This window comes from Drosophila willistoni (assembly GCF_018902025.1).
Source record: "Drosophila willistoni isolate 14030-0811.24 chromosome XR unlocalized genomic scaffold, UCI_dwil_1.1 Seg105, whole genome shotgun sequence".
NCBI lineage: Eukaryota > Metazoa > Arthropoda > Insecta > Diptera > Drosophilidae > Drosophila > Drosophila willistoni.
The window spans coordinates 2694670-2755617 of NW_025814054.1; the positions used below are offsets into that span (position 1 = coordinate 2694670).

The 60948-nt window shown below is 36.5% G+C and overlaps 6 protein-coding genes across 7 annotated transcripts; 2 read left to right on the forward strand and 4 right to left on the reverse strand.

Annotated features, from left to right (window-relative positions):
• Positions 1 to 19904: 19904 nt before the first annotated feature.
• LOC111519067 lies at positions 19905 to 21051 on the reverse strand. The gene is made up of 2 exons (XM_023177876.2): positions 20277 to 21051; positions 19905 to 20217 (listed from the first exon to the last, which is right to left on the reverse strand). Exon 1 carries the CDS (start codon positions 20900 to 20902, stop codon positions 20456 to 20458), a length of 447 nt encoding a protein of 148 aa, XP_023033644.1. The 5' UTR covers positions 20903 to 21051; the 3' UTR covers positions 19905 to 20217; positions 20277 to 20455.
• A 6028-nt stretch (positions 21052 to 27079) lies between these two features.
• Positions 27080 to 46426, forward strand: LOC6646081 (diphosphoinositol polyphosphate phosphohydrolase 1). 2 transcript variants are annotated; one of them, XM_023177830.2, is made up of 4 exons: positions 27080 to 27177; positions 44872 to 44970; positions 45035 to 45190; positions 45967 to 46426. In XM_023177830.2, the coding sequence occupies exons 1-4, from the start codon at positions 27112 to 27114 to the stop codon at positions 46255 to 46257; spliced, it is 612 nt and encodes a 203-aa protein (XP_023033598.2). In that variant the 5' UTR covers positions 27080 to 27111; the 3' UTR covers positions 46258 to 46426. The 2 variants fall into 2 exon arrangements, with proteins under 2 accessions (XP_023033598.2, XP_002068898.1); XM_002068862.4 differs by lacking the exon at positions 27080 to 27177 and adding an exon at positions 42237 to 43395.
• A 1728-nt stretch (positions 46427 to 48154) lies between these two features.
• On the reverse strand, positions 48155 to 48493 carry LOC6646082 (pupal cuticle protein Edg-78E). The gene has a single exon (XM_002068863.3). It carries the CDS (start codon positions 48491 to 48493, stop codon positions 48155 to 48157), a length of 339 nt encoding a protein of 112 aa, XP_002068899.1.
• Positions 48494 to 53063: 4570 nt separating this feature from the next.
• LOC6646083 (pupal cuticle protein Edg-78E) lies at positions 53064 to 53583 on the reverse strand. Its single transcript, XM_002068864.1, has 2 exons — positions 53572 to 53583; positions 53064 to 53474 (listed from the first exon to the last, which is right to left on the reverse strand). The coding sequence occupies exons 1-2, from the start codon at positions 53581 to 53583 to the stop codon at positions 53064 to 53066; spliced, it is 423 nt and encodes a 140-aa protein (XP_002068900.1).
• A 4099-nt stretch (positions 53584 to 57682) lies between these two features.
• Positions 57683 to 59715, forward strand: LOC6646084 (mitochondrial inner membrane protein OXA1L). The gene is made up of 4 exons (XM_002068865.4): positions 57683 to 57832; positions 57962 to 58052; positions 58139 to 59231; positions 59311 to 59715. The coding sequence occupies exons 2-4, from the start codon at positions 57993 to 57995 to the stop codon at positions 59565 to 59567; spliced, it is 1410 nt and encodes a 469-aa protein (XP_002068901.1). The 5' UTR covers positions 57683 to 57832; positions 57962 to 57992; the 3' UTR covers positions 59568 to 59715.
• Positions 59716 to 60023: 308 nt separating this feature from the next.
• On the reverse strand, positions 60024 to 60747 carry LOC6645982 (MIP18 family protein galla-2). The gene is made up of 2 exons (XM_002068866.4): positions 60574 to 60747; positions 60024 to 60511 (listed from the first exon to the last, which is right to left on the reverse strand). Exons 1-2 carry the CDS (start codon positions 60692 to 60694, stop codon positions 60162 to 60164), a joined length of 471 nt encoding a protein of 156 aa, XP_002068902.1. The 5' UTR covers positions 60695 to 60747; the 3' UTR covers positions 60024 to 60161.
• Positions 60748 to 60948: the final 201 nt, after the last annotated feature.

A 60948-nucleotide genomic window follows, 5' to 3' on the forward strand; every position in this document is an offset into this window, starting at 1 on the left:
ATCAGCCACGCAATGCAATCATCATGATCATTATGAGCGGAAATGCAGGAAAAGTAGGAGGTTTTTAACAGCCACCGACTGGCGATTGCCATCGCATTCTCTTGTTTTGCAATTATACAGGGTATCAATGGTATGCCAGTCAGTACGAAACTTTAATTGATAAATCTGCAGCAACATCATGTATGAAACCGCAATGAAAGCCGATTTTTAAGGCACTTGATTCAAATATCCCCATATTACAAATTTTTCGATTTTTTTCGCTTTTAACTCGTCAAGTTTGCACTTGATTTCCATACAAAAATTTATCATTGTAAAAAATAATAAATGTTATTCGAATTATGCAAAAAATAGCTACGGTTCCAATATTCAAAAATTCAGAATTATATCAATCAATTTCTTACAAACCTAGCTTCTCACGAACATATCGAAAACTGGATTACACAGATTTCAACAACGTTTTTCTGAAAATAAAATTTATTGTTGCTCCTTTTTGAAGGTTTATTTAAAGTCGGCTCGAGATCAATCTTCAAAGGAGATTGTATCAAAACTTTTAAGAATTTATTTTTATAAACTTTTTCTTAAAAATAACAACTGGAATAAAATGTAGAGCCTAAATATCTCTCAATTCAAGATTAATACCTTTAATGATAGAGAGTTCAGATAAAATAACACTAAAACACGATTTTACATACAAAATTTGGTGACTGTAGCCCTTATAATGCTCGAGATCTAGGTGTTCATACGGATAGACGGAATGACAGTTGGTTAGATCGACTCGGCTGTTGATGCTGATCAAGAATATATATAGGTACTAAATGGGATTAGAGGAGCTTTTTTTTGTCTCTTACATACATTTTAGTAACTTTAATATACCATAAGGTGTTAAAATCCCAATAAGGTGTTTATTTATAATTTAAGTAATAAAATAATTTAAATAATAATAATTGCCAACAAGCTACCCAGATTTTGAATCTAAAATGTAATCTAAATCGGATATACACGTGTGTCACAGAAATCAATAACAACCTAAAACCAACCCAAAAGCAAATGTGGTTGGTCAGTTTTAAAATCTCTTAGCTTTTCCTCCAACATTTGGATAATATTGCCGTTGTTGCGACATTGCTATAAAAGAAAACATTGCTGAATTAAACTTTGATAATTTTTGCATAGATCTGCATTTAAGCGATCGCTAAAAATGGTTGTTTTTATATTTAATTTATTATTTTACGAAAACCCCATTGAAAAAATGAAACCAAAACAACTATAACTGAAACTGCTAACCTGCTAGAAAATCACAGTTTTTGGCTTTAAAAAAACCTACTAAGTTGGCAGTTACAATTTTCAGTAGACGTAAAAGGGTTGTCAGCATTGCAATAATATTGCGCGCGGTAATTATTTATTTATTTTTAATAAAGCAACTAACGTTTATCGTGACAGCTAATATTTCTAGCAGTAACAGTGATTCAAAAAGGGTGACCAAAAATAAAATCGCCGAGATTTCTGTGACACCGACATTTCATTTGGTAGATTTCAAAAACAATCTGCCTCAAAATCTCTAGAGATTTCTGTGACACACCTGAAATATACATACATATACACATATGTGGACAGATATGTAAGTCTGTTAGTACTTATCCAAATCGGATATAGCCACATATGTGTCTTTTAACTACTCTGTGATTAATCCCCAGAAAATGTTCACAACACAAATGTTCCCTGCAATGCTTACAGGGTATTTTAATAGTCCTGCCTTTTGCTTCCCACACAGACATTCCCCACCACTGGTTTTGCTTTTTTTCCTCTCTTTCTCTCTCTCACATTTCTTTTATTTTTCTGTGCAGTTTGGTTCTGGCATCCTGTTCGGTTCTTCATCTGAAACAAAAAAGCCGCGCGGCATGCAAAAAGTGCCGACGACGACAACGAAGCCGCCGACGCCGCAGCAAAGGCATTTTATGTCGCCATTGCCACAGCAAATGACTTTAATTGCATTTCTCAATGCAGAGGCAGCGGCACCGACCGGCAGAGGTTTTCTTTTTTTTTTTTTGCGCCCCTCCTCCATAAAACAACTTCGAACAGACAAGGCGGCGACTGAGCAGGCGAACAAAAAACAAAAAAATGACTACGTAAAATAAGCATCAAGAAGAAATTTCAACTCTCATCTGCACAAATCTTGATATAAATAATAATTAAATGGATTAGCTTAGATATTATTGACCATTAGAGGATTGCCGCCGCCGATGTTGCTTCTGCTGGTGCTGCTGTCGGCAACGCCTCCAGAGGTGAGAGATTCCTCAATGGCGATTAGAGGCGATTGTGCAAACAAAGAAAAGAAGTGAGCGGATCGCGCTTGCGCTCAATTAATTAATGGCAACTGCTTATGAAAAGAGCTGCGATCCGCCGCGCAGAGATTGCTATCGAAAGTACATAGATATTTACACTTACTCACACACATGGACACACATACAAATGCATTTCTACATGCGTGCACTTAACATACACATGGGAAGATCCAACGAATGGTGATGGGACACAAGCGATCCTCACTACAGAGTCGGGATAAAAGGTCTTTAACACGCCGTTGTGGCAACGATTCTCCTTTTTCTCACATACGATTTTGTTGCAACTTTCATTCAACAGATTTTCGAAACAGTAACGAATCTCTCAAGTAAAGTAAGCTGAGATTTCAGTTTTTTGTCTAACTTTTGCTTAAATAAATACAAGACGTATTAAATATATAGGTTATTGTAGTATGATGTATACAAAACCTTTAAAGATAAGGCTACTGTTGACTGCATCCATTCTATATCTAACGAATAATCGATTAAGCTTCCTTACGGGGAAATAGTATACGTTTTGAAGAGGAAGTCAAAATCGAGCAAAACCATGTAATTCTATAGTTATTAAATAGTAAAGTGAGAATTAAAACACAGAAAAGACCTACTCGATCTGTAAGACCAAAATGATGAGGTAATACTGAAAGATAGTTACATCGGTGATAATCGAAAGGATTGCGTTGGATTATAAAATACAAAACCAACGATCTAAAAAAGAAAACACCAGGCAGCTAGTGATATTGATTATTTGAAATCACCTGCTATTATCTTGTAAAGTTTTGATAGAAAATCAAGTGCATTAACTTCAACACTCTTCAGTGTTTAGTTCATAAGAATGCTAACTTCCTTATTGGCCCTAATGAAGTTAGCACCTAAAGCTGTCAAATCAGATTACCCATACGCCGTGTGGTCTTTGGATATTCCAGGCAATTGTCGTGCCCAGATGTTTACTTTAATCCCCAACCAAATCCCAAAAGGATTTAAAGGCAGACAAACAAATGCCCCAAAAAGACTTGCATATAAATTTTCTCTCTCCTTATTTAGTTTTCCTCTCCGTTTTATTTTTTTCTTTTGTATTTATTTGATTCTTTTTTTCGAGTCTACTCTACATAATTAGAGTAGGGAGACTTCTTTTTCGTCTGTTTTTCTTTTTTTTTTTTTGTGTGTTTTATGCTGTCGCGTTCGTCATCATCGCGTGTGCTGGGTGGAAATGAGAAAGAAAAAAAAATGGAAAAAATTAATTTTTATTTATGTGCTGCTGTTAATAGTGTTGTTGCTTTTGTTTTTTCGGGAGTTGCCTAATATATCAGAGGGCGGCAATTTGCACTAAGTGGATAATGTGCATAATGGTAGTTAAATTTAAATATGTCATAAAACACTTCATTTTGTTGGTTGGCAGTTTTATTTTTTTCTGCTCCCTGTTTCCTGCTGCTGTTACACTGTTTAAACAGCCAAAACAAAAAACCTGTCAGTTGCAGTTTGCTGTAAGTTTTTTGATATGGCAGAAACGGCAAAAATTTTGGCCCCAAAAGTCATGCAATGTCTGTTATAATTGTAACAAGCTAACCTGGCTTTGTTTGCTTGCACCGCAGATTCTATACTCTAACAATATCTATATCAAATAATCATAGCAGTTAGATTACGTTTTGTGATAATGATAATAAAAATATCTTTTGAGTTCTGATTACCATGAACTCTTTGATACTTTTTGTTAATTTCGAGTAATATACCTAGTATTTTCATAGAGTATTCAGAAAAGTTCCTTAGCGGTGGTGGAAATGCTAAAAAAAAAAAATTCATATATCTAAATATTTTATATACTCCCCTTAAAATATACAAAAAACCGCCAAAAAAAGCGGAAATCAATTTGCTAAATGTACACTTTACGTAATCAGATTTGGTTCTATGGAAATAGAAATTAAATAAAAAAAGAAAGAAAAACCATGGGCTACTGAAAGTATGGTAGAAAAACCTTCTTCAAATTTGGAAAGGACTGTGCAAGTCATTTAAGTATGGAGGGAGGTTTGGATAATAAAAAAATCCACATGAATTGCATACACGAAAGGGCTAAGTCTAACATCTGGAATGGGAATTTAAATGTTTTAAATATTTCTAACTGAAACCCTATAAAATCATATTCATGAAGTTCGTAAAACATCCTCTTTTATATTATTAATAACACAGGTCAACAGCAATATCGAGGCAAGGATATCATATCAATCATTCCATTTTAAGGGTAACTTAGAGTCGCTGATTCCGAAATGGTTTTTCTGGATTGACTCTAGTTTCTGAGGTAATAAAAAAAAGTAATAATAGTTGCATTTGAGAAATGTAAATTTTCTACCGATTAGAAAATACAGTGATGGGAAAGTTTTTAAAATTTTAACTTAAGACCCAGAATCCAATTTACCAAAATTTGTATTTTGAATAGGGTTTTTGGTTCTTTCAACTTGACTAATAGTTATTATTATCAATTATAATTGATTCTAAAATGTTATTTTTGGTGAACTATGATGAAAGTTAATTAAATTCCCCATCGAATGAGATATTATTCATCAAAATTGGACAAAAAATAGATTTACTCGACTTTCGAAAAAGTTGGGATTAAAAAGAGCAAGATTTTTGGTTCAGCAATTTTTAATGAAGTCATTTTGTCAGTTTGAGGATTTATTGCATAGAACACTGACATTTCGAAGGGTGTCCAGACTTCCGCCCCAGATCCGTCCGAGAATATGTAGGTATATGGTTTTTTGGCACATTTCTGACCAAACTAAATATATCGTTTGCGTATATATTCGAATTCTTATTTATAGCTGTGAAATTTTTGTAATCTATTGTCGTGAAATTTAATATTGGTGAGTTTATTACACATATATATGACTATGTCAAATTTAATCAAGATCGGGTGACCATATCATATAGCTCCCATAGGAACGATCGGTCGAAAACAGTGACTTTTGTCAATAACTTCGTTACTTTTAACGCGATTGCTTTCAAATTAAATATTTGTTAGTTTAATATATCTGTTAATGACTGTGTCAAATTTGATAAAGATCGGGTGACTATATCATATAGCTCCCATAGGAACGATCGGTGGAAAACAGTGACTTTTGTCAATATCTTTCCTATGCTAAGATTGTAGGCCGTTCTTTCGCAAACTTTAGCCTTTTTAGCTAAAACGTTTTTCCACTTTGATGGTAGGTAAGGAAAGAGTTACCAAAATAATTGCAAGGGTATACAAACTTTGACGCAGTCGAAGTTAGCCCCGGCCCTCTAGTTTTTGTGTGTTTTCCATTTCACAAACTTGTGTTTTCCATTTCCTTTCTTGTGCTTAATTTTGGTAAATCGAAAGTATCTAAAGACGACTTTTAATGGCTTAATGAAGTTGAGTAGCATATAAAATCAAAACAATTAACTGAAATTGGCACTTTTAGTACAGGAAAATTTATTTACAATCGTTTAAATGACATGACAGTAAAATAATTTGTCTCAATTGATGGATTTAGGGTATTTTGCATTTATTGTTGTAAGTAATGGCATGACATCCAAATTAGATGAAATTCAAAATAACGAATAGCTTCAAAACGATCTTGTTTAGGCTGAGAAATTTTGCTCCCTTTGCTAAAGCTAAAGCCCATAGTCAAATTGCTTTTATTCTAATATTCACAAGTTGTCAAGTCGCAGTCTCATTTCCATTCGCCTTGGGCCTGACACAATCATGCGAGCAGAAAAAAAATAAAGAAACAAAGCAGAAATAAATAAATCCGCAATTGATTATTGTCCAATAATGCAATATAGTTCATTTTGACACGACCTTGGGGCAACAAAAAGGTAATGCAATGAAATGCAATTACTATAAGAAAAAAAAAATAATAATAATAATAGTAAAAATATCTATGTACATGTATGTGTATGTTCACGACCCACACAAAAATATTTACTGCAAGTATTTCACTCTTGACCACACAAGAAAATCTCGTGGACTTGGACACGAAGTCAAATCCAAAACTCTTTGGCTGGGACTCTACGCATGCGCAGCACCGCGTGAGTTCTGGCGATAAATCGAAATTGTTTGTACTGCCAAAAACCAAATAAATGCATCAAGAGGAAGGCCACAGGGGGAGGATTGGGGCGCAAAGATAGTGGGAAGGAGCCAGTTAACCAATGAGCCAGCCAGCCATCCCGCCATCCAGCTAGCTGCCAGCAAGTTATGGAATTATGTGTCAAATTGGCTCAGCAACAAACAAGAGTTAATGGTACCGTCCCTGAGATCTCTTGGATTGAATCTGCACTCAGTTCAGTTTAGTTCAGTTCAGTTCGGTTTGGCTCGGCTCGGCTGTGGTTCGGATGGTTTTTTTTTGTGTTTGAACCTTAATGGAAATCGGTTGAAACGCTGCTGAAGCCTTTTGCCTATGTGTGTGATTTTCCGCACATTGAATGTGTTTTTAATTACCAACCAAATGCCAGCGCACACGCTGCACTCATAGATAACAATTTAGCGGCGATTTAGGCATGTCCATGTCCATGTCCATGCTCCTCGATGACGGGGAACTGGACAAGTGGGGAAGTGCGGACCAAAAAGCCAAAGCACCCGCGATGCGAACAGCTACTGACTGCCTGACTACTGACTCCAACTGCCTGACTGCCGACTCAGACAGAGATGACAGCGTGAATGCATTGAAAACCAAAGATCTTAATTTATTTCATCGCCTTCGACAATATGCGATAATTTTTGGAGTAAAATGAATCTATGGACTCTCTCTCTATTTAAACAGGTTAAAAAATTACCATTATGATCTAATCCCTCTAGTTTAGTTATAATGCCACTTACTTAACAAACTTTGGATTAAGTTTCAAATCTTTCTCTTTTGAATCGAATAGAAAGAAGAAAGTTTGAAGAAACGATTGAAAATATTCCAAGATGATAATTTCATTAAATTGAAGAATATGTAATCCTAGTAATCCTAGAGAGATTTTTGAAATAGATTATCGTTACCTGAAATAGAGTGTTTCCCACCAAACTGACCATTGTAGAGGTGCCATCCCTAACTGTTGGCTACTGTGCTAAAAGTTTAGCATGCGGAAAATTAACATGCGACTCTCCCTTCTCCTACTATCTATCCATGTGTCTCTGCTAAAGTTTCCTGGTTTTCAACGAGAGAGAGAGAGGGAGAGAGAGAGAGAGAGAGTGGGAGAGATGGTGGGGTGGATGGTAAAAGAAAGAGATTTCCCTGGTGCGAAAAAGCCAACAAGGCAATATCAGCGGGCAGTGGGCAGCGGGTAGCGGACAGAAGGCGGCAGCAGCCAGTCACTTGGCAGCAAACAGCATACAGATTGAGCGAGCGTGTGACCAAAGTCAAGTGCAGTGAAAAGTAATTAACTTGAATTTGGTTAAAGGCACAGACACAATGGGTGCCCAGCAGTAGCACTAGCTTCAGTCATCAGCTTAGCCTAAAACATAATAAAGGAATGAAAAAACTTTCGAAATATTTGAAATTAAATTAATTCGTGTGTGGCTCTATCTCTATGGCACACTAACAGATAGATAGATAGATAGATAGATAGAGCGAGAGAGAGCGAGAGAGGAAATAAAATCGAAATCAATTCGTTTGGCAGTCGATTAAAATATTTGATTTGACCACCCAAAGGTGAGAGCTAGCTAGCCATTCTCTTCCCCACTCTTTTTCTCCCTCTCTCTCTCTCTCTCTCTCACTCTCTCTCTCCCTCACACTGTAAATTGAAACATAAAATTCGTTTCACTTTATGCCTAAACTAAATGAAGTGCCTATTAATAATCAGACAAGTCTTTTTTCTAAGAAATTTTCCCAATCTAATGCAATTTGACATGCAACAAGGCAAAATATGTTTACTCCAGACAGCAAAAACAAATACAAAAAAAAAAAAAATCAAAAATAAAAAAAAAACACTGTCGTCAAACTCCCCCACAAAAAAAAGAAAAAGAAAATGTCAGAAAAAAGAGGAAACCAAAAAGAAACTTTTGAAAATTGGACCTGGACCAATGCGGCGTTTGGTTGAGGGTGAGGAGACACTTGGCTGATGCTGCGACATCTGTTGGCTGCGATTTTGGAAAATGCATATCAAGCTCATTACATTGGAAATTTCGCAGACTAAGAAAATGTTGCAACTGCAACTGCAACTGCAACGGCAACAGCATCGCCATCGCCATCGGCAGGACAGACACAAATAGTTTGCCTTCTTTTGCATGTGAGATTTGTCGCTAAAGTTCAACAGACTTTACAGATCACAGATCCTGGTGTTTCTTATGCGAGGGTTTCTCTTAATCTATCGCATGTAACTCAATGTTTTCAGCCATACTATCCAATATTTTATTCTAAATATACATATATGACAACCATATAAAATGCGATTGTACGTGTTAACTAGTCATTCGACATTGTAAAAAAAATATATATATAATTTAATTTGGTGCTTAACGCCTAAGAAGCAAAAAAAAAGTTGAGTAAAATAAATTTACGCCCAGATAGTTCCTATGGAATCTATGTAATATGGTCATCTGATTTTAATGAAATTTGGCAAAGTCACTAAGACACTTATTAACTTCACAAGTATTAAATTTTATACAAAAAAACGCTCACAAAATAATCAAGTCAATAGATAAAAGAGAAGTTTCCTTTGATACAGCCTGGACAGCTGAACGGGCAAGGCTGATCATGAATATAAATGTATACTTAAAATACTTTTTATACTTCTTATCTAACTTAGAATTCCTGCAGTGGTTCAAAAAAGTTCCTTTTTTTTCAAACAGATTCCTCTTAGTTGATTGAGTTTGAAGATTTATTGTAATTAATTATTAAGGAAAATATAGAATCTTTGAATAAGTGAACAATCACGAATTCCTCTTAGTTGATTGAGTTTAACGATTTATTTTAATTATTAAGGAAAATATAGAAACTTTAAATATTTGTGATATGCGTTCGAAATCAAAGATTATCGCATTTATTATTGGGTTGAATTAAAATTCAAGGCAGCTTTAAAATTTAAGTAGAACAAAAATAGGGAAAATTATGATGTTGCTGCTTGGACGAACCAAACACGAATGATGAAAACTGAGATGGAATCTGAGGAGTAACTAACAGTCCCCGAAATTTAAAAGTCAAGGCCTACTAAGAAACATTTTAGGTAATTTACAGTCCTCTGCTAGGAAAATGTTAAGTAACTTACAGTCCCCGAAATTTAAAAGTCAAGGCCTACTAAGAAACATTTTAGGTAATTTACAGTCCTCTGCTAGGAAAATGTTAAGTAACTTACAGTCCCCGAAATTTAAAAGTCAACTGATTCTAGAACACATCATCAATATTATCGATGAATTCATGAATTCTCCCTCCCCTAACATTCTTATCTCAGAGGCTAACCTCTCTAATATACAAAACTTTATAAAAATAATCAATACATTAAATATCTTAGAATAATTATATAAAAATTGTATAAAAACTCCAGCCTGAAGGCCTTTGTTGCTCTGCCTTCACAATCTCATTGTAACTTAATAATGATTCTAGAACTGGGAACACTTTAAAAAATCCATATTGCCATAGTTTTCTAAACTTTAAAAGTCACGTTCCAGCGATAATATACTAATCGATTGAATCGTAAGTTTATAGTAGTTACCAAATCATCAAGGACATCTTTTTTAACCTTTAATCATCAAGTTTGTGCCCCAAAATTTATTTCATTTTCGAGCGGCCCTCGTCACCGATTGTGGCACTCAATTTAGCTCGACAACTGACTCGTCTTTCATTTCACTTCTTATTTATTTTGTGTGTGTTTTCCTCCAGTTTTCATACCCTTGCAAAGGGTAATCTAAAATTTGTTAGATATTTGTCGGAGCGTATCAATTTCACAATTTGAAAGCTATTGGAATGAAAACTTGGTAGCTATTTGTCAGTATTACCCTTGTCATAGACAGTGTAAAGTATCATCTACTACTGTACGAATTATCCTTAAAGTAGTTAAAGTTTCTTTATAGTCAATCAAGTTATAGTCAATATAAATCGGCTCTGCTTCAACATGCCAATAGAATTGGGCCAGAAACTGCAAGGGTATACATAGTTCGGCATAAACGAAGTTAGCTTCCTTGATACTTTTTTTTCTCTCTCTGTCTTGTTTCGTTTTATTTTGTTGTTTTTTTCTTGTGGTAGGCGCGGGTGCCTGGCATCCATTCTATGTATATAAAAATCTGCAGACAATCTGTGGAACAATGTGATAAATCTTATGCTGCGGACTGCGACTGCGGCTATAGTGTGATTCGCGATTGCCAAGTGCAACAAGCCCCTCTCTGGGTGGGAGTGTTTTTTTGTGTGTGTTGCCTCACCAGGCGTTGGTCTGGCCGCCACTCTGCCACACCAACGCGGCAGCCAGCAAACGGCAACTTGTACATCATTTTCAATGCTAAGACAACATGGCAATGGCCTTTAGCTCATATGGCTTGCAGATTGTGTTGCTGTTGTAGATGTTACTGTTGAAATAGTTGAGCGAACGAGCGCAAATTACAAATTCAAATTTAATTAAGTAAAAAATTAAAGAAACATGCAGACGCATCTGTGATGGGAGCAACAAAAAAAAAAACACATATACACACACAAAACCAAACAACACAAGACAAAGTAGAAAAAGGCATCGCGAAGGGGATTGTCTGAGTCTTGGCCGTCTGTCAATGCGACAGGCGACAAGCATCTCAACATGGTGCAGTTCAATGCAAATCAATGGCAACGACATCTCCATCGGCACTTCAATCGATTCAATTGCTAAAAATGTTTCAATTAAAATAAAAATAATATGCCTAATCGACTTACTTGACTCGCCTTTTATGGTAAATCAGCCAAACAGCTAGACATCCAGCCAGCCAGCCAGCCATCTACCCAGTGAGTCGTCCAACTTGAAGTTGCAGTTTCGATGTTGGAGGTGTTTCACCGCATAATTGCCTAGCTGGAGCTACACTACAACTTATATACCACATGGACATGAATTATGAACACCAATTGCCGGCTACCTGCTATTCCACAATCTTCAACGCAATGCAATACAATGCACTGCACTGCCTCACAAACTTCTCTTCTTGGCCTAACCATTAGGTATTAGGTATCAATTTAGCAGCACGAATATGCAAATACAGTTGTCCACACACTCAATTTGAACCAATTTAGAACATATAGTATACAGAAATTAAATTCAATTTGACAGTAGGTGGAAACTTATGTGACAGTTTTCCAGAATTTCTTCCCATTCATTTGTCATTCATGGCTATCAGTTAACAATAGAATGAAAATCTTACATTAAAGAGTTCTTTTTTAGAACGAAATGGAATTATTATTTCGGGTTCTTGATATTAATTAAAAGTAAACGTTAACTACAAGTTTAGTAGGGTGGAATAAAGGAGCCAAAGACCTTTACGATATAAATAGAGTATTTAAACTACTGAACATAAAATATAAATATAAATATTATTCAATTTATTTGAGTCCCTTGTGGTGAAAAGCAACTATTTATTATTGAAACCTAGAAAAAACGATTAAACTTAAATCTAAATGTTGTTACCTCGCCTTGTAAGTTTTATCGAAAACAATTTAAGAAAAATATTATTCTTACAATTAAATTTAGATGGAGTGATGAATGCTGACAATTTATAGACTTTTTTAGTGTTATGACAGATAGATTAGAGTTAATCTTGAAACAAGTAAGACAATTAGACCCAGAAGTTTTGAACCTTTTAGCCCAAACACAGGTTTAAGTTTGTATTTTGCCAAGTAACTTAGTAATGGCAAGTAAGAATCATTAATTAAATTTTTAATCATATGCTCAATCGAAAGTGCGCGATTGTTAATCACGATTAATCGACTAAAATAAAAATAGTCGATTTAGAATATAATTTTTAATACTTTGAAATGTATTTGTAGGGCAAATGCCATTTGATATTAAACAGCAATCAGAAATGACAATTACTAGAACCAAAATTATGCATTTCTATTAATAAATTAAAAAAGTTTCGTATGACCAAGTAATCAGTGGTTAATCAGTTTCAGAGCACGTTCTTTGGAGAAAAGAAACTCTGCTCTTAAGAAAGTCCTTTTCAAGAAACAATATCGGCAAGTTAAAAAAGCAAAAGTTCAGTTCGTGCTGCCCCTGAGAAGTATCAAAGGACTTTTTATGGCGATTGTGAATTGGCCAGTGGGAGTAACGTCTATTAGGCTTTAGCTATTTCTAATGTTATGTCCTTAATAACTGAAACTGAGATAGCTAGATCTTTTAAATCTTTTATTTATGCCATTGAGCGATCAATTAAATTGGAAGTTGAAGCAAAATAATCGATTAAAGATTATGATTTGCCTGCAAGTTGATTTAGAACCAAAGTAAATATACTTTTCTGTTCAATACACTGTCTTTTATTAGATCACCTACTTTGAAAGAGGTTTCATTACTTAGATTCATAAGATTCAACAGACGACCTTATTTAGCAAGTGCAGAGTATCCGTATGTCGTCTATAGAAAAAGACAAACGAAAGTCGAAAAACCGACTCGAAAAACCGACCGAAACTAGTGGACCAACACTAATTTGGATGTTATTCTAATTAGTTTACTATTAAATGGTGTCACATCGAAAACAAGCTTTAACTTCTATACTAAATAAAGTAACTAAGTCGTCTCGCCGACTAGGGTATACCACCAGGTGAACATATATTTTAAATTACAAACACCAAAAGTATGTCTATTAAATTCGTTTTACATATCTCACTCGCTCTCGCTCACTCTCACAAAAACAAACGAGCACTCTAGCGCCGCCACTAGCCTACGACCAATTCCGCCCTTATGGACCGCCTAGTAAATCTCGTTTATACGTATATTTTTCATGTTTCTAGTCCGATTTTAATAAAATTTGGTAGGTTAGTAGATATTAATATGGCTAATTAGTGTGCTAAAATTGGGTTTGATTGTCTAAAAATTGAGAGAGGCATTCAGTTTTTTCTAGATTATGACGGCGAAAGTGGGCGTATGGAGTTGGTTGGAGATTTCCACTAATGTGCTCTTTCTATTATAAACAACTAAAAGTAAACAATTTAATCAAACATGAGATATATTTGATTAATATAGCCATAAACATTGAAATTAGATCAGATATCTAAGTCTATGCAATTGTTTTGAATTTCTTACTGTACAGAATTATATTTATTTAGATTTTTTTTAGTTTTTCATCATCTTCAGCGGCATTGTGGAGGGCGGGGGCGTTGGTGATGTTGGTGGTGGTGGTGGTGGGGGCAGCTAACAAATCGCCATGACTAATCACAGTTCAGTGACTTTATTTTTTTTTTTGCCGCTCCAACTTCAACTCCAACTGCAACTCCAAGTGCAGCTCCAACTCCATGGCTAACAACAGCAACAACAACAACAACAACCACAATTTTCCGCCATCCATCAGAGATGCGTTTGGTTTTGCGTTTGGCTTAGCCAGTTGTAAGTCGAAAGCCAAAATGCATTTGCATTTTGCATAAAGTTGGCAAGTTTGCAACGTTTTTGGCCTGCAGGGCGAACATTTTCGCATCGTATTGTCAACGGTACTTTGTGCCATAAAACGTTTAGCCAATCGTCTAAATGTCTGCACGATGAGTACACACTCACACTCATACACACACACACACACACACACACACACACAGGGACAGAAGGCAAGCCCAGGAGGCTGGCGGTGGTACGAGGGTGGACAGAGAGATGAAGGAAATTTGCGTCTGGAGATGGGTGCTGATGTGTCAACGTTTTGCTACAACCTGTTGTTGCTTTATTGCTGTTGTTGTTATCGCTGTTGTTGTTGTTGTTGTTGTTGTTGCTGTCTAATTACGAATCAAATGCATTTGTGGTGGCATATTTAAGCATTGAGTTTATTGGCGGCACCTACATGAAATCATCATTAAAATGTTGCAAACTCGTTTGACGCAATTTGTGGCAAAATGTCAATGTTGCAGACGTGCCTGCTTCATATTCAGTAAATTGATTTGACTTCCGCTCTGTTGGCCAAAAAAAAAATAAGAAAAGGAAGTAGCTCACAGGACATGAAGAGAAAAAAAAAGACAAGAAATCTTGAACCTTTTTCGGTTTTCGTTCAATATAAATCAATTGCCATATTTTCTTTCTCTTTTTTGGTGTTCTGTTCTGGTTTTCCTCTTTTTTTTTTCTATCCGGAACTTTCAAACCCATACGTCAATAGGGAAAGGCAGTTGTGAATTTTCCTTCCTCCTTTTTATGGTTTTTTTTTTCTCTTTTTTTTTTTTTTTTTGTGTGCCAAAAGAGCAAACGCTGAAGAAAATCTCAAGACATTTCAAATTTAAAATGCAATGTTTCCATAGCCACACATATGCCAAGTCAAATTGAAAGGATAATTCGCCCGCAAACACCCTCCTGGGTGCTTTTTCTACACACAAACAAATGTACAGAGTCATAGAAACACACACATGGGTGTGTGTATGTGTGTGTGTGTGGATTGCCCCGCCCGGAGACTCAACTCGACGCCAAGTGGAAGTCTACTTTGCTGATGGCATGCTAACACGCCTTTGAATTTGCCAATTGCTGTTGGCGCACGTACAAAACACTTAAATTTTCACCAAGCCAAGGAAGAAGACCCAGGGCCATGCCCGTCTCATGGAGTCAGGGCCATAGAGTCATAGCCAGAGTCACAGCCAGAGTCGGAGTCAGAGTCAGAGCCTGGCTGGCCGGCTGACTAGATGGCTGTCTGTCGTTTTGTCTGTCTGGTTGGCTGAATGGCTGCTTGCAGGATTGCCAGCAAAAAGCACGTTTAAGAAATAGAATTTTTAAGCAAGTGCGCCTAAGTCAGTTGGTTGAGTACAAGTTGAACATACTCGTACTCTTATTCGTATTTGTATTTGTATTCGTAGTCGTACTCCCTTCTTCTTTTTCTGATTTGATCCCCTTCCTATCCAAACTCACTTCTCTGGGATTTCATTTAAGATTTCCTATTATAAGAAATGGGCATATTAGCTATACAACATCATTTTCACTTTTGAGCATGTTAAGCGACTGTCATTTTTGAGTTAACGAAATTTACATCATTACGTAATTAATATATTAAAATCTAAGTGCTAAATTACCCAATACCCAAATACGTCTAGAATTTGAAAATTACCCAAAAAGTTTATATAACTTCGAGTGTTGTAAATGAAAAGTATCTTCAACTAGAACTCACTTCAAATGTTCTATTTCAGATCTTTCCAAAAGAAATTGAGATAATTTGCAAACTTAATATCAAAAATCCTTTTAAATCATACCCTTACATAAGTCTCTTGACAGAAAGTTCTATCTTAGCTCTTTTGTGCTCATAGTGTGTACTGGCCTTCTCATATGCCGGCCGTAAGTTGTCTCTTAGCCAACTTTCAACGAGGTGAAACATCTTGGTGGTGGCCACAAAAACTAATGAATAGCTCCCGGTTCAATATGATTTCTTGCACGATTTGTTTGTTAAAAGGCAATTAGTTGATAAAGCCACGTCCAGGCGGCGCGTTGTCTACTGACACTAACACTTTTTGCTCCACGCACACACACAAACACACAAACACACACACACACACACACACAGAGAGAGAGAGATAACCAGGAGTGAGAGAGAGATAGATAGAAGAGGATTGGTGGCAACTGCTGCATAATAAATTCGCTAACCACGTAATGCTGCAGCTGCAGTGCAGGGATTTGGAATACATTTTTTATGCCAACACCCGCCATGGCACAGACAACTACAGGATCCTAGTAGGACTCCAGGCGAACTCCAGCTCGTGCGGCACTCCAAGGGTGCAAAAGTTTAAGAAAAGTCAACAGTTAACAATGCGGCCAAAAAAGAAGACTACAAGGATACGACCACAAGAACCACACACTCTCACACACACACACAAACACACACAATGAAAAGTTTCCTTTTGCCGAGACGACGTTCTGTTGTCCGTTTTGCCAGCTTCAAGTTTTCCGTGTGTCACTTTAATACACACACTTTTTGTGGATTTTTTTTTTGGGGTTTTTCTTCTGATAGGAAGAGAGGGGGTTAAAAAGTTTTGCTGCTAATTGGATTTGGTGAACTCAATAAAAACTGAATTAAATGCATTTTACATGGCGATGACCAAAACTTGGCAAGCATTATGCATATCCCAAAAGGTTCAGCGTTTTCTTCTTGTTTTTTTTTTTTAGTAAGTTGAAACTTTTGCATATTAAAATGACATAAAAACCAATGGCCACAATTTCCTTTGGCAATTGCAGTTGGCAGTTTTATGTTGTTGCATAAACCGAAAAGACAACGCGACGTATAAGCAATTTTTAAGATAAAATGTCATTAAGCTAAAGTGCAACAACATACCAACAAAAACCAACAAAAAAGCACAAAAATTCACGCACCAAAAAGCAGAGCAGCAGCCAGAAGAGAGAGCCGGAGGGGCATGGGGGGAGCCGGAGCAGAGGTTGGAGAGTCTAGCTGCCCACACAGTGGTCAAGTCCATTGCGTGACGACGCCTTCGCATGCCTTTGCAACAACAGGATATGAAGACCGCTCAACCACCACCTTCTCCTGCCTCTTACGCCCTGCTGCTCTCCTTCTTCTGCCACCTCCTGTTGGCCAAGATTACGCGCACGATATGCTAATTTACATGCAGAGTATACAAAAACAAAACCGAGTTCGAATCGTTTGTTGGAGTTGGAGCTGGGCTGGAGCTGAAACAGGAGAACGGCGGGCTCAACGCTTGTTGTGGGCGATGACAAGCAAAAATACACTGAGAGAAATTGGGAGAAAAGAAAATAGCCATCCTAAATTGCTCCTTCATGCTCTTTGTGGTGAAAAGTAAAGAAAGAGCAGCCTAACATAAACTTCAAGTTCTTAATTCCTATGTCTAAAAAGGGCGAAAATTCAACTTGGAACAAAGTTCACTTTTACTCACGTTTCATTCAAAAATTTCAGAAAACTTGGAAAACAATAATTTTATTTAAAATTAGAAACTGTATGAATTGAATATTATTATAATTAATAAATATTAGGGGATAACAAAAATAAATTATGAAATGCATTAATTATTCGGTTTAATAATTTAATTTCTAGTAAGAAGATGTAATTCAACTTACGAAATTAGAAAGGTAAATCAATTAATAAAATTAGTATATTATAGTTACAGTTGTCAGTTGTTTATGATGCTAAAATGCAACTATGTCAAAATTAATTAAAATAGGCAAAAATTCAATAAAATTCAAGACCGGAGATCGGACTAACATCAGCCAAAATATTTGATCCAAAACGGTTTCTTTTAATACGTTATACCATTCTAACTGAACTTTATATTGCCTTTTTGAGAGGGTATCCATTTTGAGGACCACTTTCAAAAATCGTATCCAATAGTTCATGATTTCATGAATATGAATGCCATAACCATTTAAAGTCCCATATTTTTATATTTCTTGAATGACAGTCAACAACCGGTTTTAGTTAAATCATTAAATGCAATTAAACAAAACTTTATTAGCCTTTCCAGAATGTATGGAATATATATGATAACAAAAGTTACCATCATAACTAATCAATCGTGGAAATCGTAGATCAGTATCTCTTAACCCATTAGAGGCCGTATGGAACAAAGGCACAATAATTATATAATTTTTATATGCATGTATTTATGTAAAATATTATATTAACTAACTATTAATAGTTGGCCAAAAGTTTTAGATTAAGAAGTTCTTTTATTTTCAACTAAAAAATCATGTTGTTCACGACAAAATGTATGTCCTACAGATAGCATGAGCACTCTAGCGCCGCCATAGGTAGAAATGATTAACACTAAAATGCCAAATTGAATTGCGATCGTCAACAAAATTTCGGAGGCAAATATTATATAGTGGACGTAGCAAAAGTTTTAAACATACTAAACAAGTCTACATAACAAATTTGGTGAGCTATGCTATTTTCCGCGTAAATTAATTTTGTTTACAAATAACGCTGGCAGACGGGGGCGTGGCAAAAATTTGAAATAAACTTGATCTGCCTGCACACTACACGGAGCTACATACCAATTTTGGTAGCTCAAGGTCATATAGTCTCTGATATCCAGGTGTTCACACAGACAGATGGACATGGCTGATAAAGAATATATGTACTGTATGGAGTTGGATGTTTCTGTCTGTTACTTACATTTCGGCGACTCAAAAATATACCACATCAGCCTATGGGTGCCTGGAATAGAACCAATGATAACATTTAACCGAGATAGAAAATGAATTCAAGTATAATAAAAGCGAATTTATTATATTTATTATTATAGTATTTATGCATTTTTAATCGCTGTGTAGAATGTCCAAACCACCCGATCGAGATACCAGTGAACGAGGGAGAAAAAACTGTGGTAAGTACAAGTAATCGAGTTGTAATAAATTTTAAGTGTAGAGCACCCGCGCTCCTCAAAGAAAGAAAGAAAGAAAGAAAAAAAAACTGCAAGGCAAACTTGTTGCACGCATATATTGACACACGCATAGAAGGTAAAGCCCCTGACCAGAAAGAGGAAAAAGAAGAAAAAACAAGGCGTTAGAAAGGCCAAAGCGCCAAAAGTCGTTGATTTTCTGGCAAACATTTCACCTGTTTACCACGTTACCTGCTCGTTGCTGTTGGTTGTTGAAAGTTGCGCCTGAGGGGCCATTTGCCAAGTCCAAGTTGCGGTTACGACCACTTAAATATCGACTGCCTGCTGGTGGTGCTGCTGCTGCTGCTTGTATTGGTGGTGGTTGTTGTAGTTGTAGTTGGTGCATGCAACAAGCGTCAATCACCCGCACAAAAAAAAAAAAAACGAGAAAGAAAAAAAAACCCCGTTGCCGTTGTTTCCCTCATTTTCACCCATTGTAATCCCCCCTTCGCCACCACCGCCTCCTCCTCCTCCACCTCCTTTTGGCCCGTTTTGCTATGGAAAATTGTTGATTTGCCGCTTGATTGAAATGAACAAAAAATAACAACGGGAAACGCTTGAAAGAAAATCATGTTTAGTGACAGGGGAAAACACAACCGTACACAAAACATTTGGGTTTTCTTTTCAACTTACCACTCGTTGGTCACTTCTATTCCGATTCCTTAATTGATTTTCAATAGGTATTTATACATATATTTGTTTATATACTTATTCACAACTGGCTGTCGGACAAAGACCAAAACCAAGACCAGGAGAACAGTCAACCAAGTCCAGCAGTTAGCAGTTTGCAGTCAGTCAGTCAGTCAGTCTGTCATATAGCCTGCCTTTACATGTACAGCCTGCCTGGGAACGGAAGCTGACTTTTCTTTTTTACTGGTCATTAACAGCTCTCTGACTCTGTGCTGCTAATTAAGCGTTACCCCATGGCCACAACTCCACTACCGAAGGCTAACTCAACTCAACTGGACTGATTAGCATCCTTTTTGCATGATGGTGGGGGGTGGTAGGAAGGCGGAAAGAATTGTGTATCATCATACATCGATTATTGGCCATGATTAAGCCACAAAGTGTTAATAGAAATGGTGGTTTTTTTTTTTTTTTAAATTTTCTTTGCTTTATGAATGTCATAAGATTCGGTTATTAATTAATCTATTAAAATAACTTTCTCCATCAATTCTACTCTGATTATTGGCGTTTTTTGTGATGACGAGCAGAATCTTTGATGGAGCAATAACTAACGATAATTTCATGGTTTGTATAGTGCCACCTCTCGAAAAGCGCCCTGGGGAGTCCTCGTCCATCGATAACTTGTTGTGCAAAACCAATATTTGAATTGTTTTGATTTATCATTCCATTTGGATTTCATTGGGATATTAAATTATGAATTTTTTTTAAATTTTAAAAAAAATTCTGTTCGTTTGTTAAAGCTGGTTAAAGTTTAAATACAATTTACTTGACCATACACTTAGATTTTTCGTATACATACCAAAACTGGATTTGGATTGATTATAGAGCTTCCTTCTTGATGGGTTTGATTGGTGTAATAAACATTGACATTAACTTCTAAACATGGATCCGGTATAATAGAGTTGTTCACTATGCATATTTGGGTATTGATTTTCATAATTAAACTGTTTAAAAATATAAGTGATTTGGCTCTTTAAACTAGGGCTGGTTAGAGCGAGCTCTCTCTGCCTGCATGACTAGTTTTTGCTTCCACTTGAGAATTGTGTGACTCAACCTTTCGACCTCTTTGAAGAGTTCGGTTACCAATTTGGGAGGCACTTCCGGATCGGTACCATACTTGACAATCATTGTTTTGAGCAGATCACTAATTTTGCCCACAGCCTGCGTCACCTTCATAAGTGGTAAAGATCGTGCAGCTGTGCTTATCAAATGATCAAGTTCGGGATTATCATTATCAGTTCTATCGTCAGCTACACCATCGATCACTCGGTCAATCGTCTTCAGCATAGCCGACTCGATGGCACCCTCACAGCAAAAGATAAAACAGTCGCAAAGAAGTTCAGTTTTTTGAATAGAACGTTGGTCCTCACACTTTATATTTGGAATTTTTGGAAGGCTGGAGCCTCCTTCACCGGGTTGGTCCATATTTCGATATTTCTTCTTTTTGTTTTTTTGATAATTGTACAAAAATTTTGTGAACAAAATTAATACAATTCAAGTCGTTTGTTTTCGGTGACTTAAATCTTTATACTGAATTTTTTCTAAATCAAAATACAGACTATGCTTCAATGAAAAAGTCAATGCTTATGCGATAATGAAAACTAAAATCTAAAAGACTAATCTTTTCTCTTTTCAATGCTTATGTGATAAAGAAAACTAAAATCTAAAAAATTAATCTTTTCTCCTTTTTTTGTTTTTGAAAGGGAAAACCTATTCTTAAAGATTTTAAACATCCTTTTCGTCAGTCCAACATTCTGTGAGTGATCTAGAGTCCTTAGCTATTCGAGATTGAGTTGAACTCCTTTCATTTTATGTAATGGAGTCTCAGTCTTAGCTTTGGACATGGATTTCTACAAGATTTCAATCACCTGTTTAACCAAAACACACATTTGTACATACATACATACATATTTGGATGCCACCGTTGTATGGATCGGCTCATTTGTCTTGATTTTTCTACCATTGAAATCCAACTTGAGCATTAATAGTTTTTGTAAACAAACGTTCTCAACAGACTTAAATTTGCATTCCTACAGCTCATCATTACTTTTCAACGGCCAAGCAATAAATCCAAAGAGATCCCAATCCCCACATCTGGGCGTGCGCAAGCCAGCCTCCAGCTATACATACCTACAAATGTGTGTGTGTGTGTGTGTGTGTGTGTGCATCGTCTTTTCTTGACAAACGATGCTCCACCAGGGACGCAGTGAGACGCAGTGACGCAGCGACCATGCTAGACGACCCCCAAGAAGTGATTTCTAGGCACCGGCACTGGCACCCACAAGCAACAGACATTCTCTAGCTTGTGGCATAGAGTCGCGCCGAAGACGCAGTTGATGATGATGCTGACCTTAATCACAAATTTGCATGAGCTTCGGTGCAAGGTGCAGGTGCAGGTGCAGTTTGACTGGGGTTCGAGTTGAAACTGGGAAGGTACACCCACACACGATTCCTATGTATGACAATCCGATGCTCATTGATTTAACATGATTGCAATGGCAAAGTCATAAATTTATGTTTCGCGCATAGTTTCTAAGGTCGTTTGTTGTTTCATTTGTGGGAACCGACTGCAACTGCAACAAGCGACAAAAAACAAAACACCCGCAATTCCGATTTAATTCTGATTTTGTTGGGGTCTTTTATTTTCCGTTTATTTCTTATTTTTTTGTTTTTTTCGGGGTGACTTGCAGCTGCAGTTGATTTATGCGGCAAGAACGACCGCACGAAGGTCGTTGTACACACATACATACATACATACATAGGTGTATGTGAATATGGCCCAGACAATATTGTCAACACATTGCAAACTAGCCATAAAAGCAGCGTCGAGATACAAAACGCGATACCAGATACCAATTGAGTTAGAGGGGAGATTGGGGGCTAAAAAAGGGGGGTGCCTACCTCGTGCATACATATGACTATGACCACACTAATCAACACATACTGATAGACATAGACACAAACTGTCTATTAATTAAGCGGCCGCTAAAACCAAAAACAAAAAAGTACAAAGTTTTGCGCTGCCGTTTTGGTCGGTCCACACGTTCACCCAACTACAAATTGCTCTTGCCACTTTGGTGCGCCAATCGTTGTGTGGATCGTTGTCTTTGTCGTCGTTCGACCAATATATACTTCTATATATTTATATGCTTATCTTTCAATCAGAAAGGCAGGAGAGAGAGAGAGAGAGAGAGAGAGGCCACATCTGTAGCGACCGCAGCGAGGACCATAGTTCCACTAAGTACGCTTCGACCATTCAGAGGACAATGAAAATGGACAGCTATGGCATTCCATGTGCAAGCTCCAACTCCAACTCCGACTCCAACTCCGACTCCAACTCCAACTCCTAGCTCCATCTATCTATCTCAAGCTCATAATTTATATGCAGGGAGCGGTGGCGATCACTCCAACATCTATCTGTTGGTACTTACATAGCTACACACATGTAGCCTATAAAAAATGTCGTTTTCTGCGATGAAGGATCTCAATAAAGGCAATCTTCTTTTTGTTAATATTTCAAGAAAGCGAGAAGAGAAAAACAGAAGGTTGTTAAATCATTATTTCTAAGGAATTGAGGACTATGATCAGTTATCTATTGTTATATTACACATTTTTTTTTTCAACTACAAAACATAGCAAAACAATTTCAGACCATCCAAAATTATGTGTTAATTTAAATTCTACATAAACTGAATAAATCTGCATACTCAACTGACAGATGTAATGTCTTTTAAGGTTTTCCAAACGCATTCACAATATTGACTGATAAGGTCCTTTAATGCCAATTGAGAATTATTAGTTGGCTTTTCATATTTGCGATCAGCATGAGTTACACCACTTTTGCACCTGTCTAAGAACTTTTTTGCTATAGTTTTCTATTCACATGACATGAATCAGAGCAAAATTCATCCACAAAATAATTTGACGCAACATTTTGTGGTTTGGCAGTTGATTTGATTTGCGTTTTCTTCTTCTGATTTTGCTCCTTTCTGTTCGATGGTTTGTTTTTTTTTTTTTTGTTCCCAGACAATTTGAGACAAACTTGCGGCCGTTAACGACAAATGACGTTCCGAGAGCTATGAATTTAATGGGCAGCTAGCATCTCGCAACATGAATGGATTGCCAATCCATTGGCATGGTTTCCAACCCAGACGGTGGCGTGGGCGGGGCGGGGTAACAGTCGATTGAAGTGTGTAGAGTCTGTCCTATGCGGGTGCTCAGACCCGATCAAGCAGGTTTTTCCACCCAGGCTTGCCCCCCACCACCTTGGGCCCCGTAATCCCATACCTTGGCCAGACAGTGGGACCAGCCAGCCAGCCAGCCAGCTCACTCTGGTGTAATTAATGCGGCAGCAGCTGCGCTTTAGCCAACCTCCCGAAGCCCCTTACAGTCCTCCAACCGCCCATCCCTCTGCGCTAACGGACCCTCTCTAAACTTTATCTGACGCTTGCATATTAAAAAAAATAAAAGCGAGACAGGGAGAGATATAGAAAAATAAGAAGAAAAAAAAAATTCTTTTATAGTCTTTTGCGGTTTGGCATACAAAAATGTCGCTGAGTTTTGTTGCTGTTGTTGTTGTTGCGTGAGTGTGGGAAACGGGTGAAATGAGCGATTCCAATCTTCTTCGAAAGGCGCTGCCAAACGGACCGCAGCGGCAGACCGATTGGAATCGGTAAAACATTTGACAGCAGTAGAGACGTTCAGCCTCCTACAAGTTTTATTCTATATGTACACTGTGAATGCATATTGCTTAGGTATTTTTGGTTGCTTTGGCTCTTTGACAATTTGAAAATTTTTATTTAATTTCTAGCCGCCTGCAGCCGACAGATGAGCCAGATGATATACAAATGATAAGAGGCAACTTGGCTCAAAATTGCAAAATTTCATTTGCGCCTAGAAACAAAATTTATGTACCTACACCAGACCAGAAAGACGAAATGCGAATGAATGGAGGCATGCAAATGGCTATGACTGTGGCTATAGCTGACCGAACTGAACCGACCAAAACTGAGGCAATGCGATGCAAGGCAAGGCAAGGCAAAGTGCAAGTGGAACAAAAACTCCTTTTGGCTTGGTGTCATCAGCATCAACATGACGATGGCAAACGCTCCCCGGACTGTGCGGCTCATAAAACAAGAAAAGGAAGATGAAGCCGCAGCCAAAATTATCCAACGGGCATCCAGAAAACTGGATGCCCTTGAAAAGTAAGTAAGGCGCAGTAAGTCATCAAAGACAATAGTTTGATCTTTAATATGTACAATCTACATTTAGTTTTACACCAAAGCATTCATGGAAATATGTTTCATAATGAAATACAATACAATATTCTGAGAAAACATTTGAATGTATTTCAAGAATATTTAGCTAGAGCAAGCCAAAGGTCTGTTTTCCTTCTTTTCTCTCTTCTCTCATCCGCTGATTTGTATAAATGTCTTAACGATTGCAATGACAGAACATGCTACGACTAGTTGAGAATTACAGCTAATTGTATTGAAGAAAGAGAAAAAAAATTTACTCATTCCCACACACAGCTCTGAAATTGGCTCGGATTGGTCATCATTTTCTTATTTGTACAAAAAATGTTCAATTTTTGGAACGAACTTGTTACAATTTAAAGAAAGCGGAAAAACTGTTGTTTGGCGGCATTTTCTACAGTTTTTTCCTCAATTTGGAATTTTCACGGATAGCAATTCGCTTTTTCCGCGTACTAGATCGTTCAAGTTTCTAATTATTCTTTAGATCGAAATCGAAGACGAAACTACACACAAAGTTAATCAAATGCATTAGTTTCGATTAGTAAAATGTCAACAGGTTTTAATACAACGATTTACGTTAGCAGAGCTTCAGGTCCTGTTAATAAGAATCAGTGAGAATGTGTAAGGTTTTAAAAACAAAACGTTTTTCAAAAATCGTTCAAGGAATCTTCGTTCAGCAGCCCTTATAGTAGTAGTTGGGTATTTTCATTCACACTTTTCTTATATATTTTTTTATTACAATGAAGATATAAACAATGACACAAAATTTATGTTTTACTTCAGCTGTTATGTGAATAATCACTGTGGTTAATAACAATCAATTAAATTTTCGATTTCGATTTATAGCGGCACTATAAAATACTCATTGCTCCCGATATTAGTTCGTTGAACAAGTGTTTGGACTTTATGAGTTATATTTCGTAGAACTTTTACGATTTTTCCAAATTGTTTGACTTTAAATTGTTAATTAAAAGTAAAATTCGTATTTTTCAAATAGTTTTTTATTGATTTAGCCTAGTTTAGTTTAGTGATTTGAAAGAGAAAGGCAACTCTTTGCAGTGGAAGAAGCGAACGAATGAGTTAATTAGAAAACTAAGAAGATCTTTTAAAACTGTTTTACTTGAAAATATTTGTGAAAGTCAACTGCTTAAGGAAGTTTATATACCCTTCAATCACAGCATAACAAGGAGAGAGTCCTGATCCTTCTGCTGTAGTCCTTTGGAAAATAGTGCTTCCAATTTGTGCGGCTTGTCGTAAAGTTTTAGGTTTTTTCTCTTTATTTTTTTTTTTTTCTGGTTTTCTTTCTCATAGGTTGCAATGCCAGCCATTCATTTGGTTTTTATGAGCCGAGTCGTCGTCCTCGTCGTCGTCGTCATCGTTATCGTTGTTGTAGTTGCTGTTGTTGTTGTTGGTGCTCTTGTCCTGTGCCTGACTTGATTAGAAGCAACGAGAAGCAGGTGTCTTGGTGCTGCTGCGGCATGTCCTTGTTGATTTACGCTCTAGCTTATTGCATTCAGCTAAAACCCACAAAAACGGCAACGGGTAAAAGTACGCCCACCAAGAGAGAGACGTGTGGTGGGGGGGGGAGAGGCCGAGAGTTGCCATCTCTGGCCAAAGACAAATTGCTTGACAAAATGTTTGGCTTTGGCTTGTTAATTGTGCAATTAATCTAGCATGCGATGTTTTTCGCTGCTGCTGCTGCTGCTGCCGCTGCCGCTGCCGGTCTTCGATAAATTAACAATTGGCAACGCAATTACAACGCAGGAATAAAAATATAAATTGGGGCCAGTTGGCCTTGAACGTGCCGCAACTTGGTCTCAGCTTTTGTCAAGTGCACCGAAGTGAAGTGGAGTGAATGAATGATGGGAGATTGCAATCGCATGGCGAGGCAACTGTTGATTGCAACTGATACTCACGTATATCAATATCAGAAACTGAGCCAACTTTTAGCACCTGCAACTCAGCGCCTGCGAAAGCGAATTGAGCGATGCATCTTCTCTTCCTTTGATTTGCTTTATTAAGTTGTAAAAATGAGATAAAGTGAGAATGCAAAGCTGGATTAAAGCCCAAACACACACACACACACAGAATAATGCACTACAATAACTTTAAGCTCTCCTCTGTCTTATTTCTGGCAAATATAGAATAGAGAATTCTATAATTTGCACTCGAGGGAAAGTAGAAAGCCTTATTTTATTACAGTTTTCATAACTTTATCTCTCTAGCTCTAAGAGATCTAAGATCTAAGAGCTCTAAGATATTGTAATCAAGTGAACATTTTTTAAAACAATTTTATTTTATTTCTAAAATTTATTTCACATACTAAAAACTCTCTAAGCTGAACCCCATTTAAAAATAAACAAATTATCCTAGTGCACAATGGAAATCGATAATGGGAATGAATTCGATATGTTTAAGAACGCAGTCAAAAAGGGATCAGACACTGTAAGTAATATTCTCATATATGGTCACTCACATCAGCTAAAGATTTGGCATCCAAAAATCGCCTAAAGATTCCACAAAACATGTAATTCTGAGTTTCAATATTTTACATCAAACAAAATTTGCAGAAAATCACCTTTTTATACGAGTTTTATTGAAAATGTTGGCTCTTTTAATCCCAAAAAATAAATCTTCTTGATGAAATCGAATCCATTATGAACTTTATTTGAATTTAACAAGTTACTTATAATAATTTGCTTGTTATTAAAATTAACTTTATTGTGTTTCGATTGCAATTCTAATACTCCTTGGAATTTAGTGCAATTTTTAGCTTAAAGTTAAGAGAAATTTGTTAAAAATGTTATTGTAACTTTGAGTCTTCTTAAAACGGTTCTACTAAACCTTGGTCTACTCATAGTGTCTATCAATAAATTAATCAAAAGAACAAGTTTTAAGAAAAAACAACGATTAATAATTGAAAATGATTAACTTAGATTAAATAATTGATATAAAGTTTAAATGAGTCATAGTTCTTTTTTAATTTGAGCTACAATTTTTATTCAGTTCTCTGTATTTTTTCCTCTTGTTTTTTATGTGGAAAGTGCTTTAAAATCGAACAACTCTTTGTGATAAAGTGTAAATTACGTTGAATTTTCCATCAGCTGCTCCCGTTTCTTTTTTTTGTGTGTATGTGAATGGATTTTGGGAAGGGAAAGGAAATCATTATCACAACGATGCTTAAATGTGGTTCACTGAGTCAATTCCAGGCTTTGGGGGCAACAGAGAGCTTGTGAGAGAAGTCGTCAGTTTTTAAGTAGGCCTTGACAGCTGGCACCTGAGTTTACGCATTGATTGCGCATACGCCGCGTGCAACGAGCGAAATATGTTAGCAACTATGATGATGATGATGATGACGGCGACGGGGACGGCGACGATGATGATGATTGCAAAACAATTTTTAATAATTGACAATTAAACTAACAATAATTGACAATAAATATTACAACTGGGGCCTGCTTACTTGCGCCTGGCAATTAATGGCGCGTTTTAGCCATATAAAGTCAACTAGCCGATCTCATAACGTCATCGAAGTGACGCCCAATGACAGTCATGAGAGACAATCGGTGTGAGAGTTCGCCCGGAGAGCCAAAGAGCATAGCCTAGAAATGAAGAAGCCTTTTCATTTATTTTCTTTCCTTTTTTTTTTTTGCTTTATATAACTCAATTAGCCGGCGAATTGAAGTCGATAAATCAATCACAAACGATAAAACGAGAGAATGCATGAGTGAATGAGAGAGCGAATAGACAGACCGACCAGAGGGAAAGAGAGAGAGAGAGAAAGACCTCTGTGTTCCATCCACCGTAGCCTTCCCGCAGTCAAGATGCTGCTGCTGCTGCTGATGATGATTTGCGTGCCGCCTGGCCATTTCTCACATCCGGCGTCAGCCAACATCGAGAGCCTCTTACCCCAAAACTTAATTGAAACATTTTTTTGTGTGCTCAAATAGAGTTGGCTAAGCTGAGTGAGATCTGACCCACGCAGCATTTTGTTAGAAGGAGTTTTACTTACTTCTGTCCTAGACAGAGAGCAGAGAGTTACATAGATGGAGACCCACCACGCCCCGTTCGCCTAGCATCCCGTTCATCTTGTGCATCTCGACACACCTCTTCCTCTCCCATCCTGACCACCCTTCAATCCTAAATTTCAGTTCCTGCCTTTTTGCTTGTCACAAATTGAAAACTACAAGCGACAAGTACACGATTTATGTGGGCCGCAGATCGCTCCAGCCCCAACACTGACCGGCTCACTGGATGGCTGGCAAATGGTTAATCCAACCGGCCAACAGCAACATGGCCATGAACGCGCCGCCAGTTTATGGCATTTTAATGGTCACTTAATTTTGTTTATGTTTAATGGGCGCGCCTCTGGCAGCGGCAAAATCAGCCAGCTCCTGCTACTGCCCAATTGGAGTTCTGTCTTTCTCTCTCTGTCTCTCCCTATCTCTCTATGGCTATCTGTGGTTCTATCCCTCTTTTACTCGAATATTGATTGCCGATTAACCGAAACGACAGAACGACCGATAGGGAAAGAGAGAGGCCTATGGACCATCTAGCCATTGTTTGGGCAAATTGCACATCATTTTCTAGGTACCTGAAACGAAACTCTTTCCATTTTTTTTTTGTTTGTGTTAAAATATTTGATCAAAGCTTTAAGCAATTTTAATAAGCCTTCGTTGCTTTTGTTGTTGTTGCGCCACAAAGTTGTTCCCACCATCTCAAATGTTGGCAATGTACGGCTAATGGCGGCAGGGGTATGAATCAGAGGCGGCATACAAAAGGCAGAGGATATTTTCCTACCCTCACCCTAACGAGAAATAGAAAAACTAAATTTCCCAATGAGAAGATAACTAAAATATTCGATTTTTGATTTCATTTCAAATCTATATTAATCGAATTCCTCGTGCCCCTTCAATGAGAGTTCTCAAACACTCCGCCTGTTGACTTTGATGTCAGGGAATTAACAAAATCATAAAGCAAATAGTAGGACCATATAGATGGACTCCTTCCACCAGCAGATTCAGCTTCAGCTTCAGCACCATCTCCAACGCCGACTCTAATGATGATGAGCACAACGCTTTTTCAACGCAAATTACAGACGCATTTCCTTTGTCGGCTCACACCTCACAAAATCTTCTTCAAGCATCCAAGTATGGCCAATGGTCCGGACCCGGTCTGGTCTTGTCTGGGGTCTCGGCCTGGTCTGTCCACCTAAACGCGGATATCAACTGCAGTCATAATGATTTATAAGCCATGCAATTTCAACAACATTTTATTGCATTTTAATTAGCACAATATTCTATGCTATCCTCTTCCTTTTTTTTTTATCTCTCTTCTCTTTTTTTTTTGCACAATTTTATTGACGGGGGAGTTTGGAGCAAGCAACTAAACAATCTTTTGTTTGCCATAGACTTAGTCGAACCAAAACGACAACGAAACCAGAGAAAAAATAAAAGGAAAAAGTTGGGCCACACCTACGCATCATACACATACGACGCCCATCATAAATTTACCAATTTAATAACTCAACAAAATGCATGTAAATGCAAACAATATAATGTGCCACATATTCTCAATGTCGGGAGGAACACACAGCTATAAACGAAACTAAACACACAACCAAACGAAACTTAACTGGAAAATTGGTAGAGAAAATGGCTACAAATCGCTGAGCTAGCTCATCTCAAGAAATCACTCACAAATTTGAATTATATTACGAAAATACATTCAGGTAAAAATTGTGGAAGATCAGACTCATGTTAGGCCTTGGACAATTGGTTTGCTTAAATCAAGTTAGTCAGTTAAATTACTTCCTTGACTAAGATGTACTGTAATATTTAGGTATATGAGTTTTTGTTTTGACATCAAAGTCATCACTATTAACTTCTAAAATCTCTAATCTATCCTATCTAAGAGTGTGTGCTATTTGATATCTAAATTGACAGATTAGTTTTCTGTAAAACGAAGTAATCAAGTTTTCAATACTGTTTATTAGTGAATGATTTACTGTAGCAACATACGACAAAGTCATTCTTCTTTTTTGTGCTTGGCAAAACGATGACAAATTGCATGAAATAATATAAATTTTGCAGTCAAGACAGTAAAACTGTCGTCTGGCAATGGCTTGGCGTTGAGTGTGAGTGGAGGAGGCATTTTTGAGAGTCTGGCAGCAAGTAAACTGTTGTTTTTCATGACGACGCGCGTGTCACATTGTCCACCCACAACGAAGAGACGCACCAGACGGCCGACAATCGACGACAGGCGACAGACGACAGACGACCAACATCAGGCTAAGACCAAGGCTTAAACCCAAACCCAGAAACCACCTAAGCGTGGCAGACTAAAAGAAGTTGCTCTAGATGAAGAAGTGAAATTTGCATAATGTGCTGTCTGTCTACAGTCAAGCACCTACGTCTCCTCTTTTGGCTCTCTTTTTCTCGGTGTCTATGTCTCCTTTGTCTATGCCTATCCCAAACCCAATTTAGTCGAAAAATCTCACCCGCATGCCCACATGTCAACTCGTTGTTGTTGTTGTTGTTGTTAGTACAAATTGATCAGCAATTTCGTTGAACTCAATCTCATTAGACGCACAGTGATCAATTATATTACTTAATAACATTTGTGCAGCAAATTTTTAATTTAATCATGTCTAAATTAGTGTAAAATATGTGAAAACAATCAATTTTACTGTAAATTTATCGTTTTCGGCCAATAAAATGTCACTGGACCTCTTGCCAATTGATAAATTGAAGAACTTCTGCAAATTATCGAGCAATTCGAACGAAACAGACCACATAAAACCAACTTGATCGACTAGCCATGTGAATATAATCATTAGTATTGGAATAAATCAACAACGACTATAAGATACTCTGTAGAAAAGGTAACTAACTAATGAGTATGGTAAATACCTATGTATCATAGGCCCAAGACAAAGTGGAGATACCCCATGTTAAAAAGTATCTGCCCATTTTCACGATTTGCATTGCCATTTCAGTTATCATTGTTATTTCCCCTGCTACACATTTTCACACACTGACCGATGATTCAACCGGCAGCTGCGATAAGCGGAGAATTAAATAATTTTACACTCCATGCGATTATCGGCACCGATTGCCATACGGATACAGATTCCATGTATATGCTAACGAGGTGCCGGTCTATAATTGGCCCAAGAGACTGAGAACCACTAGAAGGCGCAGACTGCAGCCCAAGACGAAGACGAAGACCAAGCCCAAGACCAAGACCAAGCCGTAATCCAGGTTCAGAGCCAAGCCACGCGCTTCGCCGACTTCGGCTTTTCTTTATTTTTTGAGCTTCGACTCGGGAGTCAAGTAATTGACAAACAATTACCTTTAACGCAGCATTGTTCCGTAGAGAAGCATCAGCAGCAGCAAACGCAGGCGAATGCGACCCCAAACGGGAACGTCTTTGATCCAAGCAGTCGGCATTTTGACTTTCAAGTCTGGCCTAAAAGAGAGGAGGCAAACACCTCAATTTTGGTAGCTGCTTTGCCTATGTTCGGGCACCCCCAACAACAACAACAGCAACAACAACAACAATAACAACAACACCTGCAAAACAGATCTAGGTGGAAGAGAAAAGCGGCCCTGGACTTCTCCCATAATAATAAATATTTCATGAAGCTGTCAGCAACAAATAATCTAAAAACTGCAAACAACAACAAAAGAAGCCGCCAAAATGGTACAAACACAATGGTTCTTTTTCCGTACGACGACTTCTAGAAGAAGGTTTTTTGTTGGTCCGATGTCCCCACCTCTCCCATCTTCCTCTTCTCCGCTTTGTCACACTTTTTCAATACTCTTGCAAAACGGTTTCCATTCCCATTCGACTGTACGTCTTGATAAGCTTTGATTCAGCCGAATCGAATCACTATATCATATAGACTCCAAATGAACAATCGATAGAAAGCAGCGACTTTTTTGAATGACTTGATTATTTTTAAAAGATTTGCCATACAAAACAATTACAGTCAAGATCAGGTTTCTATATCCTCTTAGGCTATTAACCTAATGAACGACTGCAGGTGAGAATTGAGTCATAGAAAAACTTGCAAGGGTATACAATTTTCGGCTTGGACAAAGAGTCGCGGCCCTCTGGGTTTGTTTTCTTTTTGTGGGTGTTAACTTTAGTCCGACTACCGAATGTGGAATGCGGAAAGCTATAGGCTCTGATTGAAACTAGCAAATATAAATCGGGGAAAAACGAAGGAAAAGGCGGAAATCGGAAGGCGGGAGAAGGCAAGAAATGTGCATTTATTAAACATAAATTCATTTCGAAATCAATTCAAATGTTGCTCCAACTTCGCCCAGTTGTCTGCATCTGGATCTGGAGCAGAAACAGAGGCTTTCGCGAGACTCTATGGTTGTGTGTGTGTGTGTGCGTCTCGTCCATCCTCACTTCGATGCACCTGTCAATACATTTGACATAAACCGGTCGCCATTTCGCCTGCTGCTGCTGATCTTACGCACTACTGGGAATCGTGACATGGACTCAAACGCCTCGATGGCGACTGCGACGCAGAAAATTTTTTATTATTATTACTATAACTATTATGACCATTTTTACTTGGACATCATGCGTACATACACACATACTATGTCGTGCCTCTTAAGCTGTGCGCCTTGCGGTTTGCGCCTGCGCAGCAGCTGGTCAATAAATTGTGACGCTAATGTAAAGCGTGGCAAGCCATTAGAGAGAGCTTCAGGTTACTGAACCGGCAGCAAAGAAATCAAAGACGAGACAAAGTTTTGAAGATTGAAGACCAAAGAGAAATGCAATGTTCCATGTTCAACCGAAGCTAAAAAGATTATGTAAATCAAAAGGATCAGAAGAAACTTATTTGTTTTGTTATTTTATACTTAAAATTTTCAATTCTAAACATGAACAAACTTGACTGAAAATGGAAATCTAATTATGAGGACTTTTCGATATAGAACTGAAATGAAAAGCGTTTCAATCGCATCCTACTCAAAACCGCCCTTTTCCAACTCTTGAAAACGAATTGACAGGACAATTCGAATTCAGGCAAAATATATCTGTGTTTTTATTGTTGCATCGAATTAAACAAAATCTCTAAATTCAATTTAGAAATTCTTTAAAGTGTGATAGAAAAAAATCAAAGTTCATAGTTTTAAAGGGTCAACCCGCTAAAATAGACCCCTTGAAAAGTGCCGCCTAGACTGATGATGGATTGATGACTGACTGTCTGTTTGGCAGAGAAATCTTTTTATTTATGTCATAAGCCAAAAAAAACAATGTTCAAAAAACTATGTACTTAAGTGAGTATTAGCCATCGACTAACGCGTGGAAACACGTGGAAACACGTTTATACTCATAACTTGTCTATTTTTTGCTGTAATATAGTGTTCCAGTCTTTTCTGTAAAAAAAAAAAAAATAATAAAATAAATGCGGGGAATCCAAAGGATCTAATAGAAAATAGAGATTTCTTCTCTTAATTGCAATGTAATGACAAGAAATTTTCAATAGAATATTCCTTGTTGGCCCGTTTAAGTAAAGCCTGTTTAATCATTTTTATTTATACTCGAATGAAAGGAAGCTACTACGATACAATGCTGAACAATTTTCACTTGAAAAATAATGTCATAACCTGAAGAGACAGAGATTCTCCCGTTAGTCAATTAATCAAATTTAAATGTCAATCGAATATCCTGCTTTGAGGATGCCTGCCACAAGCGATATATGTATATAGAGACATATTTACACATGTCTTTTGAAATTTAAAAAGCAATTTAAAGTGCAATTCTCATGGTCGTTGATTTTCCTTTCCTCTTTGTTAATTTTTTTTTCGCCTCCTTTCTGCCCACGATATTTTGACTGTTTTTCTTTGTTATTCCCATGTTTTTTAACCATAAAATTCTTTCTTTCTCTTGCACGTTGTTTCTCTTCTTGCTTTGGTGCCCTTTGGATGCTTCATGAATTTAAATGAACTACTGAAAGCTCCCCGAGCAGACCCAGAACCAAAAGCCGACCGAAATAACCCCGCAATCCGCCACACCCCCCGTCACAGGTCTAAGTTACAATTAATTGACCGTTAGCTGTGTATGTGGGAACATTGAAAAGCAATTGGAAAATGTTGTTGGTGCAGGTGTTATTCGGTTTGTTCATAGTGTCAGATTTTAGTCCTTATCCCCATAATTACTTATCAGCCAAGTCAGTTGAAGCGTGTGCAAACTTTTAAAACGCTCCTTACGAAAATCCTCTTCTTTTCTTAAATGGATTTTTGAGGAGGGAAGGGGGGATAACAACATATTGTCCTGCCGGTGGGGCAATGCAAAAAAAGTCAAGTTAGAGTTAGAGAATCACCTACAAACGCAATTTGGCAACTAAGAGAAATGGAAAGAAAGACACACACACAGAGAGAAAGAGAGAGAGAGAGAGAGAGAGAAACAATACGACAGGAGAGAGTGAGAGAAACACACAAAACACAAAAGCCAGAATTATACAATTTATGCGATTTACGAGCTTGGCTTCTGGCGTCCTTTTGCTCCCTTTTTGTATTCATTTTGTTGTTTTTTTTCTCTTTTTTTTTGTTCGTTTCTTTTCTTCTGGTTGCCTTAAACTATTTCTATTGCTGCGGCGCACACTGGGACTGGGATGCATATCAACAAGTTTAAATATCGACTGATAACCTTTAGAAATTGCATGAACTATTTGAAATCAATTGCTGAATAATACAATTTTTTGATCGAGTTGTAATTTAGTTAAAGGATTCACAATTCTATTTAAGTTTTGTGAGACGATGAAGAAGGACAATATTCGTAGCAGTTGAAATTTTGCATTTAATAAAAGGAAAGGCTATTGAACCCACTTTGACCCAGTGTGCGGCGCCTGGTCTAAAGCGGATCGGCCCGGGTCCTGGGGTCTAGGATATGCCGTATTTCCGTTTACATAATAAATTTGCTAACCACGTTCTGTCGTTGTCGTTGTCCTGTCCAGAATGCGGCACTGCCAGTGCCACCACCAGCGCCGCCATCGCTTGGCATCAAGTGTCTTGTGGTTGCCACTTTTTTTCCTCGTCTCTCTACCACTTGCAATGGCTCCCTCTCTCACTCACTCACCCTCTCGCTCTCTTTCTCTATTGCTCTTCTGTATGTCTCTGCGGTGCACCTTACAAAGAAGCAAAAGAAACCAAATGAAGTAAGCAAGTCAATTCCCTCGCCGACTTTGGCATACCATGTGAACCAAGTGAAACAACTATTTTTAATTTATATGACTTTCTAAAATGCATATGTTAACTAATTCACTCCCACACATGAGCACTCTAGCATTTCCACCAGCCAACGTCCAAATTAGTCTTTAAAATAAAACGTTGATACCCATAACTTGGCTATTTTCGGTCCGATTTTTATGAAATTCGATATGTTCATAGATTTTACAATATAAATTCGATATCTCAAGTTTGAATGCGACAGTTTAAAAATTGGAATAGGAATAGGAGGATTTACGTACATACTACATAAAGTATACTGACGCGCGTGCTTGGCTTGTCTGTTGATGCTGAACAAGAATATATGTATATACATATGTATGTGGGTACTTCATGGGGCCAAAGAAAACTTCCTTCTGTCTGTTACATACATTAAAACGCCTCTAATATACAATTCCAACCCATGGATGCATGGTGCAAAAACAGAAGAAGTAGTTGGGAAAAAAAAAACGTGATAAAACTTTAACTTGGTCTCTCAGCAGTTTTGCAGTTTGCTTTTTGATTGACGGAAGTTCCAACCACTTTTGCTTAATCATTGGGCGGCCTTCTCGCGGAATTTTCGCTCTCTAATTAATCTATTAAAGTTGGAGGTCCCAGCCAAGCCTCGATTCGAGGAAGTTGTGCAGTTGCGTCTCGACTTGGTCGCAGGTCCAAATAAACTGATCGCTTCCGTTTTCCGCTGGAAGTGAAATCAGAGCTCAATATGCCCGCCAACAACCTCGGGCGGATGTCATAAAAATGCCAAAAGGTGTTTCTCTTTCTCACTGGCCATTGGTGTGTGTGTGTGTCCGCAACTTGGATATTGAAGTTGGAATCAATGTTTGGGCGGCAGTGGGAGGAGGCGGTAGTCAAAATAAATATGGACATTTTAATGAAAAGCTGAATTTATGCAAATGATTGTGTAGTTATAAAGATACTTCCAGTTGCAGTTTACTCAATGTACTCGTTCTGGACTACTTAATAGGACCTGTTTCATAAATTCACCATCTAAATTTGACTTTCGTTCACCAAACTAAACGCGTAGTCCGCATGGAGCTTTCCAGTATACAAATCAACCGATTGTTTGATTACTTTTGCCTGTCGTGACACTCATAGATTGCTTTAAAACAAAAATGCAATAAGTCTAATTAAATTAATATATTTAATCAAGAAGTCAAGACCGCCTAATATTATGTTAAAAGAGACGACAAAAGCTTTGACATTTTTCTCCTTCTATAATCAATAAAATCTATGCAGGGGCCAAAGCGCACAGTGCTTAGAAAAACATAACAAATAAATTATTTAATATTTAAATGTTATTTATTTCGTATTAGATGTCAAGATTTCTTTTGCATTTGTGTCATTTAGTTTGGATTCATGAGTAAAATTGACGGCTTCAAATAATATGTTTTATTGAAAATCTAAATGATTAGATATAGCACTTACTTTTCCGTTCAACTTGTTTAGTGGTATAATGTTAAATTTATTATATTTATGATTTATATATGTATGCTGATTTAATTAATCCTACTAGTGAGCTTACACTTTACTACAAAGAATGTTATAACAAACTGAGTAGTTAGAGTTAATCTCCTTTATCCCAAAGTAAATTTCTTCACATTGTATTACAATCGTAAAAAAAAAAAACAAACATTTTTCGATAGTTTGTTTTTTTAGAGCCAAATATTATAGGATAATTTTTTGTTGCACGACCACCTGAATCTGATTTATCCAGATCTGAATTAAATGATTGATTGAAGTTAGATTAATAATATTTGATAAAGTTAAACCCTTCAAGAGTTCCTAATATATCAATCTTGGAAAAGGCAGTAGAAGCCAAGCGAAAGTTAATAGTAAAAATGGCTTTAAATAGACTATTCAAATTTTAAGATTTAAATTTTGTTTGTTTTTAATTTTGAAATTCAATACGAACTCGATATGAAAAATCTAAGACCTTTTTTAACAGTCGAGTCTCGATAATTCGCTCACAACCTGTGTAATGTGTAAAAAAATTCTGTTCCCTTGCCATTTGGAATTATCAAGACTCGACTGTATATACATATTTTTAATTGCCATTTGAAGTATCATTTATCAAATGTTAAATTCTATATATATATATATTTCGATTCGTAGCTCTCTCTAAAGTTGAGAGTTTGAATATTTGATTCCCAGATACCTATTTTTCGTATATTCATTCCCAATGGGTTCTTAAGCTAAATATTAAAAGACTTTGGCGCTTTCAAATACAAAATTGACGTTATAGAACTTTTAAACGACCTTCTTTGGTTTAGAGTCCAATAGTCCTAGATGTTGTGTTGTAAGATCACCTGAATATTTAGCTTAAAAACCTATTAGACAATGTATTTTTAATAAAGCATGAAACACAGTTAACAAACTTGAAAAGGATAATATGGCTTATACCTTTTGTACATAAGTGTAAATTACCCTGCATTATTTTTCCAACAAATTTCTATTACAAAGCATTTTAAACAAGATTTTCCATCGATCGACTTTGGAACGAGTGAAAGAGTAGAACAAATTCCATTCAATAGCAAGAGGAAAAAAACGTGTGTTAAACTATTTAACACTTCTGCATGAGCACCCAAAACACGATACAAAATAGAAAAAAAAAAACCAAATAGAATATAATCCATAAGAACAGCAAAAAGAATGTTCATAATTCATTTAAGCAAAGGAAACGAGAAGGAGGCGACTCCAAAAAACGAAGAAAATGTCTCAGAAAATGGCGAAAGCATTAAGAAATAAGCAATTTCACAGTCACGAGGGGTGTGGAGCAAAGATCAAGAATGGTTAAGACAGGATTGGTGTGGGTTCAGAGAGCAAGGTGGATGCCAAGGACACGCGCCAATGCCACGCCCCTAGCTCTTACACAGTAAGTAGTTGTATTAAAATCGTTGGATAGAAACAGAACGAGAAACATAAAGCCGAAACAAATTCAAGACAAATTTTAGTAACTCGCAAAATCCTTGGCCATAAAATTGTTGTCTCATACCCCATTATTCCCTCGGCCTTACCATGCCGCCGCTCTGCTCCGTTTACTTTGTTGGCAACGAATCAAAGAAATTTGTACGAGACTGTAACTTGGTTTTTCGGTTGGAGCACTATAAATCATTTCGATTTAGCTTAAAACATTCAAGCACAAAATAAAAAAAAAAAACAAATTCGAAAAAGAAACACTAAAAAAAAGGTCTGCCGAGGGAAACTCTTACAAAAATTTAAATAAGCAGCATCTCAATGCCTTTAGTCTACTTTTTGGCGTTTGGTATATTAAAATTATTATTTAAGCTTAAATCTTAAACCACAAATTAGCTGGAATACTAACTTATTCCAGCTAATATTGGAGAAAATGTAAATGTTTATTTTAGTGTTAGTGGTTTTAAAGTCGACTACATTTGTTTTTTGCTTGTTTGAATTTTCAAATTTTTGGTGAATTTAGGAAAATCTTTTGTTTAATGTTAACGTCTTATCTTAACAGCTGTCTCAAAATTTGAAATATAACGATCAATATCACAGGCCGACATGAATTTTGGTGACGTTAACTTGAAAGGTGTTTTAAACTGATTCGGGAACGCTGATTCTGAGTGCATACTTGGTTTTTGTCCATCACGTCCAGATTTTGTGGAATCAGGGGATCTGGGGTTGGAAAATAGGCACCCAAAAGTATACTATACAAAGTTACAAAACAAAAGGTTCAACTTTTTTATACCCTGCAGAGAAGGAGGGTCGTTTCCGACCCCATAAAGTATATATATTCTTGATCAGCATGAGAAGCTGAGTCGATATAGCCATGTCCGCCTGTCCGCCTTCACGCCGCCATCTTAAGAGCTATCGGGATGAAATTTTATATTTGAGCTACTTAAAGCCCGGAGCAGATAAAGTATGAAAATTGTCAGGATTGTCACTATATCATATAGTTCTAGAAGAAACATTTTTTCAGAAATTGGAGTATCCCTCATGAAACCAATATGATAGTATTTAATATATAATCTCAGATCCCAAAATTTAAATCTGATCGGATAAATAGAACACAAGTTACAGTCAATATAAATCGGTTCAACCGCTGCCGACAGCGCTGCTTGCTGCCTACTACGTCATCATCAAATCAACAGATGTATTGATGAATTAAGTTGCAAGGAAAGAAATTTCAATATGTACAAATATTATTGCCAATGACTGCAAGGGTATATAAACTTTGGCATATCCGAAGTTAGCTTGTTTGATATTTTTTAGCAGATTTCAGAATATCCTGTGTAAGAAAAATAGCTCTTGTTTGCAAACATTACTAATAAACAATTGGTAAGACGCATGATATTTGCATAATTTTTATACCATACACCCATAGGGTGAAATGGTATATTAAAGTCGCCAAAATGTATGTAACAGGCAGAAGGAAGCATATCCGACCCTACAAAGTATATATATTCTTGATCAGGATCAACAACTGAGTCGATCTAGCCATGTCCGTCTGTCCGTCTGTCCGTCCGTCCGTATGAACACGTAGATCTAGGAGACTATAAGAGCTAGAGCCACCAAATTTGGTATGTAGACTCGTGTGGTATGTAAATATATAGAGTTGATTGGAATTTTGGCCACGCCCCCTTACGCCCCCAGAATTCACGTAAAACTGTTTTTTCTAAAAAGTATAACAGATATAGACATAAAATTTGGTTTATATACTCGTTTAGTTAGCGCGCAGAAAATAATTGTTCCAAATTTTTGCCACGCCCCCTTCCGCCCCCGCAATTCACATAAAACTGATTTTCTTAAAAACTATGAAAGCTACCGGCGTTAAATTTGGTATGTAATCTAGCCTAATAGACGCGCAGACATTGACTATTTAAAAATTTTGCCACGCCCATTTCCGCCTCCATAATTTGGAAAAAACCAATTGGCTCTTGCAATTTTTTGACCATCGCGATCAAATTTGGCAGACTAATAAATCTTATCTATTTCTATCAAACTACCAAATTTAATTGAAATCGGACTAGAAACATGCAAAATATACGAATGAACGTATTTTGCTACGCGATCCATAAGGGCAAAATTGGCCGTTGGCGGCGCTAGAGTGCTCGTGTGTTTGTAGAGTCAGCGAGATAGCATATGGTATGAGGCATGTTAAAACAATTTAATAGACATACATTTGGTTTTCGAACTTCTAAATATTTGTTTCACCTGGTGTATGGTATACCCAAGTCGGCGAGACGACTTACTTACTTCATTTAAAATTAAAAAGCAGACAATTCTTGGAATCCCTATGGCATACTTTTTGGTTTAGATTTAAGTCATTATAGAACCATATTCAAAGAATTACTTTTTTGATATTTTGTAAGTTTCTATTAAATTATACTCAATATATTAATAGGTTAAAATAAAACTGTTTTTAGCATAATATTATGTTTATATTATACATTAAATAACTGCAAATGCGGTCAATTTGAATACATTCAACACACTTTTCTCGAAAACCTGACGTGAAGGACAAAAACTAAGGGCCGTGATCAGCACCCCTCAATTACTACAGAACACCATAGTTACACACGCTAACACTTTGACGCCACGATAAAGTGGTTTAAATTCCTTTAATTCTACCTATGTGACGTATTGTAATTGAATTTAGAATTTTTCAAAGTAACCGCATTTCCATTATTTAATAATATTAAACTTACACTTTGGATATGGTTGTAAAATGAGTTAAATTTAAACCCGAAAGTATCCTAAAGGATACCAAAGAATTTTTGTTTTTGCAATCTAAAAAATTGTTTAATATTTGTATATGTTCTCAACTTTTTTTTCTTATTTTTTGAAAAAGGACATTCTTTAATCTGTTTAAAATGTACAGAAAAAAATCCTTCCGTACGTTTTACAACGCCAGATCTATTGATTTCACAAAATCTGGACTTAATAGGCAAAAACCGAGTTAATAGCAGCGTAGCCTAATTAGTTAGTATGTATATGTATTTATTTACTGAAAAATGTTCACGTCAATTGCGTTATTTCAAAAAGCATTTAAGTTTATTTTACATCTGTCCAAAACAAATTTCACTAAATTTTAAAAGTCGCTAACCGCCAGAATCCACCTGCCTATAAGTATGCTAAACATAAATTTCACCAGGTTGGCGGCACTGAGCAGAAATACTGGCCACCGGATAAAAAATAATAGGTGTTGTAAAAATGTTGACAAATCGGCGCTGTTTCCAACACTGAGATTCGCTAAGCAAGAAGAAAGAAAAAAAGAACTGAGAAGTACATGTGTTTGAAATAAAAAAAATTCTTTCCATCGATGGATTTCCCAACACTAATTTACAAACGGCAGCAAAAAGCGGTCTTACGGCATAACGCGCGCGGCGCGATATAACAAATAAAAAAACGATTAGTTCATCGTCCCAAAAACAGGAAATAGTTTGTCAACATATTTGCGATAAACGGGAAACCGCTGTGTGTATGTGTAGCAGCAGCAATGGAAAAGAAAAACGCATGTGCTTTCGGCTCCAGATAAGGAAAACTTGAAAAGTCGGCAACGACGACAAAACAACAAATACAAAGAAAAAGGACGGAAAGCTGCACAAATTGCAACAAGAAAGAAAATAATATAACAACAACAGTAATTAAAAGCCGCAGCTCAAAAATTCTAACCGTACTTTGAAAAGCAGAAAAGGACAAAGAGACCAAGTGACTGCAACAAGACCCCTCTCCCTTCCACTTCATCCACAAACACACACACAGAGCAACCTCAACCGCAATCACACGCGCGCTCTCTCTCTCTCTCTCTATTTAACACAAACGCACACACTTTCAATCTCTCTCCCACACACACACACTCACAACCAAAAACAAAAACAACATGCAACCATTGCAAAAGTAGTTAAATAATTCTGCCCTGTCTGCGCTTTATTTCCTTTTTCTTCATTTTTTTCATTTTATATTTCTTTTTTAACTTTTTTCTTAAATTTCAACAAGTTTCTGTTTCTTCTCATCACACACATACATACATATATTAAATACATACGTACACATACACACACCCCTCCCCCACACCTTCACTTTACCACTTGACGCGCAGTTCTTTTTTCGTTACTTCAACAACAACAACAAATCTACACACACACAGGCCACCGACACATAACAGCGCAAAAACGAGACAAGACACGAACGGCAAACCAAAAAGCACCTGGCAAAAATAAAAAAAAATAAGAGAGAAGAAGAAAAAACATCGGCACGAGATCACGACCGGCTACTGTAATTCACATACAAACAAGCCGATAAACATACCCATACACACACACGCACACACAGACACACTTGTTGCAGCAGTGCCGAGCCGTGAGCAGCGCAGCATTTTAACAATCTTCTAAAAGGCGACGTTGAATTTTCCATTTGGCGCCGTCGCGTACTTACACAACCCAGCAAAAACGTAAGCCTTTCCAGATGTTGCCCTCAAACACAAAACAACAAAACATTCAATTTACTGTTAACTCAAATGAACCGCATGGAAACCACCACCCATTTCGATCACAGCTCAAGGACCGGGCCGTGCGGGGCTCGGCGCTGGTTTACTAAAAGTGCAGTGCAATTGTAATTGGAGCTACTTTGCTCCGTATTGTATTACAGTTTCCCAGTCAGTCCCTCGATCTGGACTTTTTGTTCCACTGCTCCATTTGTTTATATGTGTGCAAACTTCATTCAAAGTCATATGTCTCCACCGAATTAAATCTGATATCAATTGGCTATAGTGATCCTGGAGTGGGGGGCTAGGGCGAAATAATGTTTACATTGAAAGAAAACAAATAATTCATATTCAAGCTAAACGTATGTATATAAAAAGTTACTTAAAACCGCCCGATAGAGAGAGCCATACAAAACAAATGTAAACACGTTGGTGCAATGAATCAGAGTGAGATGGCAATTGTTGTTGCAACAGGAGCATGGAATCGGTCTTGGGTCTATGCAAAAAGGGGCCGTCAATGTGAGTGAGATGGCATTTCATATTGAAGCGGCAAGAGCAACGGAAACTCTTATCGGAGTGGAGTGTCTATAAAAAGAAAGTCTTGTGCCTCAAAGAACTAAACTAATAAATTATTACAATTAAAGTAATTAATCAAAAGGAAATAAGGATAATTAAAATGTGCAGTGAACAAATTCTTAATCTAATAGATACGAAAATTTAAATAAAGCAAACAGGATTCATTTATAACCATAACGGAATCAGTGATCTTTAGATCCCCTGCTGCTGTCTGTAGCTTAAGGCCACTATGTGAATCTCGACTTTAGCCTAGTCCAAGTCCTTCATAGCCTGATTACACGCAATTTAATAATTTCAATATTGAGAGGTTCCTTGAGGCTGATTAAGGAAATGTTTGTATATACGATCACAAAGTTAGTAGCAAATTGGGACAACATGGCAATTTAAGGTGTACCGCTGCCTCTAGTACTTTTGGTTTTGTTTTCTATAGTCAAGGTCGGTCGTCAAGCATGACTAGCTAATTCCAGTACTAGCAAACGGGACCTGAAACACACACCAGACCACCGACTGCCTGTGATAAGGTCTGTTGGGGTACTGCAATTAATGCCGCCTTTGTAATCATTTCAAACTCATATCAGATGATAAGGAGAGTAGAATCACGATTTTCATGTGCCCGCATAGTTCAAATTAAACGCGACAGCTATAAAATGATAAATTGAGAGCTGAGGCTAGTGGGTCTATGGGACGCCAGTGCGATTTATCAGTTTCACCATATTTATAAATACACGTACATACATATTATATATGTATATACATATTTACGATTCAGAGTTAAGGCATTTAGACTATTGACGGCCAACTTGTAAATCAGTTTGCAAACGTGTTTATCAACTCCAACTCACATGTATTTTTTTATTTCTAACTCAGATGGTCAAGGAGAAGCCCAATTCCACACGAATCTACGATAAGGATGGATTCAGGCGCCGTGCGGCCTGCATTTGTGTGCGTTCCGAGAATGAAGCGGAGGTAAATAGTTTTTTAATTGACTCGTCTTCAAATTTTGAATCTTATATTGTATATTCTGTCCTAGGTGCTTTTGGTCACTTCCTCACGACGTCCAGGGTTATGGATTGTTCCAGGCGGCGGTGTAGAACCCGAAGAAGAGCCTTCTGTCACCGCTGTACGTGAAGTTCTGGAAGAGGCTGGAGTCGTTGGCAGTCTAGGTCGCTGTTTGGGCGTATTCGAGGTGAATTTCATGCAATTGACTGATCTAATTGGAGTCTCGACTAATGTCAAATTTGCCTAATAGACAAATACATAGTTAGGCATGAGGATCGAACCGAAAAACAGCGTAAAAGCCATTGCTTAAAACAGGGATTTACTTCAACCACTTCACCCCGCCACACGGTTCAACGCCTTTAACTTAAATAAAAGGAAAATGCTCCAATTGCTAAGGATATTTCGAAGATAGCTTCTGTGATTTTATAGAAATCAATTTCAATTTGAAAGATAAACATAGGCAGTGCTTTTAGACATTGGGTTGTCCAAGGCATTGGCACACATTTCTTAGAAAAAAAACATCCTGTTACTTATGAATAGCTCCATTTGTGATTTTTTACTGTTTTCAAAATAAGGCTAATAATTGTCTTCTTTAAAAGCCTTAACTTTAAATATTTATTACGAATAATCTGCATCTATATATAAAAAACGAGGATTTACGTTACGTGTCAATAGGTATCCATTTCGAAATATCGAGAATCATTCATTATAAAGTAAACGTGGCGACCACATTACTTCTGTTGTGTTTCACTTTAAAAATGAATACTAACACAAAAAAGAAAAGTTATTTATAATCTAGTTATGATTAATAGCAGAGTAACAGCTTTAGTAATAAAGTTAGGGTCTTATTAAATACTAAAATATAGTTTAATCGTTTATCTAAACGATATATCCATAACGGGGCAATATGCCAACTTACTTTGAAATCTCGACTAACTGGAAAAATTCATTTTATTTTCACAGAACAACGATCACATGCATCGCACTGAGGTGTTTGTTATGAATGTAACCAAGGAGCTAGACGAATGGGAGGATTCTCGCAACATTGGACGCAAACGTCAGTGGTTCACAATCGATGATGCGTTTACCCAGTTGGCTTTGCATAAGCCGACACAGCAGCATTATCTAATGCAGTTGATGCACTCGAAGACGCTCGATAATACAAACCGTGTGGTGAATGCTACGCATCCACCTACAACAACATTGACCAATGCGGCCTGTAGTGCTGCGGCAGCATCACCAACAACGGCATGAAGACAGCTAGAGACACATACACTCACACAGATATCCTTATACACACACACCAACACCAATACACACACACATTTGACACATTACTTTTTGGGTTAATAACATTTACATATATATATATATATATCTTTTTTTTTTGGAAATTTACAATTAGACAGGCAGTTTGAAATTATTCATGTTTCCAATTTCTTAAAATCATTGTTCAGTTGAAATTTTGTGTTTTGTATTTCGAGAACTAAATTCGAACGATATGTAATGTACTTTAGCAAAACAAATCCAAAATCAACATCAACAAGAAAACATATATAATAATTTTTGAGCGAATAGCACTTTTTGCAAAAACAAAACAAACAACCAAAAAAAAAAACACAAAAAAACAAAAATATCTATTAGATTTTTCTACTCTTTTTTATAATTTACTCAAAAAAGGATACAAAAAAAAATTAACAAAACCCTTTAAAAAAAAAAAACAAAAAAAAAACAAACCAAGCAAAACAACAAGAAAATTGCAAAATTCTTTATTGGCGATAAAGGAAAAAGAAAGGGAAAGAAAACAAAAGATAAAGGAATTTTTTTTTTTTTAATTAACTAAGCTATGTTTCTGTTTAGCAGAGCAAAACAAAACAAAAAAAGAGTAAAGAACAAGTTTAAATTAACAAGAGATGCCTATGCAAATAAAACGTTAACTTATTGTAAAAAAAAACAAAAAAGCGAAACGAAAGAAAAACATATAGAAGCCAGCAGCAGCCGCCTATAAAGAAGAGCCCTAATCCTAAACCTAACCCATGATACATGTGCACTTTGTATTTTCAGTAAGACTAAGAGAACAAAACTAAAAATGATAATACCAATAATAATAATAACAACAAGAAGAAGCAAAATGCAAAAGCCAAAATGGAGTTGTTCTGAACTCTAACTCGTAATTCCTTCGAAACTTAGCCCAGTTACTCTCAGCAATACTAATCAAGCTAAAAGATGGTTGGTTGGCTTTTGCGTCGTTCATTTACATAAACATATATATATACAATTTCGATCAAAATTGAATCATTTGAAAAAGTACACAATTAAACAGATAAAATCGATCAAGATTTGGCAAAGCTAACTCCAACAGAAACTGCAATCATTGTATGAAAACGATTTTGAATTTAAAAGAATACAATACAGTCTAACCAATTAATGATCAATCTTATTTGCTGGATGTGACAGTTGGCCGGCTATATAATTGGCACTATGAGGGGGCGGGTCAGCTGTTATTGGTAGATCTGGAAGCAACCTGACTGAATTTCTTCAGTTGACCTCTAGTAACTTTTTGTTTTTAATTTGGCTGTCATCAACGATTATTACCGTACATTGTGTTTAGGTTACCCTACGATCTACGATCACAACTAGGCTTCTCTATAGAATCTATTTCATTTTCTAATCATTTCACAGAGTTTCCACGAACTCTTTCCTTAAATTCTGATAGCTTTTGTCTATTGTTTGGTTGTTCTCATTTTTGTTAAATCTTCAAAGCGTTCTCAATGTGATTTTTGGAAACTTCTTAAAGTGTCCGAACTCGAAACATTTCCCCATATGTATTTTTTTTCTGGTTTTCTTTATTCTTAAATATTTTGTTAATTACTGACTGAATTCAGAACGACCCCCAAAAGTATTCTTCATATTTTTTCTGGTCACTTTTAAAGTGCAAAACGGTTTGATCATTGTGAATTCAACAACTATATCACAAAAACTGTTTCCAGAGAATAAAGAAAGAGAAATAGAAAATAAAAACCACAAAAAAGCTATTATTATTTTTCAACTATTTACTAAGCAACAAAAAAAAAAACAACAAAAATATTAAACTAAAAAAAAAGAAACAAAAATTTGTCTAAAATTATCACTAAGTGTTTTGTTTGTTTGGCTACTTTTTCAGCTGGATGCGAGTAAACGGATGTGCCTCAATATAAGCCAATCCCCTCAGAATGTAATCGGGAATGGGCGGTGGAGTGGGCAGATGTGCGCCTCTTGGCTGATAGCCATGCTCGTCGGCAGTATACTCCAATTGTATCGTCTGGCCATCTGGAGCCACATATTGAACCGATCCTGCAGCATAGGCGCTGCCCACACCACTCTCCTGGGCCTGTATCTGATTGGAGGTGCCATAGGCCCAATTGTAACTGCCATCCGACTTGATCTCATTTTCATATTGGACTATTACCGCCTGGGATTCGTCACCAATGGCCTGGACCATCATAGCCATGGCAATGATGCTCAACAGAGTCGCAATAAGTGCCTGAAATATCTCAAATGCAATAGAATCGATTGTTTCGATTTGAAAACTTATGTTCACTTACAATTTTAAACATTTTGTGTGGATAACTGATAACCGAAAACTGTTACTGATTTCGAAACTTGATTTGCAATCGGTTTTTATACCAATTCAGACTGACCTACACGTACACGTAAAACCTACACCTACACCTATGTGAGATACAAAACAATATTCCATTTGATTGCTCGAAATTATGAATTTGACCGAGTTTTACGATCAAAAAAATTCAGTCTGCTTATTTGTTTTCATTATACACATGTGTGTTTGTGTGCGTGTGTGTGCAGCCCCACGATAGATAGACAGATGGTTAGATACATAGAGCGTTTTTATTTTTTTACATTCTTCTTAATCTTAAAAAGAAAACAACAACAAAAAAAATATAGAAAATCATAAATGCAGATTTAGATTTATTCACATAAATTCCAAACTAATAATGTTTTATATTTTCATATCTAATCTTGACTTAAATTCATAATAAATGCCATTAGTAGTGCAAAATATGTTGAAGATCACTTGGCTAACTTATTAAACAAATTCTCGAAGTCTCTATACTCTCTCTATACTCTCTTTGTACGAAAAAATATTAATTACCGCATAATAAATTATAAATGAAGTCGTACAAAGATTTAAGGATATCAATGTGTTGATCTATGTTGGGCTTTAGGTCAGAAAAATCCCCAAAGAAATACAAATAGTGAATCCGCCAGTTTTTTCCAGGACCAAACATCAATAAGCTTCTCATAACTCGTACAACTTGCTAAGATCGGGAGTCACCTTTATCACCTTTTAACTTTAAACTTAATCAATATTTTCAACAAAATAAATAAACTTCCTTATCGATCGTTGAATATGTAATTATAGGCCGAATTAAGGAAAACCTCTGAGCATAATTCCCATTCTTAAGACACTAGTCTAATTCACTAAAAGAGTTATAAACTTTGAGATGAGATTTTTTGCCCAGTCGGATATGCTTTTATGCCTTGCAAAACTTCTGGCTACCTCAAAGCCAAGTCGTTGTCTGTTATTTATACCCTGAAGTAAAGACGACATTTCTATACCCTGCAAAATAGATTTACAAAAATTATAAATTCAACTTTAGTTTTTGTTTTTATTAAAAATACTTTAATTTTTAACAAATTGCCATTTTATTTGTTTGAATTTATTAAGTTACTAACTAAATTAGGTTTTGGACAAGTCTCCCGTGGTTAGGGTACACAATCGAAATAATGAATAAACATTTGTTAAGGCGCCAACACGCGTTCGGCTTGTCATTTCGGTTGGGTTAGCGGCTTTTGTTATTAATTAAATGCGACTACGACCATCGATAGCAAAAGAAAAAATCATGAAAGAAGAAAAAAAGAAAAGAAAAAACAAAAAACATACAAACGTCAGTCTTAGACTTGAACGTGAAATACCTTACGAGTGTCATCGTAAATTTTCTATCTTACTTAGAGCTTCTGTTCATTTTGTTTTGTTTTATTGTGTTTATTCAGGCAAAAATGAATGGGCCCCAAGGGTGTCAAATACCATCCATGTATATGTACATATTAAAAATACAAACACAAATAGATTTATATTTTTTTGTCAAAAAAAATGTTATCACTTAAGCTCAGTCATTAGCAGGCAAAAAGGAGAAAAAATCCCTAAGAATGAAATACTTTTCCACTTTATAAAAGAGATCATCATTTTATTTTGTTGCACACACGGGTCTGGTCGGACCTTTTTGGAATTTGGGAGTGAGATTAACGTATTTCCAAAACAGCTTAGTTGGAGTCTCTATAGATATTGGGATATAAACGTTTAAAAAAGGTGCTGGGACAGCATTTGATCCTATTGAAGGACGTTTTACGACACAATACATACATACATATATCTCCCATCTCTTCTTAGTTTCTTCGGGAAGCAATTGATAACAGAATATACATACACATACTCCGACTCTTGTACTCCTTAACTTCGTTCTTAAGCTATTCGTCCATATTAATTAAGCGGTTCAATGTAAGCCAAAACCAATGAGAAAAGTAAAAAATTAAAAATACACATCAAATGTATCTAAAAATTACCATTTCTCTGGTTATTTAAAAAAAAATCAAGTTTTTACATAACTTTCAGTACAAAGTTGACAGATTGAATAAAAAATTTAGCATCCCCCGTAATGACCATCATATCAATTTGACCCTCATTTATGATTTATATCTTTTCTTTCTAATCGAACTCTATGAAAAGCCAAAGAAGTTCCCACTGATGGCAAAAAGTTTGGAAAGCAAACCTCTTTACGGGTATGCGACTGAAAGGTTAAAATGCACCAGCCTAAAAGTATGCTACACATGATTTATAGCATGCTATGCTGTTCATTTCAAAGTTCATCTGGTATTTCCTCTCTTGTTAGTTTTACCCCATACTTATTTTCTATAATATTATCAATAGGCGTTGCGGCAGCAGCAGCCCTGTGGATACACACTGTTTAGTGGCCATTTCAATAACTTCCCCAGAATTTGGAGTAATGTTTAGCCTGTGCTCTTACGCTGTTGTTGAGGTAGTTGCTGCTATTGCTGATCGTGTAGCTCAACAAAGTGGAAAACTGTTGTTGCTCAATGTTATTAAACCTAAATAGAGGGGCAGAAATCATTTGCATATTTAATGAAGCTTATCAGCCTTCAATAGCTTTCCATAAATGTTGCGAGAATTTTTGAAGTCCTTGTCCACGTAGATTGACATCATCAAATCCTCGAATGTCTTTTGAGTAGCTGACAAAGAGTGCCTTTTCAAAATATTGTTTGTACTGCATCCTAAAGAGACCTCAATTTTATTTTATTTTGATGCCAATCGATAGAGATCATCAAGGACTTTCTAGAAAACCTTTCATCCTGCGGCAGGTTTTTTGGACTCTAGAGCTGAAAATCGAAAACAGGATAACTTTCTCCATGCCATATCTCCGCAGGACATTGATGTATTTCGACAGGACATCCTTTTCTGATTTTGAATATCCTTCAACAAATATTGGTCGAATTTTTGTAAGTGGGTTGCTCAGAAAAGTGTCCAAAAATCACAAAAAACACATAAATTTCCTTATAACTCAGTCATTTAAAAAACGAACAAGACGTCCATTTGTCAGGTTGTAGGTTTTGATTATCCGCTGACATGAACAGATCCTGAAAAGTCCTTCAGGAAACTGAGACACAAGGACTTTTCTGTTTAACAAAAAGTGACAAATATCTCGCGACTCCTGGGAAGGACCATCAAGGTCTATCTTCGGTGCAAAGGACATCTCGAAAATCCTGCGAAGAGCTGAAATATCAAGGATTTGATGGGTTTTGTCCAGCTTTTGGCCAGTGGGTAGAATTTAGGACATAGAAAAAAAAAACAAGTGCAAAAAACAAAATACGTGCTCATAATTCGGTCATTTTAAGAACGTTTGTGATGTCTTTTAGCTTGCTGGATGTCCTTGTACACAAAGATCGATTGATATCAAGGAGTTCATGGTTTTTGTCCAGTTTTTGGACATAAATGGACTTTTAAGTTTAACAAAAAATTACACATATCTTGCGAGTCTTGTAAATTAGAATTATTTCTGCTTATCTGCATTAACATCTCGAAAACGGATTCAAAATAAAAGCGGGTCAAACGATTCTGTAAATATGTAAAATTGTGAATGTACCAAATGGAATATATCGATTATTATAGAAACACATTGAACTGAATGTTTGCACACAGTTTTAAAACATGTGACAAGTTTTCTTGATTATTTTTAAAATAGTTTTTTTTGTCGTCCAACAAGTTGTAACTTCACTCTGAGCTCCTAATGATCAGCTTCATCTACTCGGCTAGAGAGAACACTTTCTTGCATTTTAGATCACTTTTCGGTATTTCAAAATTCAAGCACAAGGATTAATTTCTTAGATTGGAGGTCTAGATCTCTGTCTCTCTGACGTTTAACTTCATTCATTCAATTATTGCATGTTGTTTGCCAAGTAGACAAGTGTCAATTGTTGACTGCAAAAAACTTGTATGACTTTCTGAAGAGATCCTGAGATCCTTGTGTTGTACTTGGATACAATTTTGACTCTGATGGTCTTCAACACTGAGGCAAAGATCTAATATTTTTGGCTTTGATCTTTCATTGATCTTTGATGACCACCATAAGATTTACATAAGATTTACATCACATTATTAACTTTTGAACGATTATCAGTACATATGTATGTACATGGATTCTAAGAAGTCCCTTTCAGCGATCGAATTTCTTTTACGAATCACAAAATCAATATAGACTTCACGACATTTCGTTTGGATGAGAGGTGTTTCACTTTAACTATTATATCTATTCTTGTATAAGTGTCCACTGGAATGTTTTGTTGGTCTTTTCTGTCGTGGATTCTGCAATGTAGTAAACGATCCTTAAACATTCTTGTTTTAATTTGAAATTTTTCATTAAAGCTTTTATTCCGAACACAAAAAAAAAAGGTTTCTTAATATTGAAAATTAGCAATTTCCTGTCTTAACCGGCAATTGACTTAAGGAAACCGAAACGACCTCCCGAAACACGTCCTGAGCTCTGGGACTTCTCTTGGTATTGAGGATGAGTGGCAATGTATTGCAGGCTCTTCTGGATTGCAGCAGGGATTGGTGGTGGGGTTGGCAGCCATGGGCTCTGCGGCTGGAATCCATTCTCATCGGCCAAATAGGATACTTGGACGAGTTGACCTTCCGGTGAGTAGTAGGAGTAACTGCCAGTGGCATGATTTCCGCCAACACCCGATTCCTGGGCGGCAATACCATTGCTGGTCTCATAGACGTATTCAAATCCACCATCGGGACGGATATCAGAGGCGGCCTTGGTGGCGTAGGCATTGTAGTCATTGGGATTGGCAGCGATGGCGCAGGCCAAAACAGCGGATGCAATAAGTACCTAAGGAAATCAGGAGAGTGATAAGTATCCTTAGGGTGAGCACCAGTTGGGGAGACACTGGATGATGATGATGATGATGATGATGAGGACTACTTACGTAACGGAACATCTTTGACAAGTTGTTGGCAGTTGTTTCTCGAACTGTTAGACAATTGGATATGATGACTTTGACTGCGTAGACAAACGATTTTATAGTAAATTATCGATGTATAGTTGGCGACCCGGCAACCCGATCCGCCTAGCCAAAAACAACTTTTACGGCTAATAGCAACCACCAGCGACTCGAAGTGCAGGAAATTAATCTGAATAACAATAAAAAGAGTTTGAAATTTTGGGCAAACTAGAGCGAACAAGCTAAACCCATCACAATCATCATCATTTCATCTCATCATCATTATCATAGAAATAAAAATTAAAAGCAATCGCCCCATGCGGCAATGTCAATGTCGGATCAGAGTGCGGCACACCCAAAAAAAGGCAAAAGAAATACGACCAAAAAACCGAAACTTGATTAAATGCATTTTAAGCATGTGTATGTGTGTGTGTGTGTGTGTATGTGTGTACCTACGACAAACCAAAAACAACTATTTATTTCTATATTTTTTGCATAATTTATGGCCCCCACTTGATCTGTGGCTCGGTTTTCACATTTTGTTAGTTTTTCGTTTCCAGTTTCCAGTTTTGTAGACGACGCCTTCGTGTCTCTAGTCTTTGTGTCTCGGATATGAAAATGTATGCGTTTAACAAATTGGGCCATAAAATTGAGTTAATACTTAATTAATAGTTAACACAAGATTTGAGATATGTATCATAAAACCGAAAGAGAAGAAACTAAAACCAAAAACAGGATTTGTCTCTGGGCTTGCCTTATCGGAAGAAACAAAACGTCTGCGGCACCTCTTTATCATAATTAAGAATTTTAACACCTCCAATAACAGTGGGGCTAAGTTCAAAGAAATTGGCCAAAACCCATAATGATAGAATTCAATTTTCAGACATACTTCATAGATCAATTCTATATGCCTGGACCTAATATGAGTAATAGAGTAATTAAGTAATTGAAGATAATTTTAAACTTGATGGAAGAAACAAATACGTTGAGATCCGACCACTGTGCTAAATATGCTAACTTGAAAAGATGTGGCGATCTTCTTAAGGCATCACATCATAGGAGGTCTCATCTGACCTTGATTCTTCTCCCAGACTCTTTTGGGAACGAGAACCCGTAAATTTAGGCATTCACATCAAAACCATAGAAAGTGAAATCATGGTGAATAGATATGCTAATCGATTAAAACCACAGGGCTGGGGCTAAGACTGGGGCTGGCGATGGGGCTTTAGGGGCAATATATAATCGTTACATACTTATTTGGGTTTTACTGCCCACCAGTTTGTGAATTTGAATTTTATGACACCCTTTTTGACATTGAAAACATTTCGAATGTCGCTTTTGAAAAAAGAAAAAGGCCAATCTCTCTCTCTCTCTAATGCATCCATCCCTGCCATGAAGACGCATTAAACTTGAGCAGCTACTTAAATCATATGATTTATTTTTATTGAATACAATCAAAGACGCTTTTAAATGGGCTTATAACCATTGTCTATATCCATATACATTTTTGCTTGCTTAAAGGCTAATTATGGCAGGCAAAAGAGAATACAGAAGAAGTACAAATATCATACACATTATTTTAATTAATTAATGGTATCCCACACATACATACATACAAATATGTATATATGAACACTTAAAAGTAAGTATAATCTCTGAAAATAGAGAATAAATCCCTACATATGTTTAGCCAAATTTTTTCATCAAATCGGTGTCCAAACTCATTGCCCTGAAATATATTTTTGTTATTATTCTAAACATCTTTATCTAAATTGCCTTAATTGTAAAATAACAAACAATTTTAATCTTAATAATTGAACTTAAACGTTAGCCAAAAAAAGGACTACAATATTCATTATAATATTCATTATTTTTCGCAGAAAATATTATAAGAAAAATAAAAACCCAAATGATAAATTTAAAACTCTTTAAAATTAACTAATTTTCGGACATGTTTTATAGGTTATTAAGTTCAATTTAATATGTTATGTAGAAAAGTTCATTTCACATGGACACTCAATTCTCTTTATGGATATGTTCCATATGAATGGTTCAAATGGTTCAAATTATTAACAATAAGACATGACACACAAAATATTACTCTAACAGTAAATAATGACTATTTATTGTTTATCTATTTATTTTAATTGTTTTCGTGATCGAAGAAAAATCAAAAATGTAAATAGAGCTGTCAAACCACGATTCTTTTTCATCTTTTGTACAATTTTCAACAACAAATCTAGAAAATAAATCTTCAATTTTCGATAAAGGCATTATGTCACTATGATTATTTATCTATTCATTACTAATTGGGGGTATAAAAAGCAAATAGAAAGTCTAAGCTTATTCGAATTTCGTTGGGGTGTCCAGACTTCCAATATTACCCCTTTGAATCCGCCCATGTAATTATTCAAACTTTAAAACAGTCGAGGATATTGGATTACACAAAGCTATATCTTGTTTCCATTTATTAATTATGCATTTATAATAAAAGAAATAATGCAAATTTTAAAATGTCGTTGCATATACTGTTTCAAATACATGTTTTCTTTTTTCAAATTTCGAGATATTGAATTGCTTAATAAAGTAAAAAGAATTAGCAAAATGTCAAAACTAAACGAAAAGCTTAACTAGGAAATTAACCTTATATTATTGCAATCGTAAGCGACTTAAACAAATAAGTTTTGTGGCAACATCTATGGTAGCCTCCTCTAATCATATGCCACGGAAAATTTTAGTTATAATTTAGCTAATGGATTCTAATAAAAGAATAATTATGTGGGCATGTTTGGGAACGATCGAGCAACAGAAGCACCAAAAAGCTGAAAACTATTGGACTACATACATACATACATATTTGAAACATATTCACCCATCTAATAATCTAATTTTATTTGCATGTCCAAACATTTGCATTTGCTTTTGTTATACCCTTGCAAAAAAGGGTATATTCATTTTAGTCAGAAGTTTGCAACGACTTAGAAGAAAGAATCTTCGACCAGCCTAAGTTTGTAGGCCGTTCTTTGTCAGAAATTCTTTTGAGATAAAACGTTTTTCCACTTTGACGACTGTAGGGCAAAAGTTATAATAAAAACCTTTAAGGGTATAGAAACTTTGTCGCAACTTCCGACCCTGCGCTTTTTTGTTTTTGCTGTTTTTGGCGGCTACAATAATTCACACTGATTCCTATGGTAAACTAATTGCCATATCATTTCTCAAGTCTATTAACTAATGCAAATGAGGGGCGAGGTGAACTCAGTTTTGTGCAAAAATATGTTTTTGCAATAAATTGTTGTCAAGCAGATCTTATAATGTGTATCGTTTTTAAAATGATAGAGGAAAACATAACGAAACTTAATTGCCCTAACTAATTGTAAAATTAATAATTTTAAAACTCTCATGTGTATGTATAAACATTTATCATAATATAATAATCGAATCAAGAGAAAACTATTTGTATTCCACGATCTACGGAAAAGACTTTCGAGGGAGGACACAAATTGTGTACAAGAAAGTTAGTCTAGCATATGTTTAATAGTTTATATTCAAATCAAAATTTCCTTATATAATATTAAAGCTTATGTTATTTCTTATGGATTTACTAAAATTTATTTTAAGTTCCTTTAGTTGGATCAATTTAGTCTTTTGTGTTATGGTTTTTATTGTATGTATTAGTCTAATAAAATCCAAACAAATGTCAAATTTTTAAGCTTTGGCACAATATTTGAATATGAAATTTTGGCATTTTGATTAACCTAATAAGTGACGCATAACTTGACATTTAACATTTATATAAGCGTAAAATAAACATAACTATTTCTGACTTTTTTTTGGAATTCATACATAATCATAAGAATTTTATTTAATGGCTTTAATAATATATTCACGATTTAATGAATATACGTATATATATATATAAAATTAAACATTGTCATGTAATTGTTCAACTAATGTTGTTAACTTAAAAATTTAATTTATAGCTTTATTTTTTTGTATATTTTAATTTTAAAGTGGAAGTCTCAGCTGGCTAAGAATTATTAATGATTACAAACAACATTTTTGAGCCAAAATTGAAAACAAAATTTTTTGTAAAGAGAGAAAGAAAGAGAGAAATCAAAACTAAATTGAAAGTAAACCGGTATACTAAAGTACGAGTATACTTAAATTTACGCGCCTTAAACATATGGTTATAACGTGCATCGTATCTTACGTTGCGTCATCTGCTTACGCTACAAGCAGTCTTCACGTAAGACTTATCGTTTAACTATCGAACACTGTTGCCTTCTCTTTTTGTGTCTTACGATAGCAAACATTATAGTAAAATTATTCAAAGTCGACCAATTTAAGAATAACAATTTTTAAATTAAAATCACAGTGCAAAAGGAAGTGGAAGCTCGTCTGGAAAGATGCTGGCCAAGCGTGTACATATATGGAGAGCAGCAAACGCTTGGCGATTGACCACACAGGTGAGCATACCAAGTTGCTCTTGGTTCATTGAGATGGGCAATGTATGACATAACCTAAAATTCAAAATTTTAAATTCCACAAACAGATCCCGGCCAGCAGCAATAGCTGCAATAAGAGGGATATGCATTTGGCGATAAGATCAAACGTAAGGCCCGCCGCTATGGCCCTGCCACCACAATTCTTGCTGTCATCATCCGTGGGACTGGGAATGACTCCACGATATGCTAGTAACACAACGCCGGTAGCTGAGACTGTGGCTTTGCCGGAATCCGTGTCTACCAAGGAGCTGGTGGACTTACCCGATATACCAGAGCCTCCAGCCGTCCCTGCTGCCACCGAATTGCTCAGTTCCACCGGAACAGATGCAATGGAAGTTCTTAGTGTAGCAGGTGAACCCACATTCGCCTCTATTGGATTGGGTGGCTACACCCCAGTGGGTATTGTACAGAATTGTATGGAAGTTCTGCACTGCTCTTGGGATATACCATGGTGGGGAGCCATTGCCATTGGCACTTTGGTTGTTCGTACTCTGATTTTCCCGTTGGTCATTGTAGCCCAAAGAAATTCAGCAAAAATGAGTAACAACATGCCACAAATGCAGTTGCTCCAGCTCAAAATGACTGAGGCTAGGCAATCGGGAAATGCCATTGAATCGGCTCGCTATGCCCAAGAAATGATGTTGTTTATGCGTGAGAAGGGCGTTAATCCTCTTAAGAATATGGTTGTGCCTTTGGCTCAGGCTCCTTTATTCATTTCCTTTTTCATGGGTCTCAGGCAAATGGCCAATGCCCCAGTTGAATCCATGCGAGACGGAGGACTTTGGTGGTTTCAGGATCTAACCTTGGCGGATCCTTTCTATCTATTACCTTTGATCACATCGGCTACACTTTATCTTACAATTGAAATTGGCACGGACAGTGCTCGTTTGTCGGCTGCCAATATGAATACAATGAAATATGTTCTAAGGGCTCTTCCTCTGGTGATTTTCCCTTTTACTATGAACTTCCCATCTGCTATTCTAACATATTGGGCGTGTAGTAACTTTATTTCCCTTGGCCAAGTAGCCATATTGAGAATTCCAGCGGTGCGGGATTATTTTAAAATAGAGAAGATGTTGACACATGCACCCAGTGCCTTGCCAGCAAAGAAAAAGGGATTTGTCGGCGGTATGAAAGAATGTAAGTATGCTCAAAGGGTATATTTGTAAAGTTTTCAAATTCTTTAATATATTTCCTTCTTCTTTATCTCTTTCTAAAGCATGGGACAACATGAAAATTACCAAAGAAATAGAAGAACGTCAACGTTTGGATGAAATACGCTTTGCCAAGGCCGGCAAGGGACCAATGGTAAAGACGTTCAAGCACGATCCCACTAAACCAAAACCGAACGCTGCCACTACTACTGCATACGCCTCATCTTCCACCGCCACTGCCAGCAGTGTTCAGCAGCCTCATACTGGCCACACAGTTGGACGTGTAAAGGATCCAACGTCAACGCCGCCTAAACAGCAGTAACAATATATTTTGTAGTAGTTCATAGTTACACAACCCCACACCCAAATTCCCTTTCCCCTCACTACAAGTGCTGTGTTTTGTTAAACGTTATTTTAGACGATAGTTTGGAGAAATGAAAATATACATATATACATTTTTTTAAACATAATAGCAAATTTAGTCTGTTTTGTAGTCGAACCGTTTAACATTTAAATGCTGTTGTGAAGGCGTAGTTTAGATTATAATTAAACGATAAAGTAATTTTCTGTTTGTTCACGATTACATCTGACAATCAATAAGTGAACAATGTCAAGTGTTTAAGGATAAACTCAGTGCATAGAACAAAAAAATTAAAAACACTTGCCCTTAGTTTTCTTCTCATTTGCCTATGAAAGATGGTAATAGATGTAGTCTAATAAAGTCTTAAAAATTATAGACATATCTATAGAAATAAAGGAAACATGCGATTGTAAAATGTTAGGGTACAACATAATTTATTCGTACAATTACGAACAAGTTTTTTTTTCTACAATTTTCTAATTCTATCACTAATATTAAACTTATTCTCCTGTCGTTCTCCATCCGCCAGCCAATTCTCCATCTCGCTCGTTACCATTAACCCTTTGCTGATATACACTGATTGATAACCTCAGCCAAATGTTTGTTCTCCAAGGCAGCAGCCACACGCTCTTTATCCGCCAGCTGTTTGTTAACAGCTAACTCGGATGCATGTGTGCCGGGAGTAATCTCCACTGTGACCTTAAACCGTGTGGGTAAAGATCGCAACAGTTTGACTCTTATGGACAGGCCAATCAAGGTGGCCATCGAACAATGTGGTATGGTGGGAGTAAAATTGATGTGCACCGAATTCTGAGAATCATTGATACGTATCAGTTCCTCCTGGACCACATGCAGCTCCTCAAGTGTAAGTGGATGCTCCGGGTCATTAATGTGGCGGATGAGATCTGATATGAACAGGGTTTTATTTTGATTATTTTCAACTTGTTAATGGTTGTTGTACACTCACCGAAAATCTCCCTTTTATCGAAAGGATCTGGCACATTCTCATCTGCTTCTATTGCGGTGACGGTTCGCTCCTTAATCTTGCCATAGACATTGGGATTTAGATTTTCGATTTCAGTGGGCATCTTTATGTTGCACGTTTTGTTATTTTCATTGCCACGGTGTTGGTAAACGTTCGGTTATGCGGGTAAATACGGGGAAACGTTCGACATTTTGCAGCACTGTGAATGTAACACCGCTGCACAGTGGGGCCAATGCTTATTTTAATATCATAGCTTCTTAGCCAGTGAGGCGAATAACTTAAATAAATTTTCAAAGTCAATCTCTATCTGAATCTTTTGTAGTCCTTGTTTTATGTTAATGAAAAATAATTGGTAAG

Coding starts and splice junctions, on each gene's coding strand:
- LOC6646082 (XM_002068863.3), bottom strand. CDS start 48,493: ATGGCTATGATGGTCCAGGCCATTGGTGACGAATCCCAGGCGGTAATA.
- LOC111519067 (XM_023177876.2), bottom strand. CDS start 20,902: ATGGACCAACCCGGTGAAGGAGGCTCCAGCCTTCCAAAAATTCCAAAT.
- LOC6646081 (XM_023177830.2), top strand. CDS start 27,112: ATGGAAATCGATAATGGGAATGAATTCGATATGTTTAAGAACGCAGTC. Junction 27,178..44,871: donor TCAAAAAGGGATCAGACACT/GTAAGTAATATT, acceptor TTTCTAACTCAG/ATGGTCAAGGAGAAGCCCAA. Junction 44,971..45,034: donor GTTCCGAGAATGAAGCGGAG/GTAAATAGTTTT, acceptor ATTCTGTCCTAG/GTGCTTTTGGTCACTTCCTC.
- LOC6646084 (XM_002068865.4), top strand. CDS start 57,993: ATGCTGGCCAAGCGTGTACATATATGGAGAGCAGCAAACGCTTGGCGA. Junction 58,053..58,138: donor CTTGGCGATTGACCACACAG/GTGAGCATACCA, acceptor TTCCACAAACAG/ATCCCGGCCAGCAGCAATAG. Junction 59,232..59,310: donor TGTCGGCGGTATGAAAGAAT/GTAAGTATGCTC, acceptor CTCTTTCTAAAG/CATGGGACAACATGAAAATT.
- LOC6645982 (XM_002068866.4), bottom strand. CDS start 60,694: ATGCCCACTGAAATCGAAAATCTAAATCCCAATGTCTATGGCAAGATT. Junction 60,512..60,573: donor CGATAAAAGGGAGATTTTCG/GTGAGTGTACAA, acceptor TGTTCATATCAG/ATCTCATCCGCCACATTAAT.